Here is a 72089-nt window from a genome sequence, read left to right on the forward strand (position 1 = left end):
CTTTTTTTTTTCTCTATGACTGCAGGGCTTCAACAGCTCCTCTAAAGCATCTTATCTTTCTGTAGGCTGAGCATTAGCCCCTCATAACCCTGAAGTATGGGACTTGTAGTGATCTTAGCTCACCTCTGGATCACGCTCACTAAATCCACCTTCACGTCCGAGTAGCCTTCATGCTTCCTTGCACGTCTCAAACCATCGACTAATCATTCAGGTCATTCAAGACCAAGATTCTCAATCAGCTGGAGCTAAATGGGACAGCAGAAAGTTGAAAAGCTGTTATGGAAACATTTACACTGTGCCGTAACACATATCTGCCTTCTCCTCATCCTAATTACCCACCTCAATCTTTCTTATTAGGCAATTAAATAAGTAATTAGGCTTTAGTTTGGCTTAGAGAGAGGTGGTTAAAAGGAGCTAAAGGTGTCCACATTCTCCAAATGTCGCTGATAGGTGGAGAGGATAATTTAGTAAAACTGCAGCAGTCTGTGGTAATAGAGACAGCAAAAGAAAGTCTTACTCTTTGTTTTATAAAAGACCCTGCTGTGTTTGCAAATAACTTTTTCCATTTTCCATTAACCTGCCATGCAGGGGATATATTTTAAACCATCATAGAACATTATAAATATGTTATAATCAAGGTGTTTGTTGACAAGAGACAGGGTTACTACAGAGGCATAGCGGGGGAGGGGATTCGTGTTTGTTTTGCGCAGTAATTGTGATATAATGATGTTCATAAAAGTCAATAAAGTCGTCATTACGATTCCTCCATATTTAACCGCTCCAGACATCAAACGTATACATACCTTAGCATGTTTAATCACTTTATTGGCCTCCAGCAGGCCTGGTGAGAAACAGAATTAAAACTACTAGCTGGCTACACTCTGAACCTAAGGATTTCGAGGTGACAGCAATTACAGCAAGTACTGCACATCTGCTGCAGGAGGAGAGAAATAAAAGCAGATCTGGTTTTATGTTGTTTTCTATTACTAGCAGGCTATTTTAAACATTGTCATACACATATTTCTTCATATATTAATGTTATTAATATAGCAAGATTGGTTGATCATGCCATAAACAAATAGATGATAAATTCTGAATACCACCACCACTCTGAAATTACAGTAATTCCTGGCTATGCCACTGGCTTACAAGATACTAGATAGTGTTTAGGCCTACATTCTGGAACACATAGTCCTGTTTTATCGAAAGATGTAGCTCACTGTAATGTCACAATCTGGGGAACTTGCCTGTGTATCACACTGGAACCAACATGTTTATTCTGAGTTAACCTCAAAAGTTTATCAAAGCAGCTGACATACAATATTTTCCATTCCCATGTTATGCAAATGTGTCTGACTACATCAGTCATACATCAGTGCTCATGTGAATTTCTTTTATGGCTATGTGCTTAAAAAGTGAATAGATTTTTGTGCATCCCTTCTATAGAACATGCTTGTTTTTTCTGTGATAGGGTTGAGTTTAGGACAAGCTCAAGTTCTAAAAAAAGGGAGTTTCATCAGCAATGGAAAATACACAGTGGGATGGAAGTCAAGCAAAGGAAAATATAGATTCTGTGCAGTCTGGGATATTCTGGGAAGACAAAAAGATGATGCAAAATATAGTTTTGTGGGCCATATTTTGTGGCAGCCTTGTTCCTTTTCCCTTGGCATTTTATCACAGATAATGTCACAAGGATTTCTTGTAAAAATGTGTTTAAGCAAGCTTGGTAAATGATTATTAATGTCTTATTAAAGATCAAGGTTAGGTTAAAGAGCAGGTTTAATGGATTTCGATATTTATTACAGCTCCATTTGAATGAAATGGAACAAATTTTTACATGAAAGTGGGTTGACAAGCCTGTGCAAAGGCACTTTTCTCATGTCCATTAGTGCCAAATGATGACAATATTGTTTTCCACTTACCACATAAAAAGTAATTGCAGTCACTTAAAATGTGACACCTGAAGTTCTTTTGCCTGACAGTAATCATGAAATAATCACTGACTAGGCTTGGGGAGATATATATGAGTGCAAACTTGCTAGTAAAAAAAAAAAAAGGCAAAATTAGAGGTTATTGAGACACCTGACACATGGTCATTTCCATGTGTCCTTCTAACTCTTGTAAAATACAAGACTATGTGTGTTTTTGTAATGTCTGGATAAGTACAAACCTAATTTCCTTTTCTATTTTGGTGAGGAAAAAAAGGCAGGGGTCCAGCTAATGGAAGTGGGATATTGTGAGACAAACGCAAATGTGACATGTAGTTAGAGTAAGGTCTGCCACAGCAAGGTCTACTGCATATAGAATGTGTCAAACAGACACTGTGTAGCTGTGAATTCGTTCCTGTGTATTTTTAAGGGAAGTGACTCATCTGTGATGCAATGTAAGTGACTCAATTTCAACTCTGGAGTTGCAAACAACTGTCTTATATGTTGGAGAATCAATTCATAAAATATGGGCAGATTTCTGGGGCTATTTTCTGCATGCATTCCTGGTACATATAAAAAGATAACATTTCTAAGACAGATTCAGAAACATTATTCTGTATCTATTACAGCATGTAGTCTAGGGGCATTGCATTAATTTTATTGTCATGCATTTTCTGGCAGCAATGTGTTAAAGCACGGGTTAAAGCAGCATGAGTGTGCATATCTTTTGTAAGCAATAAATATTAAGGAAATGCTCCTCTTTCACTACCTGTTTTACCATCAAACACTGGCATCTGGAAGGTAATTAAAGGCAAAACAAAAACAAACAAACAAACAAACAAACAAACCACTCCTCGAATCAACCTCGACACAGGGAACCATTGTTGTGCAGCAACCAAGCCACCTTATCTGTTGGCTTACATGGACAATCCTGAGAGATGAATCAAACATCATTGCATGCATATTTCAGGGCATGAGGGCTATATAAACTAGGATGTAGTATATTTGTAGCATTTTGCTCATCAACCTTGATTTGGATCTAGAAGAGCCAAGTCCTGCTTGATTACAACGCCTTTACGTCTGGCCGTATTTTACCTAGTGCAGTGCTTGTAGGTTTGTGGCAAGTCATTAGACTTGGTCAGTGCTTTCATATCTGTGTTGGAATAGAGATGTGATTTTAAAAAGGCCAGAAAAGATGTGTCTGCTCTCAGAAAATAGGCAAGCACAATACTTTCAAAAAAGTAATAAAACTTCGAAACACTTCTGATTTGACAACAGGATATTGAGTCATAATATAAATTTTAAGGTTTCACAGTCCTGATTTTGAAATGCAAATTTGTCTTAAAAGCAAATGTGAGCACATGCAATTTGGGCTCTGCAATGGTAAGCTCAAAAGGCCATATACAGTGTTGTCAATAGTTAATTGTAATCATCACATTAATCACTTCACATTTGCTTTTAAAACAATTTGGCTTCCACCCTAATTATTTGCCAGCTTATAAAATAGCACTTGATCTAGCCTATACTATTATTTTGTTTTCACATACATACATACATACATACATATAGTACTGTACATACAGTATCTCACAAAAGTGAGTACACCCCTCACATTTTTGTAAATATTTGATTATATCTTTTCATGTGACAACACTGAAGAAATGACACTTTGCTACAATGTAAAGTAGTGAGTGTACAGCTTGTATAACAGTGTAAATTTGCCCTCCCCTCAAAATAACTCAACACACAGCCATTAATGTCTAAACCGCTGGCAACAAAAGTGAGTACACCCCTAAATGAAAATGTCCAAATTGGGCCCAAAGTGTCAATATTTTGTGTTGCCACCATTATTTTCCAGCACTGCCTTAACCCTCTTAACCCTCATGGAGTTCACCAGAGCTTCACAGGCTGCCACTGGATTCCTCTTGCACTCCTCCATGACGAATTCACGGAGCTAGTGGATGTTAGAGACCTTGTGCTCCTCCACCTTCCATTTGATGATGCCCCACAGATGCTCAATAGGGTTTAGGTCTAGAGACATGCTTGGCCAGTCCATCACCTTCACCCTTAACTTCTTTAGCAAGGCAGTGGTCGTCTTGGAGGTGTGTTTGGAGGTGTGTTTGGGGTCGTTATCATGCTGGAATACTGCATACTGATCATGCTCTGCTTCATTATGTCACAGTACATGTTGGCATTCATGGTTCCCTCAATGAACTGTAGCTCCCCAGTGCCGGCAGCACTCATGCAGCCCCAGACCATGACACTCCCACCACCATGCTTGACTGTAGGCAAGACACACTTGTTTTGTATTCCTCACCTGGGGTTGCCGCCACACACGCTTGACACCATCTGAACCAAATAAGTTTATCTTGGTCTCATCAGACCACAGGACATGGTTCCAGTAATCCATGTCCTTAGTCTGCTTGTCTTCAGCAAACTGTTTGCAACAGGGGCATGGCTGGCCAAAATGGTGGCCATGTAGACCCTAATTGTAGAAGGAGTCAACCCTGCTGAGAAACGTTCCTGTAAGAACTCCAGGACTGTAGCTATTGCACAGTTTACTGGGTCTCACTGGTGTTCCTCAGAGCATGATAAAAAGTTGCCACTTGAATGCATACAATTTTCTCATGGATGCTGCTCTAGCATTTAACATGGTCTCTACAACCACAGGTGAGAGACCAGAATCTATGAGCTGGTGCCCCTCAGGGGCCAGACCCACAGTATACATAGTTCTGACCACAGTATACATCGTTCTGACCGAGGGTGATAAATCAACCCTCTGGCTGGAGATAGTAGATCCCTGTGAATGGGAATCTTACAGGGAGTGCTGTCCAGCAGGGATATTATCTCCAAGAACCAAATTTGAGGTGGCCAATAAGGTGTTACTAGCAGCAGACATAGATGGTCTTGGCAAACTCTTGCTAGAACTTGTGGGACCAGAGCGATCGGGGAAAAGTGTACAGCCGTTCAGCCCCATCTGCACCATGGCGTGAAGAGTGAGGGCGAACCACAGCGGGCAGTGTGTTGTCTCCTCAGAGGCAAACACATCCACTTCTGCTTGATCGAACCTCCAGCATATGGACTCCATCACTTGTGGATGGAGCCTCTAATGCCCGGGCCTCAGCCGCTGCTTCAACATGATGCCTGCCACCACATTCCGGTTGCCCTGAATGTACATTGCAGTCACTGACAAAAACTTTCCCTCTGCCCAGAGAAGAATTAGTTGTGCCTGACTGAACAGGGGGTGCGAATGTAACCCTCCATGGTGGTTGATATATGAGACCACCACTGTATTGTCTTTCACAACTAACACATGGTGACCTCTCAACTGAGGATTAAATAATTTCAGTGCTAGGAATACAGCCCACATTTCTAGGTGATTTATATGCCACTCTAGATGATAGTCACTCCAGAGACAGCACATAGGAATCGTCGTTTGTTACTGATTACTCTCAGGGGTTTTGTCCTCACTACCACTACTACTGTGGTGAACACGCCTATGAACTGGACCTGAAACCCTTTTCTATGGCGGACGGAACCCATGGAGATGCATTTGGCAGTAGTATCCATCCTGCCAGATGGTCTTTAGTGAGGTTAACTTTCCACATTTTGTTTACTGGGGGCTTACTGCCCTAAAAAGTGTCTCGTCCCCTGATACCCCCCTCTGCAGCCCCTCAGGACCGCTTCTTTTTCCTTTTTGGCACTGATTATCATTTTAAATCAGGCCTACTAGCAGGCTGTGACTTTGGCCACCTGGTACCCCTGGCTTTCTGTGCCTCCCTCACAATTCAGCAGGTATGCCTGGTTGACCTGCAAAACTGCCATTGTATTCTGAGACCCACAAGCAAGACCCACTCTCTCATAGACTTCACCAAACAACTCATGCACGGCTTGGATTGCAAAGTCGGACCCCCTGATTTTCTGCCATTTCTGGAGAGAGGTGGCTGACAAGCACCTCCTCCACCTTCAGCATAGCAAAATAGCCATTCTGATTATCCCCCCTGATGGCCAAATGATCCCACGTTGTGGGGTTATAAACACTGCTTTCCCCAGAAGCATGGCACTTCATGGTGCACTTCTAGGAAAAAAGGGGCATTTTCTGCTGTGTGAGGGAGCACTCACCTTCTCACTGGCTCCCCCCTCTGGCTCCTCGGAGTCAGAGAGGGTGGTTTGACTCTCCATAGCGGACTCTCTAAAACCCGGAAGCGGAGAGTCAGATCCGATGGAGCAGCACTCGTCTCCGATTCCCCCTCCAGACCTATATGGGTCCTCCAGGGTCTGAGCAGGCTGGCCTCCTCGACAGCAGTGAAGAGTTTTTAGGAATGTTCACACAGAAAACTGACTTGCGGTCTTCGCTGAAGATAATAAGGCTGATGATCTGGTTTATAGGCGTCATTTTATAGTCATGCAATGCACAAAATGAATGCAGGCCAATAAATAAGTGTGATTTTACACAGACTTCAGATACTGGTCACGTGCAAGGGCGCTTCCCACAGCATGAAGCTCATGCAACATTGAGTTCCTTTTGAAAGGGAATAGTATCAGAATTTTAATGATACTTATCATCAGTAGAAAGCAAGATCAGCATTTTGAGCAATTCCCAGTTATACAGCATTTAACACGATGGCTTGTTAAGACTTTGAGATGGCTTCAGTATGCAGGATCCTCTAGTTTAAAAAGAAATCACACACTGCATCAAGATTATTTTTCTGGACTTTTCCACTGGGACAGAGTGGCAACCAGAAAAGGTCTGAAGAATCATAAATCAGCCTCAACTGCAAGAAATTTAAGTTTTTTTTCCGCATTGAACTCAAATTATAGAGTTCTGCTTGATAGCCAGAGTATACTAGCTAACAAAATTTATTTGAAGGGAAAATATGAGACAATTGTGACAATTTTTTATTATTTTTTATAATAAAATTGTAAAGATTACTTGCAATTCTTCGATAATTATGTTTACAGTTAACATGAAGTTACATAATTTTGGCCTGCTACATAACTATTAACATAGCATCTAGCCAGTTATAAATGACCTTGCATTTTCTCTACATCAGCTCGGATTATGGGGTAGCACTGGATTCAAGTGAATTTGAATAATTTGTTTAATATTCATGATTTCAAAATGGAAATGGTTATGATATTGGATATGATATGAGTTATCATGTATTAACCATGTGATCTGTGTTCACACTCTGTCTGAACTCAGACAAGCAAAACAATGGATTATTTGCCTATATGTATTTTATGCTTCCACCTTGTGTATGGATATCCAGAGTGACTACTGAGTATGAGTATGTCAACCATGAATATCAGTCTATGAGTTAGTCAGTCAGTTATAAAAAAAAAAAAAAAAGAATAGGATATAAAAAAAAAACCTTCCCCTTGTGGTTAAATCTTCAATAGCATTGCTAATTCTTAGCACAGTGGAAATTTATCTCATGAATGGAATGTTGTGTATGCACCATGGTTCGAATATATGTGATAACAAGAACTAAATTTGGTTTATTAGCCAGAAACAAATAGTATAATATTTTGAGTATTTGAATCCATTTCCTCAACTTCTTGACAAGGCAGGAAATAAAAAAGTACATTGCAGGGAGATTTTATAAGATAGGTTTTGCTGGTGCTACACGGCAAAGAAATGAGGACCATGGCAAGACTCCACAAGTTCATAAAGAAACTGCTCTAACAATCAAGAATGTAAGGAAGTTGTGGACCTTGAAAGGCCTTTGGTTTTAATTTTATCTCTACACTCAAAGAATGTTTAAAACAGACTATAAAACAATTGCTATTGCAATGAACTATCCACAATTGATTGGAAGTCAAAATCAGAGTCTGTGAAATACGATTAAGGATACATGCAGAAGAACAGCATGGGCTTTCCAAGCATGAGACACCACTGGAGCAAAGTCCTGGATTAGGGGTACAGTCATCCTGCTATAGATATACTCATATGCTGTATTTTGGCATCAGATAATCATCTAGCCTGCATCATTCAACATTCAGATAAGTTCAAGTTGCCAGTGTATCTAAAACCAAAACTGAAAATCCAAACACTCATAAATCAAGGGACTGTGCAATTACGCTGTGTTTCTCTAAAGCTCTGAGCAAAAGAGAAACGTGTATGACAACTTCAGTAAGAAAACTAAGTGAGCAATTATACTTTCACTGTAAAAGTGGGAGTGATTATGTATTACTTTCATGTACTCAAGTTTTAATTCAATTACATGGATTTAGGAGCCTTTTCTCCTCAGAAGTCTTTGTATGTCAGAAAAGAAAGAAAATGTTGCTTTGTCTGCAGTGTAAAAACACCCATATTCTGTATGAGGTCCTTGAGACCACAGATCTTCTTGAACAGCTCAAAAAAATATTTAACATTGTTTAAACAGCTTTTTCTTTAATATTCCTTAATGAGAACATCTTATATACATGATACTGCTTTAATTATATGTTTCATAAAAAGAGTCTTAGTGCCACTAGCTATAAGTAAAGAATTAAATATGACAGGGCATGTTGTTATAGGAAAATAATCAACCACAGCAATTTGCCAAAATATTCAACCACAGTAATTTGCCAACAATTACATTTATTTTATTTGAAGCAAAATATATTAAAACTTTTTATAGTTATATTTAATGATTATGGAACATCTGCAAGACTGTTTTTGTTATTACATTATAGCAGCCAACTCTTTTTTCCCTCTGTTTTGAAATTAATAAGACAAAATAACCCACATCTTATTATCAAGAGGACAAAAAAGCACACACTCTTCTCTCTTGAAGACTTACCAATGTCGGAAAACTTACTGTCTGTTAACAAAACATTAACACTGAAGACTCCTTCCATAAATGTTGAATAAACATCTCAGAAAGCACATAAACAATTCTCTATTTTCTTTGTTAAAAAACGTTCTTCATATCTATTTATTATTAGACTTAGATACACACAGGTCTAGGTGAATATGAACCGATAACATATTAGAATGATCTCATTAATATAAACCTGTTATTTGCATTATAGTTGGCACTATTATCAGAGCTGTGGTTAGACAATTTTAACACCTTCTTATAAATCAGATGTGAGAATTCACCAGCTATGTGGTATAAAACAGAAATGTGTACAGTTTTCTGTTCCACTTTAGAGACTCCACAAAAAATTGTCTATATGAATGAGCTAGCCTATCAACTGATCCTTAACATGCTAACACTTTATGACTTTTGAAGTTTATTAAGCAATCTACCAGCTATAAAATTGCACTTTAAATGGATAGTCCAGTATTATGGCTACTGTTTTTAGCAGATAATTTAATAGCTTTAAAAGGAAATGTGTGCTCTAATCATTAAATATGACAACCAATTAATATCTGTTGACTTGCTGAGAATCAGTTTACATACTGGTGAGTGTTTAAAAATGTAAATCTGTTAATTTAAGGTCCATATCACAAATTCTCCTTTTGTGTCATGTGCTTTTGTTTTGGCTTCAGTTTTGGTTGTGTCTCCTCCCCTCCTTGATTCATTTGTCTGTTTATACTGTACCTTGTTGTGTCTGTGTACCTTTGTGAAGTTTCAGGTGTTTCTAGGTGTTACTTAGCTGTTTTTTTTTTTCTAGTTTCCAAGTTAATATTCTATATTCAGACACTTGTCTGTGTTACCGTTTATGATTATGATCATTAAACATTTAATTATTAGGCATAGCAAAATGTTTCCTATCCTTCTGCAGATTTCATATTTCCGATGATGAAACCTAAGTTAAGGACTTCAGTCATTTTCTGCATGTTTAATTTTCTTGATGTAATGATGTAGTGCCCTACTTCAGGGTGTTATGTGAAAGTGAGGAGCAATGCCTCTGGATTTCTTAGGATTTCTGGGGCTGCTGATGCTAATCTGTGTAAGGAAGCCTATCTGAATTGATCAGACTCATTAGTTCTAACTGGCACCAGGCCACCTGCAGTGGGCACAGGTGGAGCTCATGAACTAATGGCTCTCCTGCCAGGTTGAATAGATGTGTGAGAACAGTTTGAAGATACAGCTCATAGGCAATTAGAAAGGAGTTTGGAATCAAGGAAAGTGAGATGAGCTGGCTGTATGTGTATTTGTGTTTGTTATTTTCTGCCTCTCAAGTTTTTGATTTCATTTGATGCTTGATATATTTTTGTGTAAAAGAATTACTCATGCTTATCTCACTCCCGTTCTGCCTTCCATAAAACTGTACTGACTCTCCACTTTTCTCGGATCGGTGGGTAAACAATGATTTCCATAGGCCACTGCCACAATGATATGTTTAGTAAGAGCATATATCAGATGGCTGACAAATTAAACCGCTACTTCTGTTATGCTGTAGGGGTCATTTTGCTGCTGTGGTTTTGGACCGTTTGTTCAGTCAGCATCAAGGATCAGTGCCAATCAATAGAAAGTTCTTCTGACTGGTCACCTTTATCCTATGATGAAACATTTATATCCTGATGGAAACAGTCTCTTCAAGGATGACCCTGTCCCCATCCACAGGACACAAGGTCTCACTGAATAGTTGGATGAGCATGAAAATGATGTAAGTCATATGCAATGATATTCACAGCCTCCAAACCTCAACTCATGAGCACCTTTGGGAGATTTTGGAGTGGTATGTTAGAGAGCTTGCTATCTGCATCATCACCATCATCAAAACACCAACTGAGGGAACATCTCTTGGAAGAATGGTGTTTAGTTCTCCAGAACAGTATAACAAATATAACAAATTTTCTCTGAATATATATATATATATATATATTAAAGAAGTTGATATACTTGAACAAAATCCCAAGGAAAATTTGCCCTTTCAATCATTTATTTAGCAGAAGTATCAATAGATGTGTACTTCTTCTGTGGAAAAAGTAAGTACACCCTTGGCCTCAGAAGCTAGTATTACCCCACTGAGTTAATTAATGTCTGTCAAAAGACTCTGAAAGGGACTATGTGGAGCAATTCATTAGATTATCAACAGGAACTGTGCAGTTAAAACATTTTTTAAACTGTAGTTTTATGTATTACTCAAAATGGTTCAGAAGTCAGTAGTCTGATCAAATACTAACAGTGTATTTGACTCACAATCCACTAATACATGTAACACTTTACAACAAATTAATCTTGTAAAAATATGTAAAGCATATTGTCACTGATACATGAAATGCCTTAGGACATTTGATTTACAGCAATTACAGTTACAATTACAATAAAGTGAAACTCTTTTTTTCTCCAAAAGGCATCTATAGAACACATTCATAACATCACACATTGTTTTCACAGATATATTTCACTACATTATGACACTGTGCAAGGTTCAATCAACATTTATAGGCGTTTACTTTAATAAATACATGCAGGTAAGTGGTAGAGATCACCTCATGTAAATGTATATGAATAAATATTGAAAATGTATCTGGAAAAAAAGAAGAATTAAAGGGGAGTTTCACAAAACTGTTAGAGCCCAAAGATCATCATTATACGGTAGAGCGAGTATCACATTGAACACTTTCTCTACCAATTAAGGTGATTTTCACTTTACTGTGCTTTCAGGAAACTAGGCTCATAATGAACAGATCTGGCCTTTATTCCTAGAGCTCAATGAACTCATTTCATTAAAGCTAAATGGGATGCATTTTATAGCTAGTTAATTCAACAAGGATGACATTGCTGTTTGACTTTCCAATTAGGAACCCTTTCTTTTTTGACAGGACAGCTGAAACATGCAAATGTCTTTTGGTCCCTGGCAAAGCTAATTTCTTCACTATCTCCTCTTCCTCCTCCTCCTCACTGTTTTGTCATGCTGCCACTCTTCAGTATTTCTGTGCTTATGCTACTCTCTAAAGTTGCCTCACATCTGTTGCTTGAAGAACTGGCACTGATAAAGTGGGTTTGTTGGTTCCCCCTACTGTGTGATACCTGTGGCTCAAACAACAGAACTCTGGCACTTCAGCTTTGTTTTGGCTGGGAATGCTCATTTGTTTTCATGCATATGTCCCTCTAAGTAGGACAGTCAAAACAGATGAATAGTGCACATATCCAAGACTGTTTCATTTTCATATTCACATAATAGCCTATTTATATTTTTTATTTGTGAAAGGCTGTGGGAATAAATATAAATAAAGCATAAGCAAGAGTGTTGCCTTTGTGAGAGAAGAATGCAAATTGTTTGCACTATAAAACTGTTAGACATTGTGGGCTGTATTCAGAGTTAGTGACATAAGTTCAAAAATTACATCAATATTTATGCAGGGAAATTTCAATAGCATCTAGACCAAAATATTTAAACACAAGCACTTGCCTTTAAGTCTTGGGGATAGAAAACGCAGATTGAAGAAGCAGATAACTTTTTTCTCTTTGCTGTCAAATTTAATATGATGTAATATTAAAGCATGAGACATTTTAAGAATAATAAAAAAAGGCTAATATGATAATATATGAATGAAATGTTAAAAAAAAAACATGCAGTATAAAAGGAGTTAGGTATATTGTCAGTATATTGCTAGAGGAATTGTGGAGTTGTAATTATCAAATTAATCATTTCAGATTTGATTTCATTTCATTTAATTTATGGATTCCACTCATTATTTGGGAGCATATAAAATAGCATGTGATCCAACAATACAGCAACAATGTAGAACATGATTTACCCTATCATTCAGAATTCATGAGATCAAATCCTGATGATTCCATAGCCATTCGTGGCCTGGAGCAAAGGTAGCAAAACTGGCTATGCTGTCCTTGTGGGGCTGGGGAGGAAGTATGCCCCCTCCCCCCTGTCAGTCACTCCCTATGTCTGTGGAAGAGGGCAGATAGTGCTTTCCTCTGAGTGTTACCCTGCTCTGTGACACAGCATGAGCACAAAAGATATGGTTGGCTGACTTCATGTGTCTCAGAGGAAGCACGTGTTAGCCCTCCCAGGTTGGTGATAGTTGTATGATGAGGCAGTCTTAGAGGCTTTTTGGACCCATTTAATCTAGGCCAGTCTCAGTGTTTTGAGTGCATTTTTTTTTTGTTTGAGTGATACTGCAAGCATAGTTTCTCTTTAAATACCAATTCAGCTGAACTGCAACTCGCTCAGGTCAGCACGTCTGTTCTACAGTGGTAAAAACTAATTTCTAAAACTAATGGGGGACTGCATTAATGGCTGTGACATAAGATTCCACAGATTCAGTTTGACATTTTAGAAATTATGCTATTCATGTTTAGCAGGGAGAGAACCCCTGCTCATCTGTTATTGTACAAGTGATTGTGTAGTCAATTTCAGCTACATGTACGCCCTTTTGGGAACACTTCCATGCCATTACGAGCAGACACCTTCCGAATGCCGACAAGCCAGCACTCGACACTATTATCTCTCTCTGGATTCAGACTACCATTTATTCCTTACTGAGAGGCTGCTGTACATATTCATTTGATAGACCCACTTATTTATATCAAGCCCAGGGAAAGTTTTCTTTAAAGCTCAATACTAAAAACAAGAGTTTAAAAGGTCTTTGGACTTGTTACCTAATTATTTTAGATCTGAATATATTTTTCTTCACCTCTGTAGAAAATGTCATGCATTATTATATGGTGATTCAATCATCAGCATCTGCATTGTCATGGAGTCCAGATCTTCTTGGTGTATACTTTTTATTAATAATGTGGAGGGAATATGCTACATGATCCAATGGGAATTTTTATGCATTGGAAACGCTGGGTGCGCTCTGCCACAGGGCACACATTCCTCATTCTCTGTGAGCGCAGGGGAAGCAGGAGCGGGAGACACAGAGGTTCGACAAGCTGAGTTCACTCAAAACATGAAAGAATTTTAAAGAATGAGAGTAACTGTGTTGGATCTAAAAATTAAAACCCCAAAAAGCAAAACAAAAAAACCCTAATTGTTTAGAAGGCTAAAACAGCTAACCCTGCCCCCTCTGAAAGTTTACTTGTACATAGCTTGTCATACTGTATAAGTAATATTTGGTAAATTACTTTGAATTTGCCACATGAGCCCAAGTTGCTTGGGGATGTTGTTCCTGCTTGTTTCTTATTGGATGATGTGTATAGAAAAGCAAGGTGAGGCCAAAAATCTCAGACATCTCAGAAAACACAAATCAAAATAATGACAATAGTGCATATTTTGGATTAGACATACCATACAGGACTACATATTTTTCACTGTCTTAAAAGCCTATGATAAAGGCTTATGGCTGATTTTTATCCACCCTTATACAGACCAATTTACAGAAGTTAATGCCAATTTATAGATCTAATCTGAATCAATATTTTTAATAAGTAGTTTATACTTAAAAATTAAATTGTTTCCCAGATAAGCAGCTTTTATTTAGAACATAGAATAAGATAACAAATTTCTCTCTACTTGTGAGAAAAAAAATGCCTCCTGGATAAAGCTCCTCATGAAGATGATTAAGAAGATGCCAAAAGTGTGCATCAAGCTTCATCAAGAATGCTGTTACAAAATTTAAGTCCCTGAATTATAAACTCCTTTAATTTATTTAACAAATCATTATTTATTCCACTACATAATTGCATATTTGTTATATCAAAGTGTTAAGGCTTTCATTTCTGAATACCTGATCATTTCTGAATAATAACATGCAATAGTGTTCCAATCCTTAATTTTGCAATCTTTCCAAACAGATACAACTAAGATGAACCATTGTAGACATTCTGATACATAAACCTGCCAAAGCTACAATATGCTTAAACATATGCAAATGGCCCATTATAACTGCTAATTTACTCATGTTGATTATCCATTTATTAATTAAGTGTAATTTGCAATGCTTGTCATATTTACCTGCAAAGCAAAAGCCTAATAATCATCTGCTGCACTAATTATGAAAAAAAAAAAAAAAAAGAATATGTAGATAACAAAGTGAGACAGAAAACGAGCAGAGAATTAGGACTAAGTCAAAAATTGCTACTTTCTTCCAGTTTGATACTGTTTCATAAATGCTACAGTGGCAATGTGTCAAAAAAACGCATCATAAAAAAAGCCTGCAGGAAAGCAAAAATTCTGGGCTGACTCAGCACTACACACGCACATGATTTGAACTTTCCTTATTTCTCATTTGATGGCTGCTGGAACAGAAGAGCCACTGAATATGTGCAGAGCATTGGAAGGCTGATTTTCTCTATGAAAAGTTTATGGTTTAGGATCCAATGATGCAAGCTCATTGACTTGAGTGTAAAACAATATGCTGTAACTTGGTCACACCGGAGACAATGTTCTGATTGGTAGCATAGCTAGAAATCAATTTCAGGTGGGATATGAAAATGAGCTAAAAGCACTGTGTTCTATAAAATGAATTAATTTTGGGTGGATGCCAGATAGTAGTAGAAGCAGTTCTTGATATTCAGAATTTGTCATTTAATTATTTAAAACACTATTAACCAATCTTGCTGTCACAGCTCAGTCAGATCAGAACTCAAATTCCCAAGATGCAACACTCACTTCTCACGCACGCATGCGCTCACCATCCCCGGAGTTCTGATCAGATACACCTGGCACCAATCTCACACACACACACTCTCACCGCTAGTACTTAGGGAAGTCATTCACCCAGAATCTATGCGAAGTATACGCTCAGTCAACTCGTTTCTCTGCGATACCAAATCGTTCTAGTTAGTTTGTCTTCTTGTGATCCTCGACCCCTGTTTCCGGTTTCGACTACGCTCTCTTCCTGACCCCGTTTGTGTTGTTCGTCCGATCGCTTGACCTTTGCCTGTCTTACGACTACGTTTCTTGTACTTCCCGATACCACACTCTACACCTGCCGCCCGCTCCTGCTTCCGTGCCGATTCGAGGTTCGTGACACTTGCCATATTAATAACATTATGCATATGAAATAAATGATCAAAATAGCATGATAGAAAGAGGGGAAAGTGACATCTTATAAAATTAAAACCACCCTTATTTTTCTCCTCCTGCTGTCACGTTAAGGAGGCTGAGATGGATGCAAGTGCAGATAAGAGCTTTATTAGTGTAGAGACAGGCAAACAAATCCAAAATGTGAGACAATAGCATGGTCAAAAACAGGCAATAGGTCAGGCAATTACCAAACGGGCATAAACAAGGCTAAGCTATTATCGGACAACGAGGGCAAGAACGAGATCAAAACAATAGCACAGAAACAAAGAACAACTGCTTGGTATTCAGAAAACTCATGCAATGCTTCACAACGAAGAAAGAGCCATGAGGGATTTAAATACTAAACAAAATCAAGGGTGAAACACAAAACAGCTGAGATTAATAATGACACGTATGGGAAACAACCAGTGACAATATGGAGGTGGAGACAGGACATAAACCATAACAAAGCACACGTGCCAAAAGTAAACAAAGTCAATGTCACTGAAACCTGGAAGCATGCGCTCGGGCTTCGGGCTTCGAGCTTCGGAGCATGCTGCGTGCCCCAGCGCTAGTGTGAGGGGAAATCGTGACACCTGCAGTAGAACCTCCCGTAATTTACCTCAGCATTCCTATGCTCAGAGTGCAGGTAGTTGTCTAGTAGCTTTGAAACAGAAATGGGAAAAATGCAAACCTGATTGGCTAAATGTATTTACAATCATATCACCTAGTAGCCAATAAAATGTGATTAAACAAACTAATGTATATGTATGTTAGCTTTTGGGGTGGTTAAACATGTCAATGTTGCTTTTATGAACATTACTATAGTGCACTGTACTGTACTTTTACTGTGCAAAACAATGTTATTATAATACATATATATTTTCACATGGCACTGTTGCCAAACTTATTAATTAACAAATTCAAAAAGACTGGAAGTGTTGTGGACCAACCAAGAAGTAGACGTCCACAAACATCCACTGACAAAGGATACAACTGACATAGTGCTGGCATACATAGTCTCCTATGTATGGAGACTTTTGGGACACCCTGGACAGTATCATTGGCTGTAATTTATGTATGTTATGTTAACTAGCCACAAATAAACATTTGGAATGGTCATTATATATGTCAGGGGAATTCAAACCCCAAATGATTACTCTTCCTTGGATAGCCTAAAAACTGCAATTCTTAAAAATAGTTTACATAAAGTCTCCATCATTGAACAGTTGATAACTTCAGAGTGATACAATAGACTTAAAGTTAAATCTCTAAGGATGCTCATACCCAAGTTCCTTTTAACACAATTAGCACTATTTGACTATAGTATACAGTTATAGAAGAGAAATGAATTATAATCACACAATCTAGTATCACCCAGAAAAGGGTGGGTTCCCTTTTGAGTTAATCTCAATGCTTCTTCCTCTTGTTGTCTCAGGGAGTTTTTCTGTGACAGTGTCACCTCTGGCTTGCTCATTAGGTATAACTGTGAATTTTTAATAAAAAAATTATTTTGGGATTTCTGTAAAGCTGATTTGTATTGAATTGAATCTTTGAATTTGAATTATTAAATCTGTATAATTACACCTTCAAGTTTTTCTTTTTTTAATTACGTAATAAAAGTTTGTGTTTGAAATTATGTGAAAACCTTAGGCAAAATGTACTTGTCAACTACCTTGTCACAGTCTGATATATAACTATCCCCTTAAATCAGCCAATACAGTTGATTTGGAAGCACAGTGTGCTGACAAAATTCTCAGCCTTGTCCTCAGTCAGGAGACCTTTTTGATAAAATACTGTAGCTAAATGAAGGGAATGTTGAGATGTGAAGCTAATTTTAAGTGCTAGGAGAAATCAGTTATTTTCGATTCAGTCAGTGGTATGCCCTTGAAGGATGTGCAACTAATTGGAACATTCTCGCATGTTGATAAAATATTTCTGTTTTGACAAATACTGTAGCATGGCAAAAATATTTACTTGTCAAGTCATATGCTGAACATACATTCTTTCATTTAAAAGTCAGTAAGTGTTCAAGCACATTAATACTGAGCACTTCGGTGGCCAAAATATTCACAGACCCTTAAAATTTGATATGGGACTGGAAATATTTAGTAAAGAAATGAAAGTCTATTCAAGGGGAACAAAGGGCAGTATTATTCACAACACCTGCATGCACACATACAACTGAAAGCCTGTGTTCTGGCAAAGAACTACTAACACAGTTGATCTTGTGACCTTTTGACTAACGTCATCAAAAAAAAAAACATCTTCTCATAATAAAGGGAGACATTTCAGTCTCACCTTAAAACAAGAACCATCCTCATCCTGAATTCTACAGTGCATTAGGATAATCCTTCCTGTTCCCTAATGATGCTGAATGACATATGGTGCACATTATTCACATTCACACTTGAGTAAATATTTGGTATTTGTGACTGAAAATGGACAAAAATTGAACACTATATTTAAAAACATAAAGGAAAACCTTTCACATTTTGAAATGGCCGTTTAGGGTGCTGAAAAAAAATACTGTTCAGTTAAAATGTTCACATGCTTCCTGGAAAATTATTTTAATTATTTTAATCTCCATTTATATTAGCAAGTTTCAGTCATAAATAATATTCTCATGCATTAACCTGTGCATTAGGTTCAAATACCCATGCTTAAATTAATTATAAATTTATTTATACATTTTTTAAAATTAATTTATTAACATTCTAAGTAATAAAGTGATTCTAGATATGTTTTGTTATACCATAAAACAACTTCACAAGTACCTAACTTTCAGCAGTACTATATAATAAAGCTATGAATAACTTAGGGATGTTGAGCAAAAATTAAGGTTGCTTGAAATTATATAGCACCCTTTGTTTTAGCCTGAAGCTTTAAAAAAAGAAGTATCTGAATAATTTTCATTTACAAGCAAATGCAACCTCAAGGGCACATATTAATCTTCAAGTTCAGCATTTCAGATAATAGGCAGCAACTAATAATAAAATAAAATGAGCTGAAATTAAATGAAATTCAAGAAAAACACTGCTAAAATTAAACTTGCCATCATACTTAAAATCCTCTGTGAAACTACTGTAATGGCAAGGATTTATTTTATTTTTTGTGCTATATGCCAAAGACATTTGGGTTTGAGGTCAAAAGATGGATATGAGATGAAAGTTTAGTATTTCAGTTTTTATATCCTGGCATTTACATGTAGATGTGTTAAACAACATAAAACATAGAACCTTTTGTATCAGACCACCCAATTTTTAGACAAGCAAAAGTATAGGTACAGATATTTCTTGAAGGAAGTGAAACTAAATAACACAATATTTGGTTGCATACCCCTTGCTTACAAGTGATCAGAAGCAGCAGTGTTTAGACACATTACACACGCTAAATCTTTGACCTTAGCTATTTTAAAATCCACTTTCCTTATGTTCTGGTTTTAATTAAACCTTATTGAAATGTCACATGAAATGTCAAGAAGCTAATGAATGCTTGGTTTTTCATCAAATATCTCATTAGCTATAGAAACTGCATGCCAAGCCAAAATTCAAGTCTGTCTGCATGAAAGAGGTCAGTCTTGTTTTTCACTTAATTTTCTTTGCACGAAATTTCTTACCATGTGTAAATATTTGTATTAACATTCAACAACTGAGACATAAACTGAACAAGTTTCACATACATTTCATGAACATAGATGGAATAATGAGTCCCTGAACAAAAAAAAAAAAAAAAAAGGTGGTGGGGGTGTCAAAATATCAAAAGTAACAGTCTTTAAGTGCTGCACTTTACTGCTTTAAGTGCTACAGTGCATATAATCCTCATGGACTGCACCAGATTTGTCAGTTCTTGCTGTGAGATGTTACTCCACTCTTCCACCAAGGCATTTGTAAGTTCTCAATCACGTCTGGTTACATGTTATTTTCTACTGAAAGGAAATTCAGCTGTCCTTCCTGTCTCCCTGTAGCACTGTCTTAGGCATCTTATATTACAGACATTGCAGTTTATTGCTCTGGCCAGATCTGCAGTCCTCATGCCTCCCTGCAGCAGGCCTATGGCATGTTCTCGCAGGTGAGCAGGAACCCTAGACATCTTTCTTCTGGTGTTTTTCAGAGTCAGTAGAAAGGTTTCTTTAGTGTCCGAAGTTGTTGTAACTGTGACTTTAACAGTTTACAGGTGGTAGGTAATTAGTGTTTTAAGGAGTGTTTCACAGGTGTATGTGCAATAATTGTTTATGGTTCATTGAACAAGCATGAAAAACATTGTTTAAACCCTTTCCAATAAAGAACTGTAAAGCTTTTACAAAAAAAAAGCTTTTGTAAAAAAAAAAAGGATTTTTACAAAATTATCTTTATAATACAGTCTCCTGAGTTTCAAGGGACATAAATTTTTTTGCTGAGTAGATAAGCTCATGGTTCACAAACACTTTTTTTTGCAAATTCCTGCCAAGTGCCTAGTTTGTGTATGTTCTGAGCTTTGTTGTTTTGTCTGACTGCTTTACTGACTGTTGCATGTGTTTTGAATTAGTGTTTTAGTTATCTCTTTTGCCCTTGTTATGTTGGATGAAGGTTTGTTTTTTGACCCTTGCCTGGTTTTAACATTACACCTCATGCACATGGATCCCCAACACTGCGGAGTCCTGTCCAGTACACTATATCACTATATTTCTGCCAAAGATTGTTTTTACAAATTGCACATTTGTTAGAAGTTACACAATGAAATTCACACAGTATGAATTTTTGAACGGTTAAGTTTATGGCTTTTTTTATTTACACATTATAATTTTTCATCTTTTTTCATGACACCAGGTTATTCATAGCAGTATGTGTTATGCATTAATTCCTTACTGATTCCTCAGTAGGAATGGGTATTTGAATCTGAAGAACAGGAACAGCACAATATTCTCTCTTCCTGAGACGGGTTCCTACAGTAGATCCCATGTGAAATTATAATGAATTCTCAGACCAATCTGTGACTAAAATATAAAGCTTGAGTTTTGAGGACATTCTGGACTGAAACCTGAAAAAAAATAATGAAGTGGATAAGATAGATTTGATGAGACGTTAATCTGCCTGTTTTAATTTGCCAGAAAAAAATAAAAACTGACAAAGCCTATGAATGCTTGCCAGAACTTTGATCAAGGCTATTTTCTTTTTTGGAAAATATGTCATGGATATACTGTTTATTATATTTTTTGGGGAGGTTTGATGCACACAAGATCATTCATTACATATCCCGAATTATTTTTTTTTCAATCTGTCCATTTTGTACTTTTAAGCAGTGCACAAACATACAAGTTGATGATACTTCCAGCATACAGTGAGGGGAAAAAAGTATTTGATCCCCTGCTGATTTTGTACGTTTGCCCACTGACAAAGAAATGATCAGTCTATAATTTTAATGGTAGTTGTATTTGAACAGTGAGAGACAGAATAACAACAAAAAAATCCAGAAAAACGCATGTCAAAAATTTTATAAATTAATTTGCATTTTAATGAGGGAAAAAAGTATTTGACCCCCTCTCAATCAGAAAGATTTCTGGCTCCCAGGTGTCTTTTATACAGGTAACGAGCTGAGATTAGGAGCACACTCTTAAAGGGAGTGCTCCTAATATCAGTTTGTTACCTGTATAAAAGACACCTGTCCACAGAAGCAATCAATCAGTCATATTCCAAACTCTCCACCATGGCCAAGACCAAAGAGCTCTCCAAGGATGTCAGGGACAAGACTGTAGACCTACACAAGTCTGGAATGGGCTACAAGACCATTGCCAAGCAGCTTGGTGAGAAGGGGACAACAGTTGGTGCGATTATTCGCAAATGGAAGAAGCACAAAAGAACTGTCAATCTCCCTCGGCCTGGGGCTCCATGCAAGATCTCACCTCGTGGAGTTGCATGGATCATGTGAACAGTGAGGAATCAGCCCAGAACTACACGGGAGGATCTTGTCAATGATCTCAAGGCAGCTGGGACCATAGTCACCAAGAAAACAATTGGTAACACACTACGCCGTGAAGGACTGAAATCCTGCAGCGCGCGCAAGGTCCGCTGCTCAAGAAAACACATATACATGCCCGTCTGAAGTTTGCCAATGAACATCTGAATGATTGTGAGGACAACTGGGTGAAAGCGTTGAGGTCAGATGAGACCAAAATGGAGCTCTTTGGCATCAACTCAACTCGCCGTGTTTGGAGGAGGAGGAATGCTGCCTATGACCCCTGGAACACCATCCCCACCGTCAAACATGGAGGTGGAAACATTATGCTTTGGGGTTTTTTTTCTGCTAAGGGGACAGGACAACTTCACCGCATCAAAGGGACGATGGACGGGGCCATGTACCGTCAAATCTTGGGTGAAAACCTCCTTCCCTCAGACAGGGCATTGAAAATGGGTTGTGGATGGATATTCCAGCATGACAATGACCCAAAACACATGGCCAAGGCAACAAAGGAGTGGCTCAAGAAGAAGCACATTAAGGTCCTGGAGTGACCTAGGCAGTCTCCAGACCTTAATCCCATAGAAAATCTGTGGAGAGAGCTGAAGGTTCGAGTTGCCAAACGTCAGCCTCGAAACCTTAATGATTTGGAGAAGATCTGCAAAGAGGAGTGGGACAAAATCCCTCCTGAGATGTGTGCAAACCTGGTGGCCAACTACAAGAAACGTCTGACCTCTGTGATTGCCAACAAGGGTTTTTAAACCAAGTACTAAGTCATGTTTTGCAGAGGGGTCAAATACATATTTCCCTCATTAAAATGCAAATCAATTTATAACATTTTTGATGTGTGTTTTTCTGGATTTTTTTGTTGTTATTCTGTCTCTCACTGTTCAAATAAATCTACCATTAAAGTTATAGACTGATCATTTCTTTGTCAGTGGGTAAACATACAAAATCAGCAGGGGATCAAATACTTTTTTCCCTCACTGTACATAATTATATAAAGCTACAGTCTGTCCCAAAAGGGATTTATGCTTATTCAGTAATGGAAATAGTATCATTCCACCTTACAAAGAAGAATAAATCTCTTTTCTGAGAGGAGAATAATGAAGACATGCACTATTCCCTCTCTGATGAAGTGTGTTTTTGTGCAGCTCAAAGGCCCTAGGAATTCCCACACATCTCCATGCTTTCTTCATCTCCCTTTTCAACTCATATCAACACAACTTCAGAGAAGCTTTTGTTTGTCAGTATGACCCAACAAACATCCAAAACAGTCTTATGTGGTTTGCTCTTACTGATGCAGTACTAACATTGTTCATGGGAATTACAATCAGATAAACACAAGACCCTCTATTCTCACCTGTGCCTGTGATTTCATTACAAATGACTGTGATCAAATCCAAAGCTCGAAAGCCTTTGCAACCCATCTAAAGCGCCTGTGTTAAATTAATTTAGACACAAATTGACTGAATGCTTGATCGTATGTAATCGCAATAGCCTGAACTGCTTTGGATGTTGCTGTGATTGTTGAGAACCTGTTTTCTTTGTGTCTGAGTGGGTGGATGATTACGAAAGATGGTCCCTAGCAACACACTAAATATGAAGCATGCTTTTGTTCGCTGCTTAAATATCATTTCATGAAGCAAGTCTAAAGGGAAGAAAATTTCCTTCCCCATCTGCAGGAGCATCTGGGGATTTCTGACAATAATGCTTGTTCCTCTTTGGAAGTGCTTTCCACAAAGAAATATTTTCTGTAATCATTTCGGTTATCTGTAATAGCTGTGGTAGTGTTGCCGGTATTCCCTTGGCTACCCTGGTAACACGTATACTTTGGCTTAGTGCCAGCCGCCCACAGGATTGTGAAGACAGTATGTCAGGAGCAGACATTCCCAGAAGATCCGCCAGAAGTCTTAAGGAGAAATGCACTAGAACTTGTGGACATCTCATCAGCCAGATGTTCCCAAAGGTCACAAAGGAGTACAGCACAATAAAAACCTACAAGTTCTGGAGAAACATTGCCAGATTCTCCTATTTTCACAACACTTGGGTACTATTAGAATTAATATAGAATTTTTTGAGGCACATCTTTGTTGTTCATAAAATACAAGATTCAAACCAATAATGACTGGCCTATCATGACCATGTGGGATAGGCAGCATCAAAGCTCAAAGCTTTTACTTTACTGCACAAATGGGGCAGTGCTTCAAATCTCATAGAATGCTCTTTTAGCAGTGGAATGAGAATGGAATGAGTGAAGGGTGATAATGGGCTAGCTTTTAGAAAACAGATTAAGGAAATTGAATTGTGTAAACCACTTAAACTCAGTATTTACTGTATATGTGTTTGTTTTTATTATTAAAGGTACATTCTGTTAAATCATGTGCTATATCATTACTACTGCTTGGAAAAGGACAGTTTAGAAATCAAGAGAGCACCTTGAACAGTCCTAAATCAACATTTACTCTCCCAACACCCATTTTCCCCCTAACATAGGGAGTCTCACCGTTACAACACAAATCGCGGCTGTTATCATATAATGGATTCTAGGCAGCTAGAAAGCAAACTGACTTTAATTTGAACATAATAGCTACTTTAGATCCAGCTGAATAGCATGGCCTGCGATGGACTGGCACCCTGTCCAGGGTGTAACCCGCCTTGTGCCCGATGCTCCCTGGGATAGGCTCCAGGTTCCCCCGCGACCCTGAAGAAGGAGTAAGCGGTAGAAGATGGATGGATGGATGAATAGCATGGATATCATGAAAGAAATCATATGCTGTGTAATATGCATATGTATATTTTTAATTTCAAATATATATATATATATATATATATATATATATATATATATATATATATATATATATATATATATATATATACACACACACACATAGAAGCAAAAAAAAAAAAAGAAAAAAGAAACGTCCCTTTTTCAGGAGACTGTATTTTAAAGATCATTTTGTAAAATCCAAATACGCTATACAGACCTTTATTGGAAAGGGTTTAAACAATGATTTTCATGCTTGTTCATGCTTGAACCATAAACAATCATTGCACATGCAACTGTGGAACACTCCTTAAAACACTAACAGTTTACAGGTGGTAGGCAATTAAAGTCATAGTTACAATAACTTAGGACACTAAAGAGACCTTTCTACTGACTCTGAAAAACACCAGAAGAAAGATGTCTAGGGTTCCTGCTCACCTGCGTGAACATGCCATAGGCCTGCTGCAGGGAGGCATGAGGACTGCAGATCTGGCCAAAGCAATAAACTGCAATGTCTGTAATATAAGACACCTAAGACAGTGCTACAGGGAGACAGGAAGGACAGCTGATCATCCTTGCAGTGGAAAATTACATATAACCATGTGTCCCTCCAGACGTGATGGAGAACTTGCAAATGCCTTGGTGGAAGAGTGGGGTAACATCTCACAGCAAGAACTGACAAATCTGGTGTTAGTCGATAAGGATAAGATGCACTGTAGCACTTAAAGCAGCTGGTGGCCACACCAGATACTGACTTGTATTACTTTTGATATTGACCCCCTCACCTCTCCTTGTTCAGGGACTCATTATTCCATTTCTGTTCGTCAAATGTCTGTGAAACTTGTTCAGTTTATGTCTCAGTTGTTGAATGCTTTTATGTTAATACAAATATTTACACTTTAAGAAATTTGCTTACACTCAGCAGAAAAATACATTAAATTAAATGTTTACATCTTTCAAAATGCTGTAAAGAGCAGTAAACAGTAGTGAATTAATGTCAATATTTGGTGTGACAAACAATAAAAATAAAAAATAGTAGTCTCCAGTACAATTTGTGCAGTTTTATAAGGAAATTAGCTGGCACGTTTTACTGAGCATCTTGCAGAACCAGCCACAGTCCCTCTGGTGACGTTGACTGTCGCACTTGCATCCTATTTTTGCAGCATAACCCAGCAGTCTTCATTGTGTTTTTTGTCTGAAGTCGTCTCTTACATAATATGCTGCTTTTTTTAATGACAAAGAAACATTTTTCTATAACTTTATCTAGTTTTACACTAGAAAACTAATGTTTTGGAATACAAAATGTTTTTTGTACTGACTTGATAATGTAGAAGTCATAAAATAAAAAAAATCCATAACAAAGTTTGTACTAAAAAAATGGGTGTGAACTGTGAACCTTTTCAACTAGGCCTATAAAGAGTCAAAATTGGCTTTTCCATTAAAAAACATTTTTTTCTTAACTGTTTCCACAAAAAGTTAGACACATTAATTATTTGTATAGAAGCAAACATTTAGCATTAATTGCATCTAGTGCAATTAGTATTAGTAAGTGAATGGATTTCTGGATTGACTTCTGTGTATGACACTTTGTTTGATCAAGTTTTTGCCTTTTGCCTATCCCAAATTATTGTGATGTTAGTCTTAGATTTTTTGTTATCCTTGGTTGCCTTCTTGAATATTCTCTGTATTTTCTATTTATCATGCTTTTGTGTTATTCTGGCCTTTTGACCCTGGAGTGGCTTTTGACTCCTTTTGTCATTAACCCTCTACTGCATGAATTATTACATTTCCATCAAAAATATTTTACTTGAATTAGTTTATGAAATGATAATAATAAATAAATAACTAAATAAATAAATAATAAAGTAACAACAACAACAAAAAAAACATATAGTCAAAAATAACAAAAACTGTACAAGATTACAATTCCAATTACTGCATTTTTCCAGACTATAAGTTGCAGAGTTGTTTTGCCACCTAGTAAGTATGTAAAAGTTATATCTTCTAGAATTAAATTACAGTTGTAAAAAATATGTGGATGGATTTACTCAAAATGCATACAAAAATTAGATGCAATCATGTTTAATTCTTTCTCTTGAATCTTTAATTCTTTCTCTTGAAACATAAAATGTCAAGCATAAGGTGAAATTGCAAAATATATGAAATTACAAATGTTTTTCTTACTTTGAATGTGAAAAAAAATGTAAATATACTATTAGAGATACCTAGTGTCTGTTTTACTATGTTGCTGTGCATTGCTCATATATGCACATACCACAGTTCCATTATCATATGTTGTTACCATATGGCAACAATTGCATTTTATCATTTAAATAATACATAATACTCAAAATATACAAAGTTGTTTAAATGACAAAAAAAAAAAAACCAAAAAAAAAAAAAACCGTTAACTTATCTCAGATAGTGTTTCAATTTTGAGAGCCTTCCGAGGATAATCTTCACCATGCCATCTGATTGCACTTTTTCTATAAAAAAATGGAGATAAATTAAACTGTTGTCATATGGCCATGCCATGCAGTAAAAGCTTAAACTTTTTGCAAATGGATCCCTATTCTGAGTCACACTTGTTACACATTGATCCTAACTTTAACAACAAAGGGAGGTGGATGATATGGTATGATTTACAGATGTAGGAAAAATTGGCTTTGAGGAAAGAAAAAGAGGTTAAAGGAGAAAATCGTCTCAAGCCCCAGTGTGTTGTTAGCAATCCAGATAATGTAGTAGGCTAGGTATGAGAAGCAAATCAACATGATTGCAGGCTACAGGGCAAGGAATGGGAAGATGGCGAGAGAGCATAGTGGTATATTTTGAATTGATATAAAACGTTTTCAAATCTATTTTGGGACACAGATGTTAATCCTCATCAGGACCTGCCATATGTAGACATAGACTTCATAGTGGATGTTAGTAAAAAAAAAAAAAAAAAGAGAATCCGGCTCCTGGCGAGACAGATGATGGATGGCTGTGGCCAAAATTCACTATGTTTTTAAAAAAAGTCACTACAGCTGTCATCATCCCCAGGTCTTCTTTCAAATTCTTTCAGACAGCAGGATAATGTTCATTGGGCCATGTACATATGTAGAGGGCACAGTATTGAACATGACTTGTGTATAACATGAATGTGGCTGCAGTATGCTCTTGCATCTGAAATTAATGCTTCTTTTTTTAATAGAACTGTAGCTACAAATGCACACCTTTGCCATGGACACTACTAAATACACTTTGCTGAAGACACTGGCTTTGAAACGAGCTGTGAAATAGAACTTGTCAACCACTGAACTGTCAACAAGTTTTGGACTAAAGAGGAGTTTCAAGTTCTGTAACAAAGAGATACTCTATATTACTAAATAATAATTAATTAAGCTTGGCTCTGTTAAAATATTCTTGATAGTATATTTCAAATTTGGGAAAGTAAAAGAAAAAATATTCTGAAAATGGAGAACAAGATTTTAATGTCATACTAATTCACTGGCAAAATCCTGATAGAAAAGAACCCCCAAATGATCAAAACAAAACAAAAAACAAACAACAAAAAAAAGACAGTAAAACTTAAGTCACAGCAAACCGGAGAGCTTATTAGAATCCTTACATCAATATTTTATTTTAGAATTAAGATGTAATTAATGGTAATCAACTTTAAAAAGCATCCAGCCCACATGTATTATTATTATTATTAAAGTTTGCTACTTCTGGCCATGTGTTGCCAGTTTACATTTACATTTATAGCATCTGACAAACAGTATTATTCATTTGAAAGACATGATTACATGATACAGTGCCCTCCACTAATCTTGGCACACTTGGTAAATATGAGCAAAGAAGGCTGTGAAAATTTGTCTATTGTTTAACCTTTTGATCTTTTGTTAAAAAAAAAAAAAATCACAAAAATACTCTGCTCTCATGGATATCAAACAATTTCAAACAAATCACAGGTTTATCCAAAAACAATATCTTTGTTAAATATAGGTGTGCAACAATTATTGGCACCCCTATAAATTTATATGAGAAAAATATATTTGTATATTCCAATTGATATTTAACATTTTTTAGTACATCTGGGTCACTAGGAACAGGAAATTGTTCAACCATGACTTCCTGTTTCACAGGGGTATAAATATGAGGTAACACATAGGCCAAATTCCCTTAGTCATTCATACCAATGGGTAAGACCAAAGAATATAGCTGTGATGTGTGGAAAAAGGTTGTTGAGCTTCATAAAATGGGAAGTGGTTACAAGATAATAGCACAAGCATTGAAAATGCCCATTTCTACCATCAGGGCAACAATTAAGAAGTTCCAGTCAACTGGAAATGTTATGAATCAACCTGGAAGAGGACGTGTGTCTATATTGTGTCAATGCACTGTGAAGAGGTTGGCTCGAGTGGCCAAAAAATCTCTAAGGATCACAGCTGGAGAATTGCAGAAGTTAGTTCCATCTTGGGATCAGAAAGTCTCCAAAACTACAATCCGAAGTCACCTACATCACCACAAGTTGTTTGAAAGGGTTTCAAGAAAAAAAGCTTCTATACTCCTCCAAAAACATACTCAAGCGTCTTCAGTTTGTCAGACACTACTGTAACTTCAAATGGCATTAGGGTCTATGGTCAGATGAATCCAAAATAGAGCTTTTTGACAATAAACACCAGAGGTGGTTTTGGCACACACAGAGAGGTAGCCATATGGAAAAGTACCTCATGCCCACGGTTAAATATGGTGGTGGCTCTTTAATGTTTTGGGGCTGTTTTTCTACCAGAGGACCTAGACATTTTGTTAGGATATATGGCATCATGGACTATCAAATATCAACTGATATTAAATGAAATCCTGGCGGCCTCTGCCAGGAAGCTTCATATGGGCCATGGTTGGATCTTCCAGCAGGACAATGATCCAAAACATACATCAAAATCAACACAAAAATGATTTACTGACCACAAAATCAAGGTCCTGCCATGGCCATCCCAGTCTCCTGACTTGAACCCCATAGAAAACCTCTCGGGTGAACTGAAGAGGAGAGTCCACCATTATGGAACTTGAAATTTCAAGGATCTAGAGATTCTGTATGGAGGAATGGTCTCAGATCCCTTGCCAGGTATTCTTCAACCTCATCAGCCATTATAGGATAAGACTTAGAGCTGTTATGTTGGCAAAGGGAGGTAACGCAAAGTATTGACAAAAAGGGTGCCAATAGTTGTTGCACACCTATATTTAACAACGATTTTTTTTGTTGGATAAGCCTGTGATTTGTTTGCAGTTGTTTGATATCCATGAGAGCAGAGTATTTTTCTAAATTCTTTTAAACAAAAGATCAAAGTGTTAAACAATAAAGACAAATTTTCACAGCCTTCTTTGCTCATATTTACCAAGGGTTCCAATATTAGTGGAGGGGAATGTACATTTTTATTAGACATATTATTATGCTTGTGCATTATGATGCTGCAGGTCTTCTTAGGTGTTTTGCATCCATGGTCCCTTAACAGAGCAAATTAATTTTCAAGGACCCCCTAATGATCACCGAACAGATTTAATTTTAAGAACAATTGGGCAAATGCCATCAAATGAATTCACACATTAGAGCATTTTATTCCTGCACTTCATGTACATTCTTGACATTATGTATCATATTAACAGTGCTTCTTGGCTTAATAAAACATCAGTTATATATCCATCCATCCATCCATCCATCCATCTTCTACTGCTTACTCCTTTTCAGGGTCACGGGGAACCTGGAGCCTATCCCAGGAAGCATCGGGCACAAGGCGGGGTACACCCTGGACAGGGTGCCAATCCATCGCAGGGCACAATCACCTACACACTCACACATGTAAACATGCAAACTCCGCACACACATGGCCCCGGCGGGACTCGAACCCCAGACCCTGGAGATGTGAGGCAAACATGCTAACCACTAAGCCACCGTGCACCCCATTAGTTATATATACTATAACTAAATTAACCTTTGATTCTAGTTTATAGTAATCACCACCACTATTACAGGATGTTGAAATAAAGCATCACGGACCCATAGGTTTATCTGGACCTCACCTTGAGGACCATGGGGTTAAAGCTTCGAACAATCCAAAACACTGCAAAAAACAGGAGTCTGAAAACTGATATATAAATGATGCAAAAATACCTTAATACACTCATAAACAGTGCCATGCATAACTGAAATCATTGGATTCGTGTCTACTAATTCTTGATATCGTCATTTACACTGCAATTGTCACTTGCACATACTGCCATCTTACCTTGTTTGCACTATTTAATGCTATATGTCTGGTTGGAACTCCTTTTCATTGGCTAAGACATATACTCTGGACAATGATAATAAAGTTGAATCTAATCTAAATAGGGAAACATATTTACATATTTACTGAATTGCCCATTAATTAGGCATAAAAGTGTGATAATCTGCCAAATCAGTGCAATCGTGAAAGCTTGTACAATACAGTAATTCCTAATCATACTGTAAAATATGTTTAACTGTTAGATGTATAAACATTTCAATTGTCTTTTGTCTCAAGACAGAATAAGTGAAAATTATGTGGCAATTGGCTTTAGTAGAAGGCATAGTTCATCTAGGGGACAGAAGGAATTGTGCTGTAGTGGGAAGAAGGTGGTAGAGAAGCAACAGGAAATAGGAGCTTATCAAGGTCCTTCTCAGCATGAACCCATGAGCATCACAACGTCAGAGAGAGCACAGAAACAGATGGGGATAGAAAAATAGAGTTACAAATAGTGTGGAGGTGGATAGCGTGGGAGAGAGTACACTGTTTTCTCATAGCAGTGGGGGGCGGATGGTCCTCTTAAATCCTGGGTGAGGGATTTCATTGTTCTCTCTGGTTCATATATTTGTACCCTACATCAGTATACCTAATATAGTGTGCATACATATACTAAGTTGGCAGTTTTTTATGTAACCATCAACTCAACTTGAGTGTACCTATTAGCGGTATAACGCATTGACACTATCTGTAACTGTATTTGCTTAGAGCTTCAGATATTCAGATTTAAATCCAAAGTGGACATGATTGTGACACTCTTATGGGTTGATTAGGAAATAATGAGATGGGAGGCAGGGTTGGGACAACTCAGAAGGGGCTTTTTATTTTTGTTTACTATTTTCTTCGCTTTTCAACTATTTTATTTTACGAAGCAAATTATCCACACACGCACACTCGGCTCTGTGCTGCTCAACACTCTCTCACCTCTCATCTAGCTCTCATCTCTCCCCTTGTATCTTTGCTGCCTCTTACTGAAACACAGAACACATTAGAGAAATCCTGCATAGGTGTATGTCCTTACCACTTATTTTTCCTGGCTCCACCCTCCATTCTCAAACCGGCGCTCGACCGTGCTTATGCTCAGGTGTTTATGTCTAACTCAGTCATGAAACTCGTTTCTTGGTCTGAATGACCCTGTATTATCCCGACTAAAAGAGGCCATAGCTACCCAGTTATGGCCTCCGTGCCTCTACCCTCCTCCAGCACCACCATATAGATCTCCTCCTTCTGTACTCTTTGCAGCAGCAAATTCTACTCTACTCTCTCTACTTCTCAATGTCTGTGCATGTTTAACAAAGCAAGTATTCATACTCGCTCAGCAGCAACAGCAGCAGCAGCAGAACAGTAGCAGCACCTACCTATACTTCATTCCTATCAATAAAAGTTGATAATCTCATTCCGAGAGTTGTCATGACTGAAAAGGGTTTTTCCCCCCAGTATGCCCCTGCAAAAGCAGGAAAAACTGGAAAAAGCATGATCTGTGAATTCTGGCTCTGACAGTTTCTCAACCTCAACTACATCACTCAAGTTCATAATTGTTCTCAACTAGCAAATTTTTAAACCTGTTTGCTCTGTTATTATTTTTGTTTGTACCAATTCACATGATTTCAGTTCATTAGATTTAGTTCATTCTACTTCGCAAAATATAAATAAACCAGTAGGCTAAAACCGAGTGAAACTGAGTATTCCTGAATAAAATAAGATCTGTGTTAGAGAAAGAGATAACCTTTGCTTTTCATCCATTTACCTTATTTTTCAGCAACACATCCATAAGCCAAGACTCTAAAGCTGGTACCACAAAAATACACAATGTTATAAAGTGGTTAGGCTTGAAATCAATATTAAATATGCCTGCACCATAAAGGATTGCATAGGGTTACATCAGTGATCACTGTAAATGCACTGAATGAGCATGCTCTTGTCCTGCAAGATTCATAAAAAAGTGCGCCTCAAACCTTTATTTTTTTAAACACACTTCTGTGCATGCAAAATAATGTATTAATATTTTGATGTCTATAGTACCTATGACCTACATCTTATATCAATTTCTAAAAAGACAGCACTTTTTTTAAGATGACATAAAAGCACTGTAAATTCATAGCTCTTCACTTCATGTTCATTTCCAACAGTCGCCCTAATCAGAGCTACCACAAGCATATAGTACATGTCAATCAACTGTGTAGTCTGTGTAGTGTAGAAGCAATATATCAGACTATATCAACTCTAGAAAAGATCTAAAGTCGTGATTTCAGCTTGCAGCATTTCAGTATGCAGTATGCTGTCAATATCCATGTTAATCCATGATGATTTTATGAAACCAACCCATTTGGAAGTAAGTAAGTGATGCATGTGAGATGCATTAATTAATTGAGTAATTCAATCAATTGCTATGGCACCTACAGAGAGACAGAGACAGAGAGAGAGAGAGAGAGAGAGAGAGAGAGAGAGTACTGAAAGCAATTATCTTGATGTTCAGCAAAATAGGATTTAATGCACAGGTACACAGATAAACCATCCACCCCCCCCCCCCCCCCCCCAGCTCACCCCTCTTTTCCTCAGTCTTTCTCAGCATGTCAACTCTCTTTGTTTTTCTTGACACTTACTGAACTCTTATCTGTTTGCCCTAAAGCTATGATTTCTGCATATGGCATTTGGATAGAGAAAAGTCTCTCCCACACATCCACAAACACAGAAAAGTACACAGTATGCTGAGTTCCTTTATATATAATTTTCTTTTTCATTCAGCCAAGTCAGAGTGATTCTTCACTTCCTTTAGCTGACCCTGTGACTTTAAGCCTTTGTGAACAAAATGAAGAGCACCAGTCCTAGCAGATTCCAAAGTACTTGTGTTAGAAGTGTTGGGATTTCTTCTACTTCCTCCTCCTATTGAAAGAGAAGAGGGATGCGATTACTAAAAAAAAAACATTTATTATTGTTTGTTGCTGTACTGTGAAATTCCCTCCACAAATCTTCTCATCCAGATTTCTCTGGGGTTACCGTCGTATGAATAGGAATTCGGAAAGTCACCTCATGCTGGAGGCTTGAAAATTTTAGAAATGGTTACTGGTATGTCAGGGTAGATAGCTAGATAGATAGATAATTTATTTGTCCTCAAAGAGGAAATGAATTAAAAGAAAAATAAATAAATAAATAAAGAGAGAGAAAAAAAATAAACTAAATAAATAAATAAATAAAACATCAGGATCATACAAGAAATGCCAGAGCATAAGATGGCATCACAATGGCAGATTACCTATGTGTTTAATGCTCGTATAGCCATAGGAACAAAACTCCTACCATAGTTGGCCTTTCTGCACATCAGTAGTCTATACCTGCGGCCAGAAGGAAGGGGTTTTAAATACTGATAAAGTGGGTGGTCTGGATTATTTAAAATTTTATGTGCCTTCTGGAGCATATATGAAATAATTTTGGGGTGGGAATACCAAATAATTGTTCTCGCTAAATTAGTTATCTTTAAGAGTTTGTTCTTATTGGTATCTGTTAGCATATTAAAGAAACAAATGGCACCATACATAAGAACCAGCTCAATAATACTTCAATACAGAAGAAGAAGAAGACTAGGCTGAACAGACAGATGTTTAAGTTTACAAATAACTGTCAGTCACAGTTGACAGCACTTGTAAATACCTATGGTGTGCTGATTGAAGTTGAGATGTTTATCCAATGGAATGCCAAGATATCTGAAATGATCCATCCTTTCAACCATCTCTCCATTAATGATAATACTGGAAGGATGGAACAGCGTTTTGGAAGAGCTAAAAACCAGTTCCTTAGTCTTTGTGATATTAAGGTGGAGAAAGTTATCATCACACCATGTACTAAAATGTACTATGGAGCGTTGATAGTCCAATAAAGAACCATCGTCCTTATTAATCAATGCAAGAATGGCTGTATCATCTGCATATTTAAAGTGATGAGTCGTGGTGACTGTACTCTGACAGTCATTTGTATAGAGATATAAAGAAGTGGACTAAGTACACACCCCTGAGGGAAGCCAGTGTTGAAAACAATAATGGGCGATAATGCATTGTCCACCTTTACCACTTGTGGTCTATTAGAAAGGAAATTACAAATCCAGTGTACTAGTAGTGATGGAACTTGCAGACACTGTAGTTTCTTGATTACCTGATGACGCTGAATTCAGTTAAAGGCGGAGCTAAAGTCAATGAAAAGAAGTCTGGCATAATTTCCAGGAATATCCAGATGTTGATGTAGACAGTGCAAGAGACAAGCCACTGCATCCCCTGTACCTCTCTTCCACTTATATGTAAATTGGAGACAATCCAAAAAGGGTGAAACATATGGAAGCATAATGTTCCGAACCATTTTCACTTCTTTTTAGCCTTAAGGATTTCAGGTTTAATGTCCTGATGTAAAATTTTGAGACCAGCAGAGTCCTTCTGCTTAAAGGCAAGATTTATCTTGTGAAAATTATATCAGTATCAAGGAATCCATACAGAATTTAATGTAGTAATAAATGAAGTCTGCTCATCAAGCTCTCCCTCAAAGACTTCCCAGTCTGTACATGATAAGCAGCCTTGATGACATGCAATAGCATCCTCCGACCATTGAGGGACGCTGTGTATTAATGGCTTGCATTGTTTCAGCCGTTGTTTGTAAACAGGAAGTAAATGCATAACATTATGATCCACTAATCCTAGCAGTGGGAGAGCTCTAGCTTTATAGGCTTCCAGGATATTACTGTAACATAAATCTATAGTTTTAGTAAATCTTGTTGGTACATCTACATATTGATTGAAGGGTGGCAATGAGTAATCAAGCCGGCAGCTGTTGAACTCACCAGGAAGTAGTACTGGAGCATCCGGGTATTTGCTGAGCATAGTCTGTGTATTATATGCTATCTGCTCAGCCACTGCCTTGACATTAGAGCTTGGTGGAACATAAACACAGCTAAGCACAACAGTCGAGAACTCCTTTGGGAGGTAGACGGCAGGAGTGGACAGAGTGAGCAGCTCCAGGTCTGGATTACAAGTCTTCCTGTGTACTTTGATGTTAGTACACCACTGTGAGTTGATGTACATACACACCCCACCTCTCCGCTCTTTCCCCAAGTTACTGGTTCTGTCTGCCCGAAAGATCTCAAAACCGTCCAGGTTAACCTCGGTATCCGGGACAGACTCATCCAACGAGGACTCTGTCAAAGCAAGAACACCTGCCTCCCTGAACGATACATCCGTGAGACATTTCGCATGCAACAAGTCCATTTTGTTTTTCAATGAACAGACATTTGAAAAGAAGATTGAGGGTAGTGGAGGTCTAAAAGGATGGCTTCTAAGTCTGCAACGCACCCGTCCTTGCCTTCCTCTTTTCTTCTTTAAGCCAGATGTTAATGTTATATCAAGCGGAATGATGATAGAAGGGTTCAGTTGGCAGTGGATAGAGTTACGAAGGAGTAGAAGTTCTTCCCGTGAATAGGCGAGTCCATTCCCTGCTCTGACATCATTTAATTGAATACTCCAAACAGCGCAGACACTAACAATCCATGTAATTATAAAAATAATCCAAATCCAACTTGTTCAATTCCCCATGATGTTTCAGCAGTAGATAAACAATAAACAAACAAATGCACAAACAAACATACTGACCGTGCCGTCGCAGCTAACGCATGCACCGAAAGCCCTTTTTACGTCGTTATCTTATGGGAAATAAGCTTTTTCAAATTGATTTCAATTATCAATGATATTTTATACTTGAGAGACTTTCCATTAAATATATTTGCCTAGAATATCATGAGGAAATTACTGAGAGAGTGAGAGTTCATTTTGAATTTTCCCTGAATCATAAAATAAAACTTATATAGCTATTTTATTGAATTAGACTCCATTAATCTTCTTCTTTATTCTTCCTTTTGTTTTCAGTCAAGTGTGATGGTGAATGTGAACCTCAGAATTGTGTTAGTATGGTGTGGGAATCGGTTAATCTCACTTTAGAGTCCATTGACTACAGATCAGGTAGGTGTAATATTGTTCAAATATTATTGGACCTTAGTTCAAAGCTCCTGTATAAAGCACACAGAAAGTAAGTGGAGAGTATATTTACTGATTCTTCTCCAAAAGCCTGTTCTCATCTTCTGAGGTCAGATTCCTTGGGCAGTCTCTTTTCCAAGAACTATTTATATGAAGCCAATGTTTATAAATCATTATAACTTTTTTTATTTGTTGTAAGCATTTTATAAACATTAATATCACTTAATTACAGATCGCAAAAAAGATGGACAAAACATGCAGATACATTACAGCAAACCTTTAATGTCAACATAAAAAGATGCATTATGTTTTTTTTTTGTTTGTTTTAAAACATACTTAAATTACAAGTACATATACATGTTGCACCAAGTTTCCTGTAGCTTCAAGCTTAATTTGGTGCACAAAAAATTCCAGTAGTCCATAGGCCCCCTATGCTATGACTAAATATTTATTTGCATTTTTCTAGAAGCCAAATCATATTAATTGAAACAAAGTTAAAGCACAACTACAAAATCATGCAATGTTGATAAAATATAATAACGTAAGTTATAACAGCAACTGGCAAATCACTGTGGAATCAAAGGAAAAAAAAAACACAGGATGTGTAGTTGTAGGAAAATTATCAACTGCAGGGTCTATCTCATATTTCTATTTTTATTTATTTATTCATTTTGACAAATTATTTACTTTACCTGATACACTCAATGATGGCATTACAGTGTCTTTATAATTATGTACAGGTCGTTATTAGTTATTGTCACGTTGCGAGACATAAGGGAATAGGATACGGAAGCAATTTCAGTTAAGAGGTTTTATTAAAGGAGGCAGGCAGACAAATCCAAAACTTGAAACAGATGCGTAATCAAAAACAGGCAGTGTAAACGGGGCATAAACGGGGCAAAGCAGGAATCGAAGTCGCGGTCACAGAAAACAGGGTCTAAACACAAAAAAAGAAACATGAGCTATGACTATGAACTGGGAGCAGAAAACACCAGCGTGGACAAAGTGAACTAATCTAACGTTAACCTAAATAATCTACAGAACTATATCTAATACTCCGCGCCGTGTACTGGGAGGCACGCAGTATATATATCAAAAATAATCAGTTCTAAGTGCTGACAGTTGGAAACGCTGAAGACACACCCTTGAACAATAACCAATGACAGAACAGGGAGGAGACAGAACAGAAACAAACAAACGCACATATCCACAATAAACAATGTCACAGTTGTCAACATTCGGAGAGTAGGTGCTCGCTGAGCACTCGCGCACCTTGCTCGTGCGCGAGCGCACCCTCCGGCTCTCCAAGCGTGCTGCCTAAAAGGGAGACCATGACAGTTATAAAGGTTGTGCAGTACAAGTCAATGCATATGGCATTATAATGAATAGTGACACTTACATTACAACATGATTTGAAGTTAACAATAGCACATTATTAGAGATTTGAGAGATTATTATAGTTGATGATAAAAATGCTATCAACAAACCATTAGCAACAATAACAACAAAAACAAAAACACTTGCAAGTACATTTACAATGATTTATAACTATAGACTTCATGGAAAGTGTTACAGAACTTTCCATGCTGCACTGGCTTTGTATCCTTACATTTCAAGAAGCCAAATAATTCACCTCTACCATGCAAAAAAAAAAAAAAAAAAAAAAATCCAAAAAACCCTAATGTGTCAGATATAATTTAGGTTTTGTAAATTCTTGCTGTTTGAGCTACAATTACAAATGTATTTCTGAATATTGAAATAATGTTTAACCAATTATTTTATACAAATAAATTAGGTTGAAACAAATTTGTATCACACAAACCAATTAAATTCTCCAACTACCTATAAACTTCTGACTGTGAATTCAGCTGTGTGAATAACAATTGAACTTGAATTGCACTCCATAAAACTGCAAGACTGTTAGCATCCAATCTCTCTATTGTATAACCCAAATAAAGGACTATGTGTTAGAAAGTGACTGTACCTCTTTAATGCCCCTATAAGAAGACAGAACACATGAATTCCCAGATGTTAATGCAGCTTTATCTCAAAGATCTCTACTTTGTTCATGCTTGTATGTACATTTGTCACATCCACTGTGATGAACATTATTGAATCTGACGAATACTTCTGGAAAAACCTGTCTTTGATTTTATTTGCTAAACCTAAATCTTCTTTTCTTATATTGTGTCAGTCTCTTGAGGAGAGAAATGTTTTTCTTTGATACATCAGACAGCCTTTAGCTATGTTAAGCCTGAGGAAGCCAAAATGACTGGATGCAATGGGATTTGCCCACTGTCAGAACATAGCTCATTCTTTCTTGACAGTATTTTTTGGACTGGAATCAGTTTGCCTGAAAGTATTAATATTAACAAGATTAGTTATTTAGGATTTTTCCATAATTGGTTAATATATACATATAAATTTAAATCCAATACAACATACATCTACATACATACATATATGTTTGATGTTCAAAAAACAAATTACATTAATGTAACTAAATTCAATCACGTGGAACCAACGTATGCATTTGAATTAAGTAAATTCAATTAACTTATTTGTCAGTGTGTCGATTTCTATTTTCATTTTAAACCAGTTTTTTTTAATAGTGAAACTTTAAATCTAAGAAAAGAATAAACTTTTAATTGGCAAGAAAGGAGAAAATGGAATTCATTCAATGCTACTTTGAGGAAAGACATTCATATTTACACATGTACACATGAATCCATCCATCCATCCATCCATTTCCTATACCGCTTATCCTACAGGGTCACGGGAACCTGGAGCCTATCCCAGGGAGCATGGGGCACAAGGCAGGGTACACCCTGGACAGGGTGCCAATCCATCTGGGTGCACAATCACATACACATTCACACACCCATTCATACACTATGGACACTTTGGATGTGCCAATCAACCTACTACTCATTTCTTTGGACTGGAGGAGGAAACTGGAGTACCCGGAGGAATTCCCTGCAGCATGAGGAGAACATGCAAACTCCATGTACACACGAATCAACTTTCTAAATAAATTTTTTAAAAAAAGCTCATTAAATAAACACTTTCAAGTTAGCTGAGGTTTGAATCCCTGTTGTTGGCATACTACAACCAGGACATTACTATTCTAGCACACGTGTTTCAGCCATGTTAATTTAAATACTATAGTTATTGTACCTTTACTATGTGAATCGATCACGCTTACTTTGCATAATTCAATCTTCTCATTAGAAACTGTTTTAAATTAGGTTAAGCATAAGTTTTGATGAGAAACGTAATATTTTTAGGTGAACCATATATAATATTTTTTCTTAAATCTAACTGACATTTACTGTTCTCTGCTGCTTGCTGCAAAATGGTTCTGGGAGAGGTTTACAGATCTGCAGGCCAGGCCTATTAAACGTGACTGTCCCCTACTGCTCTTGTCTTTCCTGTGCCCACAGCATGCGCGTGATACTCTGTCATACAGCATGAAATCACAGGATCCCTTTTCCTTTGATGCGCATTTTCAGTGGCCACATATGTAAAACAAGAATGTGAATAACAAATAATACCTAGTGAGGTATTACTTACAATACAATATCTGTGCTGGACACACCTATATGAGCTTGTTGGATATTCCATTCCAAAACCATGGGCATTAATATGGATTTGCCCACTCTTTGTGGCTATAACAGCCTCCAGTCTTGGGAAGCCTTTCTACAATATTGGAGTGTGCCTGTGGGAATTTGTGCCCATTCAGTTCCAATTCATCCCATAGATTTTCAGTGGGGTTGAGGTCAGGGCTCCGTGCAGACCACTGGAGTTCTTCCACACCAAACTCAATGAACCATGTCTTTATGGACCTCAATTTGTGCACAGGTGCACAGTCATGCTGGAACAGGAAAGGGCCTTCCCCAAATGTTTGCCACAAAGTTGGAGGCATACAAAAGTCTAAAATGCCTTTGTATGCTGTAGCATTAACATTAACCTTCACTGTATCTACGGGGCTTAGACCAAACCCTGAAAAACAGCCCCAAACCATTATTTCTTCTCCACCAAATGTTACTGTTGGCACGATGCCTTCTGTTAGGTAGTGTTCGTAGGTATTCGTCCATTAGTCTGCCAGAGAGTGAAGCGTGATTTATCACTCCAGAAAACATGTTTCCACTGCTCCAACGTCCAGTGGTGAAGTGCTTTACACCACTCCAGCCGACACTTGGCATTGTGCATAGTGATATTAGGCTTCTGTGCAGCTGCTCGGCCATGGAAATCCATTAAATGAATCTCTCAGTGTACGGTTATTGTGCTGAGGTTGCTTCTGTAGGCTGTTTGGAATGCTTTAGTGAGTGATACAACAGAGGATAGGTATTTTTTACATGCTACGGTCTTCAGTACTCGACAGGCCTGCTTTGTGAGTTTGCATGTTTTACCACTTTGTGGCTGAGCTGTTGTTGCTCCTAGACTCTTCCATTTGATCATAATAGCATAACTGACTTGGAGCAAAGGTGGAAGCCTATGACAGTGCCACGTTTAAAATCACTCTTCAGTATGACCCATTCTACTGCCAGTGTTTGTCTATGAAGATTGCATCGCTGTTATTATGCACTTGTTAGCGATGGGTGTGGCCGAAACACCTAAACTAAATAATTAGAAGGTGTCCGTATACTTTTAGCCATATAGTTGCATATTTCATTTATTCATTCATCTTCAGTAACCGCTTCTGGTTGTGGAATCTCAGGAACTGAGATGTTTGTGAGGTGGGAATACACCCTGGATACGCCCTGCTCCATTGCAGGGCACCATGTGTGGGTGGGACAAAACTGGTTAACCAGAAAGTGTTAATTTTTATATATATATATATATATATATATATATATATATATATATATATATATATATATATATATATATATATAAAAATGTACAGTATGTATTAATAAAACCTGTTATATTAAAAATAAATTCTTAATTCAAACGCTATAACACTAAGGCTGCTGATCCTGGAAGCTGAGTGTGCTAGTGACATAGGAAGCCATCACATATATTTGAACTGCTTTTAAAAATTCATTCATTCTGACTTTTCCACTCATTAGTTTAATGCGTCACTTCAGTGCACATTTATTTATACAGCACATTTAAAGATCAGATGTTTCTGCCATAGTGTTACACAAACAGGTAGGTCAATATAAATCTGAGTAAAAGAAGTTTAAAATTTTTTCTCCACATACAATTTAAATGATGTACAAAAATATATTCTGAGCACAATTTATACTGTTTTAAATATATATCACATAAAAACCTAATAAATAATTGAACATGGACCTGAATATTTTGTATTTTTGGAATTAAGGTGCATAGCCACATTATTAGTTGTTTATTTAAGAGTAAAATAAGTATACATGACTTCTTCTCTTAAGTATACTTAATTTTTTAAAGGGAAGATCATACAATTAAGTATTCACACAAAGCTCCTACATGAACTGCATTACAAACATCTGCACAGCACAGTTATAAACACCTCAAGGGAATCTTTCTTGAAGAACCAAAAGAGCATTGAATGTATATTTGAAAATGGAAAGAAATATGTAAATATGGAATGCAAATAGAAAACATTGGCTCAAAATGATTCCTATTTGCAGAACTGGTTGGAGAAAAAAAAATTAAGTACAGTTTCTGTTGTAATTGTCAGGCATAGAAATCATGTAGCGGATACTAAACATTAATTTCACGCTTTGTGCCAATACATGAATGAGTGGCTATGCTTGCTTTAAACCCTCAGATGAATAATGTTTGGTGTACTTTAAGCACTTGATAATAGGACTTACACCAAAAAGCACATGGATTAAAACAAAACTTTAGAGATATAGGACCGTTCATAAATGTTCATAAATGTTAAATATATTCTTTTCATATATATCTGAATAACTTGATTATTACAGTATGTTTGTCGATCAGTTATGCTATGCTGCACCATCAAAACACCTGTTTACAATTCCCTATTGGCCTATGAAAATTAGCCATAAAACCACCAATTGGAGAACTAAAATCACCTCACACAGAGTTGATGCATGAGATGATTTCTGTATTTCTAACTGCTCACTGATTTTAGCCAAAACATCATTTACATCATTTACAAATCATGGCAATATCTATTCTAGTCCCAACACCCTGAGAACACCATCCTCACAGTGAAGCATAATGGTTTAAATTATGGTATATTTTGTGTATGAGCCTATTCAATAATGAAATACATGGCGAAATTTACATATGATTTCATAGTTTATTTTATTAAATATAAAAAAATCAAAAAGGTGTGTATCATAGCTGACACCTAAATGAACACGTTACAGGTGGTTTTGTGACTGTAAGTCATTCCCTTCGAATGCTATTGAAGTTAGAAACGTGTATACCAATGTCGTATGTAACTTTTGAGATGGTCCCTTAATTTGCACATATCTGCGAATATCGAATGTCCAACGTCAAGCCAACTTTATGCCAGTTTGGAGATGGACAAAAGTGCAGTTAAAGCTTTTATTTATTAGAGACATGCAGACAAATTCAAACGTAGGCAATAACCTCGTCAAAAAACAAGCATGGGTCAGGCGATCTACAAACGGGCATAAACTGGGCATAGAATAGAAACAAGGAAACGGGGGCAGGATCAAAAACTGGGAAATGAGGACATTGAACAAAGCTTAGTATGGCTTTGGCAGCAAAACAGAGAAAAATGTTACTTCGCCCCGAACAAAGACACACGAGGGATTTAAATGTAAAGTAATCAAGGGAATAACACAGAACAGTTGAGACATTAGGAACAACCAATAACATAACCGGGGCAGAGACAGGACAGAAACCAAAACACACATCAAAAGTAAGCACAGTGCAAACATGGAAGCGCACGCTGTCGCGCTTCAGGCGGTTCATGCACGTGGAATGCTCCAGCACTTAGTGTGAGGGGAAATCCCTGACAGGTTGCATCATGTTGTGGGATGTTTTTTGTCAGCAGGGACTGGGAAACTGGTCAGGGTTCAAGGCAATAAGGTCGCGCGAAAACATCAATCCAAGAAGAAGACTTGTTCCAATCTGTAAGAGACTTTAGACTAAGGCAGAGGTTCAATTTCCAACACCATATTGCCAAAGTTACACTGGAGTGGTTCAAAACCAAGAACCTGAACATGTTAGAATGGTCCAGCGAAAGACCAGACCTCAGCCTAATTATTTGTGGCAAGACTCAAAAATTGCTGTAGTATGGGAAAAATATCAGGATCCAGATACCCAAAGCTGATAGAGACATGTTGCAAGAGACTTTCAGCTGTAATTGCAGCCAAATGTGGTTGTAACAAGTATTCACCCAGTATTGAATTTTGTGTCACAATAAAAAAAATGTACCTTAACATGTTAGACATATTGTGTAAATGATAAAAATCTCAATTAAGTAGAAAAATTCCATGGGATAAAAACTTATACTGTCTGTTCCTTACTGCAAAGAATATTACATTGTGCATGATTATAAAACCATTCATTTATATGTCATTTATAAATACATTCAAGCAGCCTAAATTAAGACTGCTATTCCATTCTTCCTATGCTCAGAATACAAGTGTCACGATTTTCCCTCGCCCTAGCACAGGAGCACGCAGTGTGCTCCGAAGCATGAAGAGCGATCACGCGCTTCCTGGTTTTTCAGTGACATTGACTATGTTTACTTTTAACGCGTGTTTTGTTTTATGTCCTGTCTCCGCCCCTGTATTGTCATTGGTTGTTTCCCTTATGTGTCATTATTAGTCTCAGCTGTTTTGTGTTCACCCTTGATTACATTTGTCATTTAAACCCCTCCTCTCTCATTATTCGTCGCAAAGTATTGTGTGTAAGTTTCGATTCAGTACCAAGCCGTTGTTCCTCATTTCTGTGCCATAGTTCTCATTCTCCGTATTCTATTTTGCCTCGTTTATGCCCATTTACCAATCACCTGACCTGTTGCCAGTTTATTACCATGCTTTTGCCTTTTGATTTGGATTTACTTTAATACAGCTCTTATCTGCACTTGCATCTGTCCTAACCTCCATTATGTGACACAAGCTTAGACCAAACACGTCTGTGATGAAAGAAAAATCAATCATTTTATTTACTCTGGACAAAGTGTTTTGTCTGGGAGCATGTCACATGCCATCACCTATAAAGTGAATTAATTCAAAATAAATAAATAAATAAATAAATAAATACATGAAAAGTGTTCTCTTTTTTCAGTAGCATTACACTTATTCATTGTGTAATTCTTAAAATACTCCTACATTTTAGAAGTAGACTTGCCAAAAAGTTTCTGCCAATGCTTTTGTGTTTGTATTCACAAAGTCTTCAAGTGAAAAAGACAACAGTCTAATCTTTTTGAGATTTACCTTCGAAGCTCTTAACCCTAATTGATAAAAATATCTTTTTTTTTTTAATCACAGGCTAATACTTTCTCCCACATGAACACAGTGCATTCTCTAACACAATTTTCCTGGCAACAGAGCACTCCAATAACAAATTATCTCTAAAACACTGACAATTTTAATAATTTATCTTAATTTCTCCCCTTTGAGCTGCCTTTTTTTTTGCACTTTTGCAGGTGCCACAAAATTAATTGGTTCTCTAATATCAAAGGACAAGCAGACTCCAAGAGGACCAAGAATGCTACAAAAATTAGAATGTTTTTTGTCCAGTATCATTTTCAGCCCCACACTCGCTTCTTTTTGTGAGTCTCATAATAAGCTCCTTGTAACATTCTCTTTACATGTCACTCTTTAGTTTCTCTTTTGGCTCTCTTCAATTTCATGTTTTTGAGACATCGCCACATATGTCATTGTAAAATCTGAAAACATTGTTATGTGTTCATAGGCATCCCTGATCCAGACGCTCAAATTAATTACAAATCTAAGGGAAGGGAAGTAAGACAGTTGAACCTAAAAATGCTAAATGGATATATTTATTGTTATGGAGTGCTCAAATCTCAGGGTTAATTTAGAAAGTAATTCAAACCAAGCCACAATTCAGTCTCGTAGAACAAAGCCCTCACAAAGGGAACAATGAGCATTTACACATTATAATTCTGCTGTTCACTGGCAGGCCACATATTATAGGCCCCTCTTGAAATAAGACATGATGCTTTTGAATAAGGGAAGGGAGAGAATAAGGAAATATTAAATTCATTTTCAGTGTGAATTGCACGACTTTATCATCAAGAGACTCAAAATGGCATTATTAGCACTACTTTGTAATATAATTTGATTTCTCTCATATGGATTTGATGGGTAGATTGGGCAATGGTTTATGAATTGTTTAAAAAATTATACAGAACACAATGAATGCCAGAGTGGAGAGGGCCTTACAAAATGAAACACAGTGGGATCTGCAGATTGAAAGCAGATGATTTGTTTTCCCTCTCATGTGTTAATCAGCCTCTTGCACTATTCGTTTTGACACCTACTTGAGAATCATCTGCCCTCTGCACCATAGCCCATTTAAACACTGGCTTTGTTCTATGAGACAGGATTGTGGCTCAAATGTCTTTTGGTTTGAATTACTTTCCAAATTAAGTCTGAGATTTGAGCATTCCATAACAATAAACACATTCATTTTGCATGTAGCATTTTTTCAGGTTCAAATGATTTACTTCACTTACCTCCTAAACCCATAAGTCAGTAAGTGGGAATCTAACTGCATACAAATACATTATTTGGAAAGGACAGACAGTAGGTTCCAAGCAAATAGGAATAGAGGATGTGCACTATTCTTTTTTTGTTTGTAGAAATCTTGCCAGAAAGGTTCAGGTGTGCATCTTTCGTGTGGATGAGCAGTCAGTTCTGAAGCTGGTTGGAGTGAGTGAGCAGTCAGATATAAAGCTAACAGGACAAAGAAAGACCAAATGAATTAAAATAAATGTCAACGATGCATTGACAGAAATTATTTATGTCACAGGCTGGTACACATTAAAATAACAGCTTCTAAATTTAGGCCATGCTCACTTCAGGTTTAAATTCTATTATAGACACACTTACAAATATTTGGAGCACTAAACAGGTACAGATACAGATACAGGCATTGCATTACACTGTAAGCTGCAAAAAAAGCATCCTATCCTGCTGTTTAACATTCTCCTTTGAAGCATGAAAACCAGGGGTGGAAAATACTTCAGTTATTGTACTTCAACCCTATACTTATTATTATTCATTATTATTTTGGCATATTTAAACCTTACTTGAGTATTAATGAAATTGAATATTTGTACTCTTATTTAATTACATTTCCAAGAAAAAAAATACAAAAAACCCTTTTCACGCCTTGTATTTTTATTTATACATACAGAGTACTGACTACAAATCAAGAAGGTCTCTTCTACTCTCATATAGCCAATGATTATATGCTACACCAATCAAATAGGCAATCGAATGGACTCAGTTTAGCCTCCAATCAAATTCATCAATTTAAAAAAAAATTGAATTGAAAAAAGAATGAATCATTCCAATTCTTCATCTTCTGTGACTGTCTCATTTTACACTATGTAGTTAGCACTATACTTATCTGTGTTCATCCGAATATGTAAAATGAGTGCCCCTGAGGGTGAGTGCCCCTGGCCCTACCTCAGTAAAATGTTTGGCAAAACAGTCAAATGTGCTGGACTAAGCAAAAAGTTGGATAAAATGAACACTTCTTTGCTTCCCTAGAAGGTATGACCTCCATCTAATTTGGAAAAGCATGTTGAAGTAAGTTTTGCTAAGTCACTAACATTAACTGCTTATATTTATCTAAGTTAACCTGTTTCCTTTATTAATGCCAGATTAGACTAACAGTGATTCCTGTAGCTAACATAAATTGGCTAGGCAGCAAGTCAAATTCTGGTGAATGGTAAATTTTATTAAAAGTGAAATAGTCAAAAAAAAATAATTTCTTACTAGTACATGTAATGTGGAAGATTATGTAGGAAAGCTAAAAAATAATTGTTAAACAATTGTCTCAGAACAAGTGTATTGTTTAGCTGAATAAAAATTATAATTATCTTAAATCCTTGACAGTCCTTGCTAGTGGCAACTCTAATTAGCATGCTAACACTAGTTGAACCACCATAAATTTTGGGGGCAGAGCTTTGTGTACATGGGTGGAAATGGGTCACGAGCTCAAGGAGTAAAAAAAAAAAAAAAAACCCATTGCACCCATTTAACCATTAGAGACCCATCCCCCCCCCCAATATTATCTAATGCACCTTGAATTCATTAACAAACTAACATGTGAAGAAGAAACCTACAGACACTGAATTAAGGTTTCAGACAAAATGGCTGTCAGGCAATTGCTTTAAAATGAAAACAATTTTCCAATAGTTTTAGATTTAGAAACAATGATTATTTTATTCATATTTTAGTTTCACATGAGTACATTTTTGGCTGGATACTTCCACTTTTAATTAAGATTTTGACACCTTATCTATACTTTCACTTAAGTTCTCAGTACTTTTTCCACTCTTGATCAAAACCATGGCTGCCGTTATCAAAAACCAGTAGAAAAAAATACCACCAAGGAAAGTTGCATAAAGTCACAGCAACACAGGCTGCCTAGATTATGTTACTCCCATTAAGTGTTTGAAATCTGTATTCTGAGATATATGATTATGAATGGAGAATGCATCATCATTTTAACAGTTTTTGTTTGTCTCTTCCACATGTTTATCTGCTTTACCTGTGGTTCCCTCTCAGAGCTGTATATAAATTTGCAATTAAATTACCTAGTGAAACCGAGTTTTTTTTCCAACCGCTCCACCTGTGATAAACAGGTGGAATAAAACTAAAACTGTCAAATTCTCGCTGCTTAATATAAGAGCAGAAAATTACTTTCAGTTTTGAAGAACCATTTTCATTCCAATACTCGAACATAGTGATGTACTCTGATGTATTTCTGAATCCCTAGTTTTATGCTAGGCATTAGAAACAAAATTTCAATTGAACTATTCAGAAAAAAACCCCTCAAACCCTAAATTCAATTTAGTTTCTACCAAATATGCTTTGTAAAATCCACTTACCTTAAGAACTGTCAAAGCTGGTGGAGACAGTGGAAAAAAGAAAATGTGAGATCATACTAAACACTGCCAGACATCAGCAGAATACACCTCCTCTGCGGAGCTGAATTTCATTAGGCAGACAATGTTTGCAGTTAAAAAATATGTAAGGAGGTAATTAAGATAAACACCACATGAGATGTAAGTCTCAGCACAGCAGCACTCTTCAAGTGACAAATGCCAGCACTGGCCTAACACCACAGCAATCATATTGGACACTGTCCATCAAGCCTGTTCCTTTTAAAATCCCTGGCAGCTTGTTTATTCAGCCAACTAAATAAAAAAATCTCACAGGGGACTCCATTTCCCATTTCTAAAGAAGCTCATATTGTCATCACCACCAACATGTGTCCCATTGCGTTGAGCTATGCATCTATGAGTATGAATTAAATGTCTGTACAGTAAGCGATAGTATGTATGTTTTCCCCTTGAGAAGGACACAGCAACAATGCAAAATGAAGAATGTGTTTCAACTCTGAGATGCCACAGGCTCCCTAAAAATAAGAATGAATTTCAGTGGCACATGGCTCTCATCTCTCATCAGACATGATGTTTGGCTTAATTAAGATTTCAGGCCAGTGAGCATCCCATACCATTATGTCAATTCTCATCAACTGATGCTTACATTCAACCTGTTCTTAGGCAATGCTGCATGAGTCATGTTTGTATTAATGAATAATGAACCTTTTGTTAAAGAAAATGTGTTTAATGTGTCAGTATTTAGTGGGAAATGAAATATAAACTATGATACCCTACTATATGGTAATACTACAACAGTAGTGAGAAAATGTGGGTGGTACGGTGGCACAGAGTGTAGTGTTGCTGCCTCATAGCTCCAGGGTCCCTGGTTTGATCGTAATTGCTGTCTGTGTGGAGATTCACATCTTCTCCCCACGTCCTCTGGGTTCTCCATCTCTTCCCACCTCCAAAAAAACATGCCAGTAGAGGGTTTGGCTAAGCTAAATGGCCCTAGTTGTGAATGAGTGTGAATTTGTGTGTGCATGGTCCCCTTTGATGGATTATGATTCCATCAAGCATGTATTCCCAACTCATGCCTCATTTTCCCGGGATATGCTCCAGATTCACCATGACACTAGTCAGGATAAAGCACTGAAGAAAAAAAAAAATCTATGTTTTGAGTATTTTGTGTTTGATTGGCTCCACTGACTTCCTCTGAGAGCAATTAGCAACAACCCACACACATTCTTCACATTCATAAGACTACACACAAGACAGGCTATACAATGCAAATCAGATTGGATTATAAAATGCATAGATAGCAAAATACACAGAAATACAGACAGCACACACACATATCTAGCCAACATTGGCACAGATGGCATCACATGCAAGCTTGTCTGCTAACTTGGAAGACGTTAGCACAATGCCATTTTGGAACACTATCAAAGCTTATTCTTAATATTCTGCCTTTTACAGATTTAGACAAAGTTAGATTATTTGTTCAGTTTTTCACTGTGGCTAAACAATGTTGCAAAAAAAGTAGCTTAAGTCAATTTATCACAGGGGAATATTATGTGCAGAAAGCTTGAGCTGAATCAGCTTTTCACATGACAGGAATGGGGAGGGTGGCTGGAAAAAATATCAAGTTTATCAAGTCATTGTGTCAACGTCATTACAATTAGTAAATGATGTGTGCTGTATGGGTCAGGTAATAAAAATACACACACCAGAAGTGACTATATGTGCAAGTTTTGTCCCATACGGTGCTGTTTAACTAGATAAAGTTAGACAACCATCTTGATACCATTGGTCACAAAGCTGTATGAAGCACTGAGGATAGTGAGTACAGTTACAGTTTGAGTTTTAGTTAGCTACCTAACCTTAGCTGGCTCACTTGCTTCATTGGCCTTTGTGATAATTAAGTTGCTTGTAGTATAGGCTAATAGTTCAGTGATGCATGGTATTGGAATATGTGCAATGGAAACACAGCCAACTGAGCAAGCTAGCAGGCTAAATTTGTTCAAAGACAGGCTCTTGTTAAAGCTAGCCCTTAACACTTAAGATGTTGCAAAGTGCTTCTGTAACACTGAAGAGACTAAAGTTTAAAGCTGCAGCAGTATATATTGGTTTATGTACGTTTCATGACAACCACACAATGATGAACAATCAAGTGTAATTTACTTCATCAGTAAAAGATACACCATGTTCTGATTGGGTAATAGTGTACTGTGCTAGGTAATTGCAAGATGAATTCATTTGCATGACTATGATTTCTTCCACTGTCCTTTGACCGGGATATCAAATACATCCAACCCACTTATTTTAACCAATCCACTTCAGCTCTATTTACCTGCACAGTCTCTATGGTCCTCCAACATGGACCTACTCACCAAGCACTTAAATTGTAGAGTTCCCACCCCAAATTACCATTTGCTCTTATACAATCACATTTAAAAACAGACTTAAAACCTATTTCTTCAATCCTTCATCATCCATTCTTTCACTTTTGCCATCATCACTTGCATATAACTTTTTCATTTTTGTTCTTTTGTATGTCTAGACAGTAGCATGCTGTCAAATTATAAGTAATTAAATCATTCATTTTCCTTTGATTTTACTGATTGGAGTTGCAGTAAGAAAAGGTCAGTCCTGATTTCTCTATCCCCAGCCACAGATTTCAACTCCTCCTGCAGGATGCCCAGACATTCCCAAGCCAAAAGTTATATATTCACTTTCCAGTGGCTCCTGGGTCCACCCAAGGGTCTCCATCAATTTGAATGTACCTGATACAGCTCTAGAGGAAGCTGACCACAGGTGCCCAAACTACAGCATGTAACTTTTCTCAATTTGAAGGAGCAGCAGGTCTACTCCAAGGCTCTACCAGATTGTCAATGTCTTCACCCTATCGCAGAGGGTAAGCTCAGCAACTCTGCAGAGGAACCTCATTTCCACTGACTGCTTGCAACTTTAATCTTTCAGTCAGTAAATACATCTTGTAACCAGAGAAGGATAGGGATATAGATTGATGTATAAACAGAAACCTTTGTCTGCAAACTGAACTCATGCTCAGCACCACAGACTGGTACAGCAACTTTTGCTTCTGCAGCTGATCCAATCAGTCACTCTCACACTCATTTTCCATTCATCACTCTTGGATAAGATCTTAAGCTACTTACATTTCACTGCCAAAGGCAAGGGCAGTCCCAGTGTTATCACTATTATCATTTGCTCTCAGAATTGTCTTACATTTTGTAGGTGCTGGCTTATTATCCTCTGTACAATCACTATAGTCCATAGAATTGATATTACCCATTTCTCAAGTTTGAGTGCCTTTGTGTAACATTTTAGATGATGCACAAGCGGTTCCCTTTTCCTGCAAGCAAATCACTAAGGAACTATTCTTTCTGAGTCACCAGTGTCTGGATTTTTACCTGAGCAACACATAGAGGAGGCAAAACTTACCACCCCTTCAATATTTATTGATCTGTTTAGTTGTGTCTTCTGAGACATCCTTTAACATTTTTCTTCAATCAAAAGATAAGGGGGAGGGGGGTGAAGAACCAAAAACAAACCTCAACCAATGACTCATTTCCACTACTAAAGCAAAGGACTGAAGTCCAGTGAACTCTGCTTATAAATGTGTGAGCAAGTCTGTCCATCTCAAATCTTGAGATACAAGGACAACAGAGGAGAAGAAAAAATACGGTACACTCTTTCCCCCTCCTTTATTGCACAGACATTGCACAAGCTGTCAATCTGTCTGCCCCATACAGGCTCCTGCTGCTTGACCAGAATTTACCGCTCAATCCAGTTCTTTGGACTTGCTCAAAGTTTCACAGGACATCTGCTGGTTGATTTTGAAGCTTTGCCAAGTGAAATCCCAATATGGCTGTGCAAGCTCAGTAGGAGAGATGAGGTATGTAATCAGGTGGAAAAGGTCTGGAGTGGGGATTTCATGTCTGAACCTCCCTGGGTGAGAGTGGGTGGAAAAATATAATACACATACAGAGTAGCTGATACATTGTTGCGTCCCTCAGCCTAGGGGTCAGAGGGAAGGGGGGGGGGGGGTGAAAACAAAGACAAAAACCCCAAACTTAAAAAAAAAAAAAAAAAAAAAAAAAAAAAATTATAACCAAGCCCTTCTCCAATTCCAGCACTGAACACATAGGATTTCAAAGATTAAATGCAAAGATTTATTAAACAACTTAAAAGGAAGCAACAGTCTTCAGGAGGAAGCCAGGCCAAAATAAGAAAAAACACCCCACACACAAGAAAAAGGTGGTAATCACAAAAATAAATGGGCACTTTCCTCCCTACACTTCCAAAATTACATTAAAAAAAGGGATTTTCACTACTAAACACAAGAAAATACAGAATTTTTAGAAAGAGTAGTTATTATCTTTATATTGACAAAACCTCAAGATATTAGAAATAAGCAGTCAACTAGATCCTATACAACAATTCAGTAGCTTGCCTTGTTGAATCTAGACACACTGTCTGGACTCGATGACCGACAAGCACTTGCCAACCACACCCCAATAGAACCTCTAGTCTTTGCCAGTCTTCACTACTTTCCTCTCTTAGAGTAACCAATCCATGCCTGAGACTGATTATCACCATAACAATCTGCAGCTGGTGGTAATCAGGCAATCTGTTCTGACACAGAGAAGAAAGAAAACAAAGCACCACAACAGCGAGACCATACAGTGAGGGAAAAAAGTATTTGATCCACCAAGTACTAAGTCATGTTTTGCAGAGGGGTCAAATACATATTTCCCTCATTAAAATGCAAATCAATTTATAACATTTTTGACATGCACTTTTCTGATTTTTTTTGTTGTTATTCTGTCACTCACTGTTCAAATAAATCTACCATTAAAATTATAGAATGATCATTTCTTTGTCAGTGGGCAAACGTACAAAATCAGCAGGGGATCAAATACTTTTTTCCCTCACTGTAGGCATAGACAATATTATTACACTTACACATTATATTAAAAAATAAACATACCACATGAATATACAAAAACAAAAATTTACACCCTGGGAAGTAACAATATATATTTTTCCAATTCCACCTTGGGCCACCAAAGGGCACCCTGGCTATTTTTGCAGAACTTCTTCTTCTGTAGTCTCACCGATTTCCTGTTTTATTATGCTCCCCATTTGTTGTTTTTCTTAATTAGTTAACTATTAAAGTTCCTCATGTTCTCTTCTTTGTTGCTGGAGCATTATTGTTATGTCATTTTGATAGTTTAAGTATTTTTTTAGACTTGTTTTTCTAATACTGCTTAGTTTCTGGTTGTTCTGGTTCCCTAGTGTTCCTGGTTTCTTGTGTTTGTTCCCTGTCTTTTGTTCTTTTAAAATATTTTGTATCTGCCTCTATGGACTTGTACCATGACACAATATCAATCTTTCATTATTTTTTAATCACATTTTACTGTGATGAGAAACAAAAAGGATTAACCAAATGGAATCATGCAGTAGATCTTTTTTTTTTTTTAAATAAAGTATGATGTAACTTCCACTGTATTACTAGCATGTTTTAATTATTTTCTGTATAACTGTCATGACACTATTTTATTTCTCATGCACATTAACATAATTTACTGTGTCAATATTGGTTAATGGTAAATCATTCTTCAACTACTATCTGTCATTGATCCTAAATGTATGAGCAATGCTTACTTATATTTAGTGTGCAATTATACTAAGATCACACTGCAATTTTTTAATTTTTTTTATATTTCAGAATCCTTTCTGGCTATGGCACTGGTATAATTTAATCTTCAACTTTCTTCCCTTTTATTGAGAAAAAAAAACAAAACAAAAAAAAAACAAACAAACAAAACAAACAAACAAACAAAAAAAAACTGTGACCAGTGTAGTAAAAAGGTCTCTGCTGAGTACCATTGTACTGTCTTAACCTCATTTCACCTAACAGCAGGGCATGCCACAGTAATGACTGTTTTCATATAGCTGCAAGCAGACTTTTTATTTTCCTAGATTCCACATCATGGGTCATTTCACTTGTACATAATGCAGGAATCAGTGTATGGGAGAAATGGATAAAAATTCAACAGCAGTAAGGTCTAAAAAGAGTTATCCTTGGATCAGTTTGTGCTGATTCATAAGATTTTGCATGGTTCAAGGGTCAAACCTGAAGAGAGCCCTCACACCTTTTCTTATGAATTCAATCCAAAATCTAACAACATTATTAATATCTTGGAGATAGAATTAGTTATTTCAACAAGCAATTATGTTTGGCATTCTCCTACAAACCATGTAATTATCAGAGTGCATATAAATTTTGGCTGCCAATCAAAAAAAAAAAAAATTCACAAAGCTGCCCCGGCACTTTCTTCAAACAAAGGTCATGATTCATTTTACAGTGCATGTTTTCAGCTAAGTCCAATGCCACTACATTAATCAAACCTCATAGTGGTTTTAAAGCTCTGGTGCCCTGCTCAGTACACTAATGCCTGATTTACTCATTTCAGCAACCCTTTAATCTAAGAAAGGATGACAGCATGATCCGTGACCCTTATTGTCATTAAGCTCGGTGAGGCTTTTTATTAGTTTATTATATGCAGCTTTATTAGTGCCACATGAATGTCACTCCCCCTCCGATATGGCTGCCAGCTTTTTATGGTCACAGTTTAGGCATACAGTCGATGATATACTGCAGTTCACCATGTGGTCCAGTTCCTTGGATCTACAAACTGATCTGCTATGGACTGTCTTTAAGAGTGGCATGCCTTTTCCTATAGCCTCCCTCCAATGCTATCTCAAGCAGCATGAGGATTAGCAAATTAAAAGAATTCAGACATGGTGTTCAGTCTGCTTGCTATTAAACTACTTTCCCAGAGCTGTGTCAAGTATTTTACTAAAGGGCTCTATTTATTTAAAATCTACTGTGGTGTACTGAAGGGGTCCTGATATGTAATTTGCGTAGTTTCCTAGGCCAAAATGACAAGCTTTCATAAAACGGGAGAGATGGAAATCTGAGTACACTGAGATATTTCCAAATTCTGGAACCTTTATTTTAGCTGTGCATGATTTTTAAATAGCACCCAAAACATAAGAATAAATGCATTTCAGACAGTCGTGCAATATTCTTGATATTCTTGGCTGTTTCTCCACTCCACAATTTTGCAATCTCACCTTCATTAAGCAAAGCGTAGCTATTAAAACCATGCCTGCAGTGACGCATGTCTCAGGGGCAGCCTGTAAAAAGATACACTCTGAGACCCTTTTATCAGCTCCCTTGCTCTCTTGCTCTTACTTGTAATTCAGCAAGCACCAATGTCTCATTTATACTTTTCTTGCCTATGGCCCTGTGCATCTGTCTACTTCACCAGACTATTCCACCTGCATCATCTGTCAAGCCTTGATGGATTTTATAAACCTCCCCTAAAAGTTCTGTGACAGATACCAAGCCAGCACCATTATCTGCAAACTCACCTTCAAAAGAGAGCTTTTATCTGTGGCAGATGGGCTGGTGGAGAAGACCTGCTGCCGTGTCTCATGTACTATCGTAGTCTTTTAGCCATCACTCTGCTGTTACAATCCTAAATGACAAACGTCTCACTTTGACAGTGGTCAGAAATAGAAAAAAAAACCCACAAACACCCTGTTCTTTTCCTAGTGTGTGTTTCCATGCAAAACATGACCACTTCTGTTTGTCTAGTGTCATTTTATGCCACATTGCCCTTTAGGCTCTCCAACCTTCACAATACCATTATTGTTTCTGAACATCGGATATAAATATTGTAGATGACAAAATGTTAAATAAATGTTATGATAAGGTGGTAGAAAATTATTAAATAGTTTTTCTTCTGTGACAGCTGATCATGATTATGCTATCATTAACTTGCCCTTATTATTATACTTATAAGGGCCTTACATAACAGTTCTCATGGTCTAGGCATAGACATAAATCTATTACACACACATATAGGAACACACTTAATGAATTACAAAGGTACCACTATTCATGCTTTCTATTTTTCTTTTTAGTCAACTTTTTCTATCATCCTGTTTTACAAATAGCAGGCATTTGTAAACAGTTCATTCAAGCAAAATAATGTCTCCCTTTGTGTAATTTGTACATTGAATCGACAATGTATATGTGGCCTATTTACATCTAATATTTCCTATAATGGCTTTTTGAAAAAAAAAAAATATGCAGAAAGTAATCCACCTCATTTATGTTTATTACACCTGCTGTTGTGTATCAGCTGTTGTGCTGTCAGTGAAGGAGGCTTAAATAAATTAGCCCCAATGTATGATAAATTTAAGGGGCATTTTACTAAGTGTAATCATTTGATGTTACTATCAACGATGGGCTGAGTGAGTCTACAGTCTGGGCTACAAAGAAATTAGCCCAGGCGTTATTTCATGTTTTGTCTTATGACTGCTGGTATTCCTTGCATGTTTTTTTTTTTTTTTTTTTGTGGTTTCATGAAAGCATATGAAAAATCTATTTCAAACCATTTGTTTACAGAAAATAAAACAATGTTTATTGAACCCTATTTTTTCTTGAAAGTGAGGGAAACTGAACTTTATTTTTATTTAGTCTAGAGGGTGTTCTTAGTTTCTCTGGCCCATTTATACGAGCTGGCCCTGGTTCTGAGCATTACAGTAGCTATTAAAAACAAGTACTTAGGCCAAATACTGTACTGAAGATTGATGTGTATAAAATATGGACATTGATGACTTTGCTCTAGCAAAGTGCTCATTTCATGGCTCACTCAGTACATTTACTAATATCCTTGATGCAGCGTTTTATGTAGTGGGTTTGATTGGTGCTCTTTTTCACTCACATAAAAACAGTTCTTCATTATGTACTTCATCTATAATAAGTGTATTACCAAGAAACTAGATGAATAAACCTACAGTAGGTAAGTTACTTCCTGCTTGGTCAGCTGTTAATACAGAAAATGAGGAGGAAAAACCTGGGAACCATGTACAATATTTCCTGAAGGGAGTTTTGAGTGTTGGCATGGCTGTGTTATAGATAGGAAGAGAGAATTATTCAAGAAGTACCCACATGGTAGAGACTCAGCAGTCTAGACATTAAGCATCTGCACTACATTTGTCTCTGTCTAGTCTTGGACATTTCCACACTAGCTGTGAGAAGCCTAATTTATGGAAATATATCATATTTTAACATGTGTGATGGTAGTAAAGGGTACATGTTGAATTACCCTGGAGTATGCAGGAGAAATTGGGCAAGAAGGTTAATGATGATTTAGCATGTCCTAAAACAGCACTATGTCCCTTACTGTAAATGCTGTCCCAGTGTAGTTATGTCCCTTAAATCTTCCTAGCATACTTAGACCTTGGCTCCTAAGTGGCACATCAGAAAAGCATTTGCCCTGTTGTTGGGAGATGACAAGTCCAAATCCTGATGATGCAACAGCCATCCATATCCAGGAACCAATGGTGCAAAATTTACCATACTCTGTCAATCACAGTGTCACAAGCCAATTGTGGCTGACTGTGGGGAGGTAATGTATGTTGGAGAGAGATTTTATTAAAGAGATTTTATTAAACATTGCTTTTTTCCTAGTCTTTCAGAATCCAACCATTTCATGGTGGCATCTTTTTTTGTAAGTAATATTTGTGATTTTTTTGTGCTATTGGGTTGGAAAAGGACAATTTCCAGTCTCTCATGTAGGACTCATCAATATTTAAAGGACTGCATGCTAGCCTAGACCAATAACCATCATTGCTGAACAGGGTACATTTGAAAAGCTCACAAATGGAAGAAGAGGACCATACCTCATAACACACAAAGAACAAAGGTGCAGAGGAAAATGGTTAGAAGCTAAAAGTTGTGATATTAAAGGACATACCCCTGCTCACATCATTGACATTCATAGCTGAGCCCATTTACTGGATATTACACCAGACATTAGTGATAAAATGAAAGCACCACATGAGAAATTGTATCATAAATATGCTTTATACAAAATTTTCTGCACACAGAATTGATTATTTCTGAGGACATGAAGGATCTGGATGCCTTAGTGAGACTTGTATAAATTGCACTCTTAGTCCTATTTCATCATATTTCTTGGAAGCAGACCAAACTATTTCTTGGAAGCAGACTGAAAACAGTAAAAATGAAAGGATGAGGTTGAATATATCTTGCTTTAGTTTAAAAGATTCTGATCAATATATTCTGAGAGAAAATGTTCTGAACTCAGTCCTACAGCACAAACAGAGGTTCCACAAACCACAGTGAGCTGGCTACAACTATAACCCGAACCGTTCTTCCTTCACAGAACTCTGCTATAGCTATATTAATTTAATTATTTGCCCCAAGTTCCTAATCTTATGTAGATTACTATCTAGCAGAGTCTATCAGACTGAGGCTAGACATGAGCTCACCTCTCACCTTAGCTAACCCTAGTATTGAATTGTTTTGATTTTTCAACTTGCCTTTTTTTTTTTTTTACTTCAACTTGATATATTGCTTTCTGTATTTATTGAGTTGTTGAACCTACAAATGAGGGGAGAGCTGATAGGTAAATTGTTTTTCTCAGCAGTTGATCAGGATAATGCTTATGTCAAAAGGAGCAGAATTATTTTCTCTGTGTAATTTAAGCATGTGGACTTTACTTAAAAGCGTCAACATGCAGTGACTTGCTGAATAATGGCTGGGATTGGGCTGTTTTTGCCAATTTATTGCACCTTGTGAATATGACCCCACATGGGTAGCCTACAAAAGGTCCCTGTATATAAGATTTATAATTGTATTGTAATCTTGATTCTGTGATGTACTAACATGCCATCCAGGGTGTATCCCTACCTTTCTAGGTGCGCTCTAGGATAGGCTCCAGATCTGTTGCAACCCTGACCAGGATATAGAGGTTACTGAAGGTGATGGCACTGAACTACTACTGTACTTATATAGACTACTTATATAGACTACTTATACTACTTATATACTTATTATTTGAAGATTGGAAAAAAAAAAAAAAACATTGCCTTGTCTTTTTCCAATCAGCTGTACAGTTTAGGTAAGCCTATAGCCTCAGATTCCTGTTCTTGACTGACAGGAGTGGAACCCAATGTGCTCTTCTTTTGTTGTAGCCCATGCACCTCAAAGTTTGATGTGTTGTACGTTCTGAGATGCTTTACTGCTCACCACAATTGTAAAGTGTGGTTATTTGAATTACTGTACGTAGCCTTCCTGTCAGCTCGACCTTTTTCATCAACGAGGTGTTTCTGGCTGCAGAGCTGCTGCTTACTGCAAGTTTTTCACACCATTATGTATAACCTCTATAGACTGTTTTGAGTGAAACCCCAGGAAAGCAACAGTTTCTGAATTAATCAAACCAGGCCTTGCTATTGTTAAAATCACTGACATTACATTGTCCCCTATTCTGATGTTTAATTTGAACAAGCTCTTGACCTTTATCTGGATGATTTTATGCATTGAGCAGCTTCATCTTGATTGGCAAATTGCATTAATGAGGAGGTGTACAGGTGTTCCTAATAAAGTGGACAGTGAGTGTAGTTCACAGTGTTGAACAATGAAATGTTATGAATATAAAGTTACAACACTACAAAGTGATGGTAGCAGGTGTGAGAGAATCACTTCGTCCTGCTCCACTTACTGTCATTGTGCCCTTCAGCAAGGCACCCAAGTGTGATTACTTCCACCTTTGTGCTTCTGATGGTGAGGTAGGGATTAATGACTAACTGCAGTGCACCAAGGACATAGATAGAAAGAAAGGATTTCATTTCCAATACAGTGAGGAATTTATACTGTACAAAAAAGTGCTGATTATAATGTACTTTGCTTTGATATGCAATGAAGTCAGCTAGTATTTCAACTTGTTCTTATGAGAAATCCATCAGAATTTGAACAAACTATGGAGATATGATTGCATTTTGTTTCATTTCAAACAAATAACATCGTAAGAAAATGTATAATACTCTATAATCCTAATTTTAACTTGAACCATTTCATCTTTTTATATAACTTGTGTCATGCAATTTGCTGCTATTTGCAAGTATGAGGATGTGTATGGTATATAATAATATGATTATCATGATTATCAGTAACAAATTTCTATGATTTTTAATTACAGTTCAATAACAAAATATTTCTTAATTTTTTATATTGGAATGTTCTCAAAAATCTAGATTTATTTGTGTAAACAAGGCATAGGCTAATTAAATATGTATAAATTAGCATACTTACTAAAACCAAAAATTTAGCCTTTTGATGTTTTTATTTTTAAAATAGTCTATTTCACTGTGAAGATGCTCTCAAGAGAACAACTTTTACAGAAAAGGTTTTTGGAGTGCTTTATTTATTAGTCAAGAAAATATAACAAACTTTGAATAAAAATGAATCCAAGAAAAACATTCTTTGTAATATAATTCTAATTATGTATTGGAATGAAAATTTTATGAATGCAGAATCGTATGATTTTTTGCTTCTGAATATAGGAGAAAAAAAAAACAGAATTTAAGAGGGTGAAAAGGTTTTGAAAATGCTATGTGGTTTAGTGTATTTTCACTGTAGTTAGTGTGATTTATGAGGTGTACAAAGGAAATTGGCATGTATATCATATTGACAAATACATGTACAATAAATTCAATATTTTCACTATATACACAAAAGTATGTGAACACCTGACCTTCACACCCATGCGTTTCCATTTAGCTTCCCTGCTGTTATAATAAATTCCACTTTTCTAGGAAGGCTTTCCACTACTAAATTGCTGTGGAGATTTGTCCATTAAGCCGCAAGATCATCAGTGAGGTCAGGCACTGATGTTGGGCGAGGAGCCCTGGGACACGGTTGGCATTCCAGTTAATTCCAAATGTGTTCAGTGGGGTTGAGGTCAGGGCTCTTTGCAGGCCACTCATGTTCTTCCACACCAACCTTGGCAAACCATGTCTTTATGGACCTTGCTTTGTGCACAGGGGCGTTGTCATACTGAAACAGGTTTGGGCTAGACCCCTTAGTTCCACTAAAAGAAAATGTTGTAATAATACAAAGACATCCTTGTGTACTTGTTAAGGCCCACATATTGCTCTGATATAGTGACCATATAGTGTATATATTGTATATTTTATCTATGATTGCTCATTGGTGCAGTCTCAATTTGGGTAACTTGTAAGTCAAGCTGTATAACTTGATATGAATTCTGACTGTGTTTTGGCTGTGGAAGGGAAGTACAATAACTTGGTGTCCAAACAGCTCTGTTTCTGCAAGGATTGGAATAAGCTTAAGAGTTACTGTTGGCAGTCTTGTTTGGCGAGTCAACAATCTTATAATTGTTTTAAATGACAGAATGCGCCATGGTAAGCATGTTTGCCTCTAATCCCACTCCAGGCAGCTCTGGCGTGTTCGGTTGGAGACAGTGAGGCATCAGCAAGCTGCTGATTTGTTCACTTGTTTGTGTTTAGGGCTCTGAAACCTGTCGAGAATCCTTTGGATTGAAGGGGTGAAGGGCTGAAAATACATGAGTGCTCAATGCTCTCCAAGCACAATGCTTAGTCAGTGAAAGGTTTTCTTTTGTGTACTTCATGAAAGTTTCTGCACTTTCTGCAAATCTCCCTCCCCTTTTCCATTCTCTTATCTCTGTGTGTTAGCAACTCAGAGAAGGAAGAGTGTGAGAGGATTCATCCTCAGACTGTGTGAGCCTCTATCAGTTTTGCTCCACTGATTATCCCTGTGCATTTACCCCTGAACTTAAGCATGTGCAGCCACAAGCCAATAATTTGCACAAAAATCTGACTCATAACCTCTTGTGTTGTTCTACTGAATAAATAAGAAAGCTGATCAAAAAGTATGATGATCATTCAATTCAGTTTGATTTTATTTGAACTGTATAGCTTTTTTTTTAACAATAGAGATTGTCACTAGGCAGCTTTACAGAAGCCAGAGGCAACAGTGGCAAGAAAAAAAAAAAAAAAACTCGAAAGGATCCAGACTCAAAAGGGAACCCCTCCTATTCTGGGTAATTCATAATTGGATTATGAATCATTACATTCTACAGTTGTAAAGAGAAAAATAAAACAATGTTTAGTATGATCATAATGTGAATTAACATCCTGGGATGAGCACATGATAATCAGCAGTTCTTAGGAGGTACACGTCTTATGTGTGATTACTGCATTCATTCAGGCAGCTTCAGTATTTGGGCAGGCTGCTGTAATTTAAATGACTTATTTCTTTAAAATAGACATATAATATAGCATTATAAAATAGACATTGCAGCTACAACCGAGTAACTGAAGACCTGGTGGAATTGGTCAATAGTCCTGCTCAGACCTCCAGTTCAAGTGTGCAGTATCCAGGTAAGATTATCCCCATAGCATGGATTTTGGTATGGTTATAGCTTTTCTATTTTCAAAATACAATATGTTTAAAACAAACTTCACACAGGTAGCTACTACTAGATTATTAGAACAATGTACATAGACATACATATGTCTTTGGTTTTTATACTGTTTTTAAAATCTTGCAATTTTGTCACACCTGCAAATAATATTTTGTGCAGTACCAGTATACTTAGATGCCCCTAATTCAATAAAAATAAATCAACAACACCAAAAACACCACCACCACCATCAACAACAACAACAACAACAACAACAACAACAACAACAACAACAATAATAATAATAATAATAATAATAATAATAATATAGACAGTAATTTCCTTAAAGTTTCTGCCTCATCAAACACTGCCATTGTTATTCTGTGATCTGCATGGCATCAGTTGATGTGAGCTCAAAAGAAGTCAAGTTCCTGAAAAACAAATTTAAAAAACCCCATGAAATAAATGCCATAATGTTGCTTGTTGTATAACAGATGTCTTAGTCACCGCTTATTTTTTAGGGAGGAAAATAATGCATGATTGTAGGTCTTTAGCTGCAGGCCTGTTATCTGCATCACTGCTGATAAACACATGCCATTTATGAAGATGTCATAATGGGGACTCACTGCAGGTTTAGGGAACTCTCATGACTCTCCATTGCTGCTCTGCCCACTCCCTTGCAGCTGTCTCATTGGCTGTGATGGATGAAGTGCAAGCGTGTGAGTTAAGCCAGGGACTGCCCAGTGCTCTCCATTAATAATGCAGCAATGGGAATGCTCATAATCGCTGTGCTATCTGCCCGATCATGAGGGCAATTGGCTCTGCACAGCCAGAGTCAGATGGTTAGGACCCTGTCTATCACAAGGGAATTGAGATGATGATTCATCCTGCAATATGTTTTTTCTCTTTTTTATGATTGTAAGAGGGTGAGGGAACTCAAGTTTGGCTAAGACAAACATGATTGAGTAATGTATTGCCCTTATTTAGTTCCTTATAACCTTCTGGATGTACAATTAATTTAAATGTATAAATTAGTGTGAGAAGCTTCTTTCAAGTTAGTATTAGATTCACTAAATATGAATACATTATTCAGAATGAACAGATAACATGTTCTAAATGGATACAAATACGGGACAGAAATAGGAGCTGCATTATTATTATTATTATTATTATTATTATTATAGATAACTTGCCAGAAAAGGGCAAATACTGTACTTGAGACTAGAGGTGTGCTTTGGGCCTGGGATCCCACATGACACAACACAAAATTGATGTAAGCTGGAAATGTTTTAGTTTCATATATGAGCAAGACCACATTCATTCATTATTCTGTAGTAACTGTGTCAATCAGGTTTGCAGGGGTTAAAATTAGGCTACTACTCTGTTTATATTTTAGGGAATAGAACCAACTAAATTTGTTAGAAAATATCATGTGCAGGTATAAACAAAAATAATTAATTCATGTCCGGAAAAAAATGACATAGAGATGCCCCATCTCTATTTGAGACCAATTATGCACTCAAGTAATGTAGTGGTGGTTGAGGACCTGAATTCATAGTCTATGCTGACAATGCTGGCATTTCTGTCTTTTTCTGTTTTATTCCATTGTTTCCATGGGCATAGTAGTAGGGTTCATATTCAAAAAAACAAAATAAAAAAAAACCAAACAAACTTCCAGTTTAGGCCTTGCGCACTCTGTGTTTACATCTGAATATAGATACAGTTACAGATAGTGGCATTGCATTACCCAGTTTTATAAAATGTACAGAAGTTGGAGGAAACTGGTCAACCTGAAGGCAACTATTGTGGACATGAGTAGAACTTATGAAACTCCATAAGGACATTAATTCGAGCTCAGGATTGAACCAGAGACACTGAGGCTATAAGCCACCACACTGCACTATTAATATACAGGGTGTCCCAAAAGTCTCCATACATAAGGGAAATTAATACTTTTTTAGCAAAATCTCTTCCAAATTTTTTCTTCAGATAGCCTTTAAGAGTGCCTTTGACAAAAGAAGAAGATATTGAAATCACTCTCCTAGCTGGATTTGGAAGCTGTCGCAAGGTTGTGATGGACTTTAACAGGAAACATGGCAAACACATCACACATAACACTGCCAAACTTATTAACAAATTTAAAAGACTGTGTTCTGGACCAACCAATAAGTGGACATCCACGAACATCCACTGATGAAGGCACAACCAACGTGGTGATGGCTTACAGAGTCCCATATGTATGGAGACTTTTGGGACACCCTGTAATATAAAATAACTATGGTGTCAGTCCCTTTTTACTTAGTCTCCAGTTTTATTATTACTAAGAAAAAATTAGGAACAGCATGTACAACCCTCTAAGCACTGCATGTTCTTTTCCATATCAAATATGATTATTTATTAATCTGCTCTTATGCAAATGTGGCTTTTACTCCTCTAACAAGTGCCTACACATAACAATTTATAGTCAATGTATTTGTCCAGTTTAATGTATGTTTGCTTGGTTTTTGTGCTCCTTTAATATTGAAAACATGTCCTCTGTCTATTGCTGCGTTGATAGGTACTCTCAGAGGTAATGCGGCTCTTGTGTTATGATTAATAACTACATCTTGCATAAGCCATTTGCTCAAAATAAGTGTGGAGTATTTCTGGCACTCGTGGTTGAATGGAAATTCATTACCTCTTTACAAAATTAGCAGTACAGCAAAAATGAAACTCTCTTGCCTGTGTTTTTCCCAGCCACCATGATTGAGCACCTGCAGCCAGAACAGATTTATCAGCTGGATATTAAATTTCCAAAGCAGTTTGACAACCTTTCCCCTATGTATCAAAGACAGACCTTGCAATTACCCAATGCTCCCTCCCAAAGAAATCATCCTACAGTTACTGTTGTCCTGTAAACCTAAATAAAAAATATAATAAAATCCTTGCATTGTTGCAAAGTGAATTCCGTTGTAATCAGTACTGTGTGAAAGAACGCTTTCCTAGCCACAGGTTGTATATTACTATCCAATTCCACAACTTGCTAGGTTAGAATCAGATCAGCATGCATACCAGTTCAAAGAGGACAATCCAGAATAGTTGTTGGATGCTACTGAGGCTGGAGTTAAAAGCTCCCAGATACTGTAAATATCATATCCTCCATTCAACAAAGGTGGTCAGTGAGCTATAAGGAGAGCTCTGTAAATGGCCACGAGCATCTATGTTGCACACTCTCCATTCCAGAATCAACAATTTCAACTAAGCCACCAGCAGGTCTACATGAGTGCATTTTGAGAATCTGGTACATCCTTAAATAGAGTGCAATATTTTTCACATATACTGTATTTTGCCAATTTTTGGTGGACAACCATTTACATATCCTGCTTACAGAGATAAAGGCGTGTTTATATTTAATGATTTGTTCAGTGATTTGGGTCTGTGTCATTTCTTAAAGTTAAAAGGCAATTTCACTCTCCCTAGGTCATCATTCTATTTAAATCTCAGACTGAGATCAGTCATAAAAACATATGAGGTTGCCTGGGATAACCAGATTAGTTCACATCCAATGACTAAATGGTTTATGCCTTGTTCCTCCAAATGGGGCATAGTCTCATACATTTAAAGGAATACTATTTGGCGTAAATTAAATACAACTTCAAAAAATCTAGCTCATCATCTATCCATCCATCCATTTTCTGTACCGCTTATCCTACACAGTGTCAGGGGGGAGCCTAACACAAATTGTAGAATTCAGGTATAAATATACTTAGACAATAGCTTTTATTTTACTATGACCTACAGTAGTTTTATTAGAACAAATCACTGCTGTGATTAATCAGACCAAGCCTTGCATTGATTCTTAAGGACCTAACACTTGAAGACTGAAATGTATGCCCTTTGTAACCCTACCTGTATGCTGTATTTTATTCTTTCTATTTTCTATTTGGTGTGATGTCTTTTTGTGTTCCTTTTACTGTATCTGTGGATACTATCTGTGATTCTTTGTAATAATAATAATAATAATAAAGCTAGATTATTTTTTTATATTTTGTCACAAATATTTTAATAGTATGATTACAATAATATATAGTATGCCAATTTACTGTATTTGCTTTTATTATTAAGAGTATGGATTGAAAAAAGCACTGAATTTGCACATGTAATTTGTAACCTGTGTGTCTGTTAATTGAAGAGAGGTTTGATGCATTCTTTGTTGCATAAATAAATTGTGATTTCCTGAAACCCCAAAGCATAATAGAACCAACCCCATGCTCAATAGTTGTTGAGGTGTTCTTTTCATTGAATGATGTCCCTGCTTTCCCCCAAGAATAGTGATTGTGGCCAATCTAATATCTTTTTATAGTGTTCCTATGCTTTGTAGGATACTTATTATTCAGCTCTAGGCTTGAATCAAGTTTGAGACAATGTTCAGGCTGTCAACCTACACTTCAGCTAGTAATGGCACTATTACTCTTACTGCCATGCTTAATCAGGCTCTCTCTCTCTCTCTCTCTCTCTCTCTCTCTCTCTCTCGCGCTGTCTCTCTCTCTCTCTCTCTCTGTCTCTTTCTGTCTCTTTGTCTTTCAAAGCTGATTAGGACTTTGCCTTCTAATTTGTTCAGGCACCCAGCTGCTTTTTGTGTTTTGTGTGATTGACGCTGTTGTAAGAGCCCAGTGAACAATGCAGGAGTGGAGCGATAGTAGTGTTCGAGGGGGAGATATATTTCCTACAGTATATTTAATCACAGGCTGGTTCATTAATTCGCATAGCTTATACAACTTGTCTAATGTGATACTCCAACATTTTCCTAGCACTTTCATGAGGTATAAAGACTTTTCTAGTATAACGAAGATCAGAATTTTAACTCAATATAAATCACATTGCTGTTGTCTGAATGAAGTTTACTTGCATCGGAAAATTGTGCATGCTCCAGTTTTATTCACAATTCATTACATTTTAAATCTGAAGCACATTGCAACCCTGAAAACATCATTTTAGGAATCAAGCTTTTAAGACTTTAAAGTATCTTATGAGCCCTACATTTATAATTGATTAAAACGGTATTCATTACTACTGTCTGAAATTATTAAAGTCACCCAGAGATGAAGTTTTTGAAGATCATAATTTTTTCTATACTGAATAATAAATTGGTTGCCAAGGCAGTTCCACAAAAAAAAACAACAAACAAACAAACAAAAAAAACACATTAGACAGTAGAAAAGGGCTCAGAAGCACCTACTCATTTATCTTCAAGTAGAAATCCAGACTGTATTGATACTGTACCTGCCCACCCAACACACATTAAAAAAAAAAAAAAAAAATCAGGTATGAGGCGTCTATTTACCTTGTTTTCAAGTTCTCAGACATGAACGAATTGTTATCTATCCTCTATTTACTTCTTGTATCAGATTTAAAACACTGATCATTTTCTATAAAGCCAGAAATGCAGCAGCCCCCACCTACCTGAACCACATTCACTTAAAGCCTCTAATACGGCTCCACTCGGCCCACCATCAATCAAGATACAAGGAAAACAATACATCAAGACTCTTCTCTGTCCTGGCACCCAGGTGGCAGAATGAATTTCAAAGAAGAACTGAAAACACACTTTTTCATGAAATATTTAAATATAATATCTAATAATAAGAAATAAACATATTATAGGAGTCTAGAATATTGGCAAAACTGTATATTTCTGTATGAATAGTCCTAATTATAATGATCATGTTAATCACTGCCAAATTACTTTGGTTTAATCTTCCATCATTATTATTTGGCAGCTTTTAAACTAACATTTACTATTATTTTGGATTTTATTTTATTATTATCATATTTTTTTTCATGGACACAGTTACATTCACACAGCTTAATGAAACCAGGAAATACTCAATTTAGGCCATTTAGGCTATGTGAGTTGCTATATTGAGTTGTTGAGTGTTTTTCTTAATTGTGCTTTGTTTGTTCATTCAACATCAACACCACCACCACCACCACCAACAACAACAACAAAAACAACAAAATAAAACAAACAAGCACCCATGGTTTGAAGGATAAACTGACCAAGCAACCATCTGCTATGCTTATAGCTCACTTTAAGTAAGTGTTGTTCATATCTTTAACCATAAAAAAAATTAAATTCTCGAGATGAGGAATGTCTTCGATTAGGATGATGTCTCCTTTGATGTCCTCTGTCTGGAAACAAAACAAACAAAAAACAACATTTTGTGAACTTTGAAGGAACCAGAAAAACTAGGAATTACAGCCCAAACCCTGTGTATTTACAGCCCAAAATATAAATTTCAGCATGACATATTGTGTTTACATCAAACTATAATAATAATAATAATAATAATAATAATGATAATAAACTTTATTTTATAAAGCGCCTTTAAAGCAGCTTCTCAAAGCGCTGTACATAAAATCACAGTCCACAGAAAAATAAAACAAATAAAAGTTAATAAGAAAAAAAACAACAACATTAATAATAAAAAATAATTATAGAACAATCTAAAAAGACATCAGCAGTCGAATGCAAGTTTAAAAAAGTGTGTCTTGAGAAGAGCTTTAAAAATGCCAAAAGTCTGGGCTTCCCTGAGTTCAGGAGGAAGAGAGTTCCAAAGTGAAGGAGCATAGACAGAAAAAGCCCTGTCACCCATAGATTTTAGGTGTGTTTGTGGAACAGTTAACAGATTACACTGTGAGGAGCGCAGTCTGCGATTTGGGGTGTAAGGGATTAATAAGCCAGATAAGTATTGAGGAGCCAATCCATGTAATGCCTTGTATGTCAACATCATGATCTTGAAATCGACACGGAACCTGACCGGGAGCCAGTGTAAGGACTTCAAAACAGGAGTAATATGGTCACATTTCCTGGTTCCCGTCAGGATCCAGGCAACCGAGTTCTGAACATATTGCAGTTTGTTAATTGCGGTTTTAGAAACTCCGGCTAAAACGGCATTACAATAATCCAGCTGTGTGACAAAAGAAGAATTAATCAGCTTTTCAGCGACAGATAAGTTTAGCATTGGGCATAGTCTGGCTATATTTCTGAGGTGAAAAAAGGATGCCTTCACAGTTCCCTGAACATAAAAAATCAAAAGTGAGGCTGGTGTCAAAAATTACACCAAGGTTCCTCATCTTACTTTGGGTCTCTAAAACAGAGCCATCAACAAACAGAGACAGTGGAGTTGCTTTGTGAATTTGATGACGGGAACCTATAAGCATAACCTCAGTTTTCCTGCTGTTCAGGCAAAGAAAGTTATTGTTCATCCATATTTTTATCTCAGAAATACAGTCAGAAAGATAACAAGCATCAATATTTTCACCCGATTTAGAGTGAATGTAGATTTGGGTATCGTCAGCATAAAAGTGATGATGGAGGCTAAGCAATCGTAGCAGATGCCCAAGTGGAGATAAATAAATATTGAAGAGTAGAGGGCCTAGAACTGAACCCTGAGGAACACCAGTGAGCACCGAGCAAGTGTCAGACCTAAAGCCACACATAGAAATAAACTGGAAACGGTCAGTTAAATAGGATTTAAACCAGTTTAAAACTGTCCCGGACACACCAAAGACACTTTCAAGGTGGGTAAGTAAAAGACCATGATCCACAGTATTGAAGGTGGCTCTAAGGTCAAGAAGAATAAGAAGAGAGGTAGCTCCAGAATCAGAGGCCATCAATAAGTCATTGGTAACTTTGACCAATGCTGTTTCAGTGCTGTGAAATTTACGAAAACCCGACTGAAGGGGTTCAAAGAGGTTATTGGTTGTAAGATGATTGCAGAGTTGAGAGGCAACAACACGCTCAAGTATTTTTGCCAAAAATGGAAGATTTGAGATGGGACGAAAATTGTTAAAATCATCCACAGAAACATTTTCTCTCTTTGGTACAGGTGTAACAGCAGCAGTCTTTAGTACTGCTGGAACGACCCCAGTCTCCAGTGATTCATTTATAATGCTGAGGATAGTAGGGCACCACAAAGCGAAGCACGATTTGAATAAATTCGTAGGAATTGGATCCAGTAAGCAAGTGGTAGATTTCATGCTGGATACCTCCCTTGTGAGAGCCTCAGAATTAAGCAATGAGAAATGAGTGAAAGAAGCACCAGTGAACCCAGATGGATGAAGGAGTGAAGTGGCACAGTCAGGGTTAACAGAAATTTCTTTGCGAACATTGACAATCTTAGAATTAAAAAACTGTAGAAAAGAATCACAGAGCTGCTGAGAAACAGGCAAAGTGGTAACAGCATTAACTTGAAGCAATCTGTTTATGGTTTGGAACAAGTGTCTGGGATTATTTTGATTGTTCACAATAGTCTGAGAGAAGTAAGAGGATCTTGCAGTCTCCATTAGTGCACTATAATCCCCCAGAAGATCCTTCCATGCTTGATAGTAGACATTCAGTCCAGTAAGGCGCCATTTTCGCTCCATTTTCCGACATACAGCCTTTCTAGAGCAGACTAGCTTTGGCCTGAATACTGCTCCTTGCTCAAGCTGATATCACACAAGAAAGCCCAAGGTCAGAGTGTTTAACTGAGACATATCTCTGTTTTAGGCTCACCTTTATATCTCTTGTGCATACCGACGATATGCACAGTTTCTGTATTAAATCCTCATTATGCATGCTGAACTCAGCTCTGTCATTTTGGTTACTGCAGCTTTCTATTACAGGAAATGTTTCATATAGTCCCCTATAATTTGCATTACATTCGAACATTAAAGGCTATTTAATGGCAAAATAACATTTGCCTCTTTCTCAAAACTGTAGTGCTGTAGTGACAGTTTTCACACTTTGACCAGTCTGAAGACTCAAATTAATTTTCCCCAAAGGATTTAATCAGAGCTTAATTTGAACCGGATAATGCCAGAACACCTCTGCCTGCCAGAACACCTCTACAATATATCATACCTGCATTCCGGAACCTTT

Source organism: Ictalurus furcatus, chromosome 8, assembly GCF_023375685.1.
Source record: "Ictalurus furcatus strain D&B chromosome 8, Billie_1.0, whole genome shotgun sequence".
NCBI lineage: Eukaryota > Metazoa > Chordata > Actinopteri > Siluriformes > Ictaluridae > Ictalurus > Ictalurus furcatus.